General features: G+C 43.7%; 1 protein-coding gene across 1 annotated transcript; it reads right to left on the reverse strand.

The window, feature by feature from the left end:
- Window positions 1-1365: 1365 nt before the first annotated feature.
- On the reverse strand, window positions 1366-59546 carry LOC146196221 (protein O-mannosyl-transferase TMTC1-like). Its single transcript, XM_084598125.1, has 17 exons — window positions 59466-59546; window positions 58630-58703; window positions 48898-49107; window positions 45423-45501; window positions 43223-43326; window positions 41582-41820; window positions 37391-37526; window positions 28060-28224; window positions 24263-24376; window positions 22955-23098; window positions 18301-18512; window positions 13989-14124; window positions 13191-13335; window positions 8866-9003; window positions 7606-7728; window positions 5740-5817; window positions 1366-3177 (listed from the first exon to the last, which is right to left on the reverse strand). Exons 1-17 carry the CDS (start codon window positions 59529-59531, stop codon window positions 2968-2970), a joined length of 2373 nt encoding a protein of 790 aa, XP_084454251.1. The 5' UTR covers window positions 59532-59546; the 3' UTR covers window positions 1366-2967.
- Between the last annotated feature and the right edge of the window lie 12543 nt (window positions 59547-72089).

The following is a 72089-nucleotide window of genomic DNA, read 5'->3' on the forward strand; positions in this document are numbered from 1 at the left end:
AGTTTACTTCTTTTCCTTCAATTACTTGCCGCCAATAATTAGATGACAGTGTACCGCTCCCAGGAAGCCGTCACCGCAAGTCAAGCACGCCCACTGGTATACCTTCTTGCCTCACCTCCTAAACAAATGAGGAGAGCTACGGCAATGGACTTTAGAGAGAAGCGTACCTCTATATAATGCACAACCTCATCGTCTCTTTCCCCAGACGGCCAACACGTCGGTGGCGCTAGCGCTTCTTGAATAGACAAGATGCTCTTTGTGTTGCTGACACAATCATACGGAAAGCATGTTATGTGAAGCCTACGGTTCTGCATCGTCCCGGGGCATTTGTATCAAAAGAGATAGCCTCAGATTACTACAAAACTGATTGAATGTTGCCTAGTTGGCTTCTGCCCTGCCTAATTGTATTGGAACTGGTACAGAAATCTAGATCGCTCGTTAACGTCACCAGAAACTATATTGCCTGGGAGGTTGTTTGGAAGCTGACAGACAATCCTCCGCATTCTGTGGTTCTTGCAAACGAAGCTTTCGGGACAACCTCAGAGGTTCAAGACCTACCATGTCAACCTAAAATTCATTGAATACGACGCATGTTTTCTACAAAAGCAAGCTAGGGTTCGGAAGTTTGGTTCGCTCATCAAAAGCTAATTCTTTAAATGCTTAGAAAGAGAATTCTAGATCGAATGCGCAACTATTACCGACCACATCGCCACGTTGCTATAACAGCCTGCATGAGAGCATGCCGGCATCAGTTCTCTTCGCATAAGCTTTTACGGTAGAACATTTACTCATTCCCCATCTCCCCAATCTCAATAGCGTATAGTGGTGCCTCATGCAGTACCCCAAAATGGGAATATTTTGATTTCTAAAATTGAGATGTTGGTTCTCGAAATTTCACGAGCCGAAAAATGTCTGAATTTTGCCACATTGATGTGCTTGCCAGCTGTCACAAAAAAAAAAAAAAAAACTGGCTTGAAATAAGGAATTTCAGGCCTAACCTGCAAAATTTGCGAAGAATATGGCAGGGAGATTAATAACCATAGAACATAACTTGGTTAAGCGGTGGTCGCTGAGTAAACGCTATACCATAAAGATATTTATATTAAACGTAGTAGTGCAGGTGAATGTAATTTTCCGGCAATTATAGCACGCTACGAAATGTCCACGCACCGCTGCATATTCTCTCCGCGGTTCTAATAGTAAACACTTAATGGATCAACATATTTCATAAACGAAGCTGAACCGTGAGCCTTAACTTGCATCTGTATGAATCATTTGAGCATACATTTTCTTATTGCAAGAGTCAGCGCTTTAAAATTTCTGAAAAAAAAAGTGAAAATTCTCCCAGTGGAACGTCACCTCTATCCAGCGTTCACTCCGCACGATCGTAGAACACTTCACCAGAAGGACGCGATGGTGTCAACGACAGTGTTACGCACAAAGCTAGCTACACATAGCAACAGCTTACCACGCACACACAAAACGTCGGACACAACAAACACACTCTTGGGACGAAAATATCGACAGGATGCAGGCAGGTACTTGCCCGGTGTAATTGAGCTGACTGTGCTAGAAAAGTGCGTTATTGCTGACACGAAACCTTCACCGCATGAAAGTCGTAATAATTTTGCACACAACAAATCACAACATCTTCTGGACAAGTTCTAGAGTCGTTGTCCTTGCTGGAGACGCCCTTCAAAGTACACACTGACGCGCCACCAGATGGCCTGCTGCATGTTGCACTTCAGTCACAGAGGCACGGCAGCAGGGGGTAGCTGAACACAGTCTTCAAAGTGGAGGTGTGCAAGAAAGTGCGACGTCGAAACCGTCAATCGAACATCCAGTTCTCTTTCATTCTAGCGAGGCAACGAAAGGGGAGGGGAAACGGGAATCTTGTGCGTCTATTTTCACGATGGCTTCACTGTACACCACGATGTCTGTACACCTAAGGGAGTCTATTTACACGAAATGATCTCTTTGCCTCGTATTTATCGTGCAACCATCTCTCCCTGTCTTCATTCCTGATGCACAAGGGAGAGAGTGAGGAAGGCAGTAAGCATGTCCTACGCCATAAAAAGCATCATTCTAGGTGGTAGGTGTGTAGTTGCAGGCGTGCAAGTTTGGGTATAGCAAGGTTTGAGAAGTAGGCACGGATTTGCATAGCTTTATACCACCCCGTGGTGAAAACAAAATTATGCTCTTTGTAGGCATGTTGTTGAAGATCCATGGCTTTAGCAAGCCTGCGCTAAAGGCAGAATACAATTCGCTGCAGCAAAGTTGTAATCTTTAGAATTTTTTGCTTGCCATTGTTCTCACATAAAAGTAAACGACACGCCTCCAGTACAAAGCACAGCTGTGTGAATGAAGAAGCTTTGGGAAAACAGAAGCAGCGAAAAGAGTTCTGCGCTGCAAAATATTGTCACGTGGTAATGCGGCAAATGTTTACCAGGGCCAATGTTCAGAGAAAGGGAAATGTAAGAGAAATAAGTTAGAAAGACTACCTGTCTCTATCGTTCTCTTCACCGCGCAGGTTTGTTCAGTAACTCTCGCTGGAAACCCTCTTCAGTAGTATTACACTGTGGACTGGCTAGTGGAGAACATCTTCCGGATCTTAAGGAAGCCGGCGCTTTTAAGGCTAGGTTGTTTTTGGGCTCTACGGCACATCATATTCCGGGCAAAAACACTTGCTTCTAACTCTTACCACCCACGCAAGGTACCGACATTGCCCACTGAAGAGAGAGATACCACGAAAAAATAAAAGGCTCGCTGCATTCAAATATACGCCGGCAAAGTGTGCCGCAGACTAAGACAGATACCCGCATGACGCGAAGCTCGTATTTCGTTCCTCATTGTGAATGTCCCGAAGTCCTGTTGTCCATCACTTCCACCACGATTGTTCAGGGGCTCACAGTAGCGTGCCGTTAGGTCCAGTTTCTATAAGAGCGTTTGCTAACGTAGTAAGTCCACTTAACACATGTGGAAGGATGCTTCCAAGCCGATCGCTGCTGACGAAGGAGCACTTCCATTCGAGGATGAAGTAGCGACAACGCCGTGATGAGGAAGCTGCGGACGGGTGAGCCGCCGCCTTAGCTTGGCCATATTCTCCAGGATGAGCTGGTTCTTCGGGTCAAGTGAAAGGGCAGCTTGATAGTGGCGGAACGCGCCAGAGTAATCACCCTGCGTTAGGGAAGAAAAAAAAACGCAAACAATGCCTTCAAAAAAGCCTAAAGCACTAAATTGCACATCGATTTCATTTGGTTCTTCACATTGTGCAGCTAAGCTCCGAGACTCCAACATTATCTCTGCGTTCTATATCAGATGTTAACCATTTTCATATGGAGTTCTCGCTAAATCTTATGGCGAAAGCCTTTATAGGCTCATGAGTGTGGACAGGATTTGTGCGCCCGCGGAGGGTAGCACGCCGTCGATGTCGGGAAATTAATTGATTGATGGGTAAAAGGACGGTTGTATGCGGCAGATTATGAAAACACGTGCTGTGTGCAAAATATAATTGACGTGGCTGTGTGCAAAATATAATTGACGTGGATTAATTAGATAATTAAGTATGGCCAAAAACTTAGACGTCAAAATAGTTAAACACGTCGATATAACGTGCAGATGTCAAAGCAGGACATGCGTCCAAATTGTGGAAATGGCGTCAGAATTGTGGAAAACCGTGGGAACTTACGGAAGATAAAAAAAAAAAACCAAAAGGGAAACGTAGAGAGTAAAGAATAAAAAAAAAAGAGCAAAGCGAGCAAAAAAAAAAAGAAGAAGCAAATGAGTGATAACAAGGCTAATCAGTGCAGAGTTGCAGGAAGGCTTGCGCCGCTTTACTGCACTTGAGAGAGGTATCTAAGCGCCTGTAAGAAATTTATATAGCTTGACTCATTTTGATGTCGATATATTAACTATATTTTACCATGTGGCCCTGGCTGCGCACAAAACAACCAGCTATGTTCTCCATATATATTTTGTTGCTGATCTAAAAAATATTTTCTAGGAAAGAAACTGCTTCGTAGGCCCGTTTGTCTTGAACCGTAACAGTTGTAATCGAATTATTGTTTCTATTTTACAGTGCTTGGAAGTGTGTCGTAGACCTAGCAGGTATTGATCGTCGTATTGCCGCAGGTTTAATGGCAGCTATAATAAACTCGAATCTCGTCGTACTGCAGTGCATACAAATTCATCTGCCGTAGGCGCGGTCTGCAACTTTTCCAGAAAACAGTGCAGCCTTTTTTTTTCTTTTCTTTTGCTGTAGCTACAGTACTGAGACAGAAATTCAGCCAGGCAAACAAAGCATTCCGCGATGCTGCTTTGATATTGGCCAACTTAGTGGGTAAGTGCACTGCAGAGCACGCTTGCGTTTCAAGCATTTTGGCTCTCTGGAAAGCTGCAGCCGCACCCTAACCGCTAACCACCATAACCACTAAGTGCCACTGAAAAGTAAACGAGCACTATTCGACCCGGCCGTGTTTTGTTGGCAATGAACGTAAAAGGCTCCAGTGCCGTGTGCTGTGGTGTGTCAGCGCACGTTAGCGATCCGCGTTGCGCTAAAAGCGTTACTTTATCGACGGGAAGTTTCGTGAACGCTTTATGGCTCATTTTGCTTATGTTCTTAGGAAACAGTATTTTCCAGCATCTCGAGATGTATGAAAAAAGAAGCTAATAAAGAAGCTCAAAGAATAATAGTGCTTTTAAAGACCACTGTCATAAAAGCAAAGGAATCGGACCCTTAAGTTCATACTCAAATACTCCGGCTTTGATGCTAATTGTACTGATTGAACAAAATTCCCGTAAAGAAAAGTGTTAGGCAAGGAGATACGATCTCCCCAGTACTATTCGCAGCTTTCTTAGAGGAAGTATTCAGAGACTTGGAATGGGAGCAGTTAGGGATTAGGGTTGACGGAGAATACCTCAGTAACCAGCGATTCGCTGATGACATTAGCTTGCTACGTAACTGTGGGAATGAAATGCAAATAAGGATTGATGAACTAGACAGGAAAAGTAGAAAGGTAGGCTTGAAAATTAATATGCAGAACAGTAAGGTAATGTTAACAGCCTAGGGAAGGAACAGGAGTTTAAAATAGGTAGCGAAGCACTGGAAATAGCAGGCGAATATGTCTACTCGGGAAAAGTAGTAACCGCAGATCCGGACCATGAAAGGGAAATAGCTAGGATAATATTGCAATGGAGCGCATTTGGCAAATACTCGCAGATTATGACTAAACGCTCGCCGGTACCGCTGAAGAGGAAATTGTACAACAGTTGCATCTTACCTGTACTGACCTATGGAACTGAAACGTGGAGGCTAAGAAAGTGGGTTCTACTCAGGTTGAGGACAACGTACAGGTCTATGGAACGTAAAATGGTAGGGGTAACATTAAGAGATAGGAAACGTGCAGAGTGGGTCAGAGATATAACTCAAGTTACTGAGATTCTAGTGGAAATCAAGAAAAAGAAATGGGCATGGGCAGGACCTGTAGAGCGAATAGAGGATAACAGATTGTCGTTTGGGCTAACAAACTGGATTCCAAGGAAAAGAAAGCGTAGGAGGGGCGGCAGAAAGGTGGGCAGATGAGATTAAGAAGTTCACAGGGATCAAGTGGGTGCAGCTAGCACAGAACCGAGTAAATTCGAGGAATAGGGGAGAGAGAGGCCTTCGCCCTTGAGTGGGTATAGTCAGACTGCTGCTGTTGCTGCTGCTGTTGATGATGATGATGATGATGTTGTACTAACCTCCAAGTGTCTGATGACAGCGAGGTTCAAATGGGCATGGGCGAGATCTGGGTTCAGCCTTATCGCCATGAGGTAACTCTGAAAACAAAAAAAAAGAAGAAAGGAATGGGTGCAGCCCAGTATTTTCCTGCATATTAGGCAATGTGTGCTAAACTCGTGATCGGCAGCAACTTACAATCTTGTCGAAGTTGGGACACAAATAGTCTTCTAAATTTGCATTATTACGCAAATTCAAAACGCTCTCTAAATGCCAGTACGCAGGAGCCTTAAGCAAACGTTTTTCATATACAGAGTGTTTCACATATCTTGAACCAAGGATATAAAAAAGCGGAGCATTGCTGGTAGCTGAAACTAATAATATGTTGTTTGCCATCAATTATTGCTCCTCTGTATATTTCTATTTTCATGTATTAGTAATTCAGCAAGATGAAGTATGCAAAGTCGTATAAGGCCAAGTACAATTCATCAACGGGGTTTAACCTCCGACCAAGATTTTCTACTAACCTACCTCTACATAATTGTTTTTCCAGCAATTAAATAAAACTCGCGAAATATGAAAAAGTACCACGTGACGGCGGTCTTGCGCTGCTCTATTGTAGGACTGCCAAATACGTTTTCAATCAACGAAGCGCGTGCACTCGCCGCTTCGAAATGAGCGGCCGACGCCCCTACGAGTATTGCCTAATTGCCTAAAAACTGCGGCAGCACGTTCTGCCTTAGGATGGAAAGCTCGAGCGACGATCAGCGATGAGCGGCGGACAGGCCACCGACAGCCAACACGGACAAAGCTTTATCGATCTATCACACTGAAAAAAACAAACAAACAAACAAAAAGAATAAATTGCACGGTAGGCTCGCTTTTCTTGTGTCATGGCGCAGGCTGTCAATGCGGGCGGCAGCCGATCACTTCAGTGCGACCAGAGCACACGTTTCGTACATCCAAACTTAGTTGGGTACGCTGCAATTTTATGGTGCACGAGCGCATTCACCTGATATTTTTTCATACTACGCCGGCTTCCTTCAAATGCCAGAAAACACCGCTTCGTTGGAGCTAAATTCGTTGAAAAAACTGGATAGGCTGTTCCTGAATCCACTCCGCAACGTGGTGGAACCCACTTGGTGCTAAACTGAACAATAAAAAAATACCAAAAATCCGTTTAGTTACTACATTAATTGAGCGAAATCTAAAAACACTCTGAGGGACGCTACGTGGCGGCTAACAATATGCAGTTGGTTTAACAGAAATTCGCTGCACCTTTTTTTTAAATAGTTAGTTCCAGTTCAAGCCTTTCCTGCACTTCAGTTGCTCTATGAGATAAACGATGCAGCTAAATAACAAAGAGCGACACTCGAAAGTAAAAGGGCGTTACATTTTCTCCGACTAGCTCAGCAAAATGACCTGTTAAAGAAGGGACTTATGTGTCCCTGGCTTGTTACAAGAAAGCAGTGCATGTAATGTGATTATTTCTCGGTAATGAACACCTGAGAAGCTTAGTCTCTCTATATCTTTAGATACTGAGCTAAGGATGGAGTGGATCCGGTTCGAAATAGCGTACCACAAAATAAGGCGTCAATTAAGCACCAGTAATAGAGATTAATTTCAACTAGTGTATTTTCTGCAATAGTGTTCTATAAGGCGCTCTACTCGGCCGGAAATCGACTAGGTGGTAACAGGTATACCAGCGAATTTTCGTTCCGAGCGAAAATGACCCTACTTAGTAGGCTGAAGTAATGGGATTGAAATTGACTTCACCATTTTATACAGGCTGAAAACGTAAAAAAATAATATGAAATTACGCCTGTTACCTGCTTTCCTTAAAGAGCCGAAGGAATGAATCACCAAGGTTCCCGAGCTGCGTACTGTACCTGTGCAGATGAGTTGAGGTCATCCATGTCCTTGAGAATATCGCCGTGGTCCGCGTGTATTCTGGCACATGAACGGTCGTCCACAGTGCACAGCGCGAGAGCTTTCAGGATGTAGTCCAAGGCCTGCGTTGAATGGCCGGTGAGCAATCTTTTTAGAACAGTATTGGCACGCGCCTAGGGTTTCCACTTTGACTCCTCTTGTTGCGTAGTTACTTTAAAAACACGAGGAAGTTAGAAAGCACGTCTCTTTGTGAAATGCAGTAATACAGAAGGAATCCCGCTACACTGCGTGTTCAAAGCAGCAACTGCACGAACTATTGACGTCGCTTGCGGTTTCTAATCACATAGTTGAAGCTAATGGAGTCCACCAGTATTCGGTGGAATAGCACCTTCTGTGTTGGTTCTTCAGTACGCATGCGCCAAACCGAAACGCGATCTGAGCTTTCGGGTCTTATGAACTCATAAACAAACAGTGGGTACAGATGACTCTCTTGGAGCAGGATGGTCTCTACTGAGTGTAGGAGGCATATCTAATATAGCCTGAGGGCCATCAAGCACTCCACATTATCATTTGTGGTAGACTGTGTTGTAGGCGGTTCACGTAGAGCTGTTGGATGATGTCCACTTATTTGAAAGGCACCTAAAAATATCGATTTCGGCGCGGTTGAAGTGTTCTGTCTTTTTTTCTTTTCTCGATCCAATATGGTCGTCTAATTTTGAAAAGAATAAGGATTGCGTATTTGTGAAGCATGAATTGTGACATCACAATAAATAGCTGCATATAGGCCGCACGCGGCGCTGCTGCAGTAGCAACCAACTAGCCCGCACTTATACCGCAGTTACAAAACAGTTCGGTTCCAGCAATACTTTTTTCAGTCACGCAAGCTCAGTCTGCGTAGCTCTTACGTACGTTTCTTCTTAGAGGAGAAATATTTCTGCAATTCAGTGCAATTTGTAGAGCTAAACAACGTCAACGTTTCTGCAACGGTTAATCAGGGCCGGCATCTTTTTCTTATGCTTTCTTCACTGAGCACTTAAGACAAACACAACATGGGTGTTATTATTTCACTGCCGATAAGGTGAAAAACGAATATGAACGAGGAAATTGACGGGAATGTCACGAGCGTTGGAACTAATTGCTTTTATTGTTCTGGTTGCAGTCAACCATTCTTTCCAACATTACAGTTCGTCGCGATTTCTACAGCTTTACAGACTTGCAGCGCAAACAAAGTTTAATCTTTTTTTTCTGCGCATACATACCTCCGCTGTGCGATTAGTGAGGTTGTATAACAACGCCGCCGTATGCAGCGCCTCTCTGTGACTGGTGTTCGCGCTCACTGCTTCCAGGAGCAAGTCTTCAGCACCACGGAAACTTCGAAGTCTCATTAGCAGTTGCGCCTGCGTCGAAATGAAGAAGAAGCGTTCGAAGTAGGGTTCGAAAAACAGAAACAATATTGAGAGTGTAGTAACTAACAGCAATGGTAAAAGAGTTTAGCCTCAGCAGCATCAAAATTCTGAAGGGTGGAGGTGGCAAGTCAACTGATGTAATATTGCCATTAAGACACCAGTGCACCTTCAGTCTTCAGTGGACTCTGGTTGACACCACTTCTAAGTTTTTCTCTCGTGCCATAGCATTCTAAGATACCGAATGTAGGTTGCGTCTCTAATTTCTGATACATCCTCACGGGTTCCGCAGTTCTCTTATCAAAAAATAATCAACGTGACGCAGCGTTACGATGATTTGCCGGTTGGATGGGCCTTATGTGCAAACATTAATGACACTTTTGAAGCAATGATGGTCTTCTAGTTCTTCCCTGTATTGCGTGGACAGGCGTGCTGGTTGCGCTGTTATGGGCGCTAGTAGGCTTTTATAGTTCGTTTTAACGCCTTTTGCGGAATATGTTTATTCGCTTGTCATGTTTCCACCCCCACCGTAAAACGTGCAGTCGCTGACGGCTAATAAAACTTCGACCACCTTCACTACATAGCAGCACAAGACAAAAAGCGAGCCGAGACAATTATACAAGTCTCTTTTTATGGTCTGCCCGCAAGAGATACAAGTGTGCAATATAGCGCTCAAATCTCCTACACGCGACAGGCCTCGGTAAGATATTGAAGAGTCTCTTCTTGCTAATTATTTTAAGCAGCTATGCAGAAATCGCCGCGCTAATTAATTTGCCCCTCTACGTGAAACCATCACTGTACCGATGGCGAACTAAAAACTCACTTCAAGAACTCTTTGAACTAAGTTGCGCCTAACATAATAGACAGAGTTATTTTTATTATTCCATAGAGTGATGGAGAAAAATCCGTAGACAAAGCTTTAGGCTGAACCAAGCTGAATTATGAGGGAGCTTCCTTGCAAGGTGGAAAAAAATTGGGGATACACTTAAGTTGCGCCGTAAAGGGCACGACGGGGTAGCGGTTCACAGACACGGACGTTGTCGTCTCTGTTTATAAGTTTTATTTATCATTAATTTTATATTTTTGTTATAGCCCACTGGGCGATGACGCCACCGGTAAGCTGGGGCACCGCTTCTCGAAATTTAACGCGTCCTAGAAGCGTTTAGCGGAACGGGCTGTTTGCGATCGATGCAACGCCGGCAGACTTCGCCGTTAAAGGTATGACGCGACGGCGTTTCACTTACGAATGTTGATTCTTTCTTCACTTTTTCGTGTTATTCTTTATTTTTATATAAACAGCTCCTTAGCATTAGCAGCCATTGGCTCTCCATTCTGATCATTTTGATACCGTTTTACCCTCCTTTTTCCAAGGTTAAATTTTCATTTAAATTGAATATTTGATCAAAAGTCTCTAAATTTTCCTAATTAGTATCATCAAACATTGATTTCTCGTTCTGAACATTTCGACACCTTTGATTCCCCTACTGTGTTAACTGCGGAGTGTGTGGGTGTATTGCAGTCGTACACGAGGTGTGATCGAATACGGCGATGCTTGCTGCGCAGAGCGAGGTAAAACACTCGGAGCAAAAGTGCGCGGCGCCATGCGTTGAACGCATGAAGTAATAGATCCAGGCAGGCGAACCTCCGCGCCCGCTAGACATCTGTTTACCACATTCAGACCTACGAAGACTGGACAGCACCAATACTGACGTCAAACGCAAGCTTAGTGCCCTGCTATAGACTTCATGTTGGAATCTGGCGCCCTCAACCTCACCTAACCCACCGCCTTCCCCTCTAGGCCTGAAGTCATCCTGATGAATAAAGAATGAATGAATGAATGAGACGTAACACGAAACTTGCAAGGGAACGCAGTACCTCAATAAACTAAACGCTACAGATGTACTGTGCATGTATAGTGCGGCAGTCTTGGAGTAACACGGATTACTTGAGTTTTTTTCAGGGCTCTTTTTTTTCTTCTTTTCTTCTCTCTCCTTATGCTTCATAGTTAGATTGGTATAACGGATGTCCGATGTTTTAATTTGCTCCCGTTCATATTGAACAACTCATGAAATATATGACAAGCTAGTCGTGCTCATCGCTTGCGCAGCACGACTGCGGTAGTAAGGTTGGTAAAAGGTAATCATTTAGGAACTCTGAACAAAGTACCCTATTAATTAAACGACCCTTTCATTTCGCCGATTGCTACATGCCCTGACCTAAATGCACTATTCACAGGTAGCTTAAAAGTGTGTTGCCCATAAGGTCAATTTTACTGCTGCTTCAAGCTCAATGTTTTGGCACTCAACGCTCAACGATTCTCTCGCGATGAGCACTAGCTGCATTGCTGGCCCCCATCGGCACCAATGTACTCACTGCAGAATGTGCTGCCTCATCGAACGCTGGAGAGGTATGGCTAGACCCCCCACTGTTCCCCCCTCCAAAAACAAAAACCAGAATAAAACGCGTGTATTCAGTAGTGAGGTTCTGAAGACTTGGCGCAATGACACTTGCACTGGCACTGGAATTCAGTATGCATCGTTTCATGCAGCTAACCGCCTGCTGGACTGCCTTATCTGCACCGCGTAAGACCACTCGCTGCTGCTGCGTCGTCACTGGTGTCAACAAAGTCCCAAGAAAGTCCCAAAGTTCCAAGGAGGTTTTGGCGCTGAGAGCTCTTTTGAAAAGGCATGCACACATGGCAGATTTAATATCCTGCTCAGCTGCTTCCGATTCTTCGTTTTCTTCTTTGAGCAGGTTTTTGCTAGGCTAGCCTTTTGTGGCGTAGACCGCCAATACATGGTAACGTCTCCTCATGTGGCGCCAACCACTAACTAGTGACAGGCTGTGCGTCCGCGCGATCGTTGCGGCAGCCTGGTAGGGAGCGAGTCTGTGGGGTTTAGACTTTTCTCAAGGTGGTAGCCTTTTGAAAAGATAGTAAACACGACGACAAATTTTGTTGCATTGAGCGTGTTTCGCAGCAGACCACAGTCACCAGAAAACGTTTTCCCAACATTTTCTACCTGACTAATTTTCTTCTTTTGTTCTGAAATAACGCTTTCTGTGCCTGCTAAATACCCAACGCCATCTGCTGCATCAGAGAGAGAGAGAGAGAGAGAGAGAGAGAGAGAGAGAGAGCGCTAGGAGGAAGTTAACTCAAGTGTTATTCAGGTACCTGCAGTTTTGGGCTCGTTATGACAACTAGCAAACTGTTTAGACCGGAATGCAACGCAGAAGAGAAAACACATATGCGCAGTGCTGTGTATGTGTGTACTGTGCCTTGTAAGGTGCTGCAAGCAGCACGCGTTGCTTTGCACGGTGGTCTATATATTTCATCTTTAACATGGGAGCGTTGGTTGGTTGGTTGGTTGGTTCATAGGAAGGGAAAGGCGCAGTATCTGTCACACTTGCTCTGTGGACACCTGAACCGCGCCGTAAGGGAAGGGATGAAGGTGGGAGTGAAAGTGGATAGAGAGAAAGGGGGGCCATAGTGGAGGGCTACGGAGTAATTTCGACCACCTGGGGATCTTTAACGTGCGCTGACATCGCACAGCACACGGACGCCACTTCGTTTCGCCTGCATCGAAACGCAGCCGCCGAGGCCGGGATTCGATCCCGGGAACTCCGGCACAGTAGTCGGGCGTCTTACCACTGCACCACCCCGGCGGGGCACATGGGAGCGTTAAAGGTCCCGTTCACGTAAAATCCGGCGTTGGCGCCGGGAGCGCGTTGGCGTTGTGAGCGCAAAATCATGAGCGTGGCGCTGGCAGGCCGTAGTTAGCAGCTGACATGGCCGCACAAAGAGTGGACGTAAGTTTGCCTGACGTTACGTTTGGCAGGCGCTGCCGACTCGGGCCTCGTTTTTTCCCCTCATTTTCACTCCCATTGCTCAGCCTTTTAGAGGCAGTGGATGTAATATCCATATTGCAGTATCCAAATTGCAAAATTCTCTTACGCAATCAACAACAGAAGATCACAGGACAGAGACAGAATTAAGGTTTCAGCCCAAGCCCAAATGCGCAGCTGCCGAAATGAATAACTCTATATATCGAAATATATATCGAAATATGAACTCAAGATTATCGTGGTAAGTCGCCCTATGCACTGCCCATGCAGCGATATTTTAATTACATTTTTTTAACCATCATTATCCTCCAAGAGGTGCGAAAATGAATTACGCTCACCTGATGTACCTTGCAGTCTAGGTCGTCTGGAAAGAGCTGTTGGGCTTCTTCGTAAAGCGTCCGCGCCTCGTCGAGGCGACCGGCATTAATGAAGAACACGGCCAGGTTATCCATCACCTGCGGGTCTGGTTCCACGGCCAGAGCCCTGGGGAAAAGGCCGACGGATGGTTTCAATCTCGAACCACTCTCAAGGGGCGTGCCGTACTGCTAAAAAAAAAAAAATTGCACCGCGCGCGGAGAGAGAGTGATATACTAATTATTTTTCGGTAGTGAAGCCACGGATTTTGGGTACCTTGAAAAGCACAATCCTTATTCCGCTATATAAATGTAAGTTAAATTTTGAATTTTCTTCCTCTTCCTACAGACACAATGTGCGCCGTAGAGGCCAGCATGAAGGAATTCGCAGTGCTGCTTTGCATGGTATAGATCCACGAAGCATCGTCAGCTGCTCCTGCTTAAAGCAGCAAGCTCGGCCTGCGTATATGATGGTCACGCAAAATGTAATTCTGTCACCTCAGAATCAGACATGATAAAAGTTGGAATTTTAGATGTATGGACACCGAACCAATGAAAACGTCTTTGCCACGCATTAGCTGGATAACATTACATTAAAAACCGCTATGACAGCAGTTAAGAAGGATCATGCCTGTTCAGAGCAAGCGTCAGAATCTGATGTCGAATTAGGTGACTAGTTCCTGACGAAGTGTCAGGTAGTTTGCCTGGAACCGCAATCACGCCCAGCATGCAGAGCTATTGCTTAAAAAACAGACACATCCTTTTCTTCTACTATGCATATACCTTTTGTATAGGCTCTCCGCCTGCCTGTCCAAGTTCAAGCTGCGCAGGCTTCTTGCAGCGTTCAGCAGCGCCACGGTGTGGTTAGGCTGAAGCTCGAGGGCCCGCTTGTACTGCACCATGGCTTCCTCCATTCGACCTGAGCAAAAGTGGAAGCGGCGTGCGTGGCAATATTTTGCGGTAAAAATTGAAGTCCAAACTTATTAACAAGACAAGCAGCATTCGCCGGTTTGAAAAGAAGCATATTCGTGTGCGAAAGCTGGGGCTGCAGCCAGCTAGCACGACGCCCTTATTCTTCGAAGACAGTGGAAGCACTCGCAAATAAAAGAGAGAAATGCAATCCAGATTTGAAATACACAGTGTGTACTTCAAAACATAGAAATATCTAAACAATGATCTTTACTGTTATTCCTGCTTCCTACTAAAAATAATTAATTAAATGAGCATTGAAAACCTCGTTCGTTTTCTGCAAGAACTTCATCAAAGATGTGCTGATGGTATCGTACTTACAAAATAAAAAAAAATTATGCAATTAATAATGAGATATGCTAATGTGAGTATTATGCGTCACGGAGCTGGATGAGCTACTTCCAGATACGCAGGGCTGGCTAAAGGGCCACATTAACCTGTGATAGCTTGCGGAAATATTTTAATGTTTGCTGTCTTCTTTCTCGATTTGTTTTATTTCGGCACACTGTGATGAGGCTTTTGATGTTTACTTTGGCTATTGATCTCTTTATTCCGCCAGTTCTTCTGAAATTATCCGTAAAAACTGATAGGATTAAGCAGAGCTGTCGCAGCTATCGAGGCTTTTATTACAGATAAAACACTCAGCTAGGATAAAGAAAAGCAATACAAATATTTCGAGGATACATCTTCTTCACCTATGTCAGAACCTATTCGTCTTGGACGCACAAGATTATTGCTCTTGAAAAAGGGAGGTCGATAATATTGACCAAAAATGTGAGAAAGTGGTGGAGAAGCTGATACTAAAGGTTTTAACAGTGCCACATCCTAACTTTTAATGCACGCCGTTTCCGGCCAATAAGACACATTTCTATTGCAATCTTAACATTGCGACCCCGAACCATTAACTTCGCAGTTCAACGAGTATTGCCTTGCCGCTGTGAAAGTTTGAATAGAAATTTTAGCTTTTAACTTGTGGCTATTCATATAATGTGGCAAAAAACGATTGCCTGGTTATAATTCTATGCGAGTAGCAGAGGTAGAAATTAAGGACGTAGTGATTACGCTAGTACAAAGTGTATGCAACCGAACGCAGATCTCTAAAATAATGCTCAGACGGGAACCATTCATGCTTTCACGTTACATCGTTAAAGGCAGTTTGTTAAGTGTCCCCCTAATTGTTTTTTGCTTTCCTAGAGTTTGTGCTTCAAAAATTGAGAGGTACTGCTTTATGGTCTGTGCAGTTTGGTTTTATAGCAAGGTGGATATTTTTTTACGTTATAGAGCTTAATGTTCCATTCAGTTATTTACCAAAACTAATGTACTAATATTTATTTTTGATTTTAGGAGCAATATTTTATTGCAAAATCGAAGGCACTCAAAATGACTGTGAAAACCTTTCTTAAATTTCCACAACTGCAAATGCGGCTGTTAAAACAGAACATTGTAAATACGCTTACAAAAACTGGCTTATTTGGGTTTCAGGAATTGCACAGTTACAAATTGGCACTGTTTGCATTTTGTACGCGTCGACTTCAGACGTCGCGCAGAAGATAAACATGGCTAATGGCGACCTATTACAGTAACGCCATTTTATCAATTTGCGATGCGCAAAAGCCATATTAAAGGCCCACTGTCCACCCTCCGGTCGAAAATATTTTCTTCCCCGGTGACTGTGAGACTTCGCCCCTAGAACGCAAGGCCGCAAAATGTTTTTGAAAAGAGTAACTAATAACGCAGTTACAGCCACCGCAATCACCCGATTCTGTCACGCCTCTCTCCTTCCGTTCCCTCGCAAAGGTTTTTCACTCTCCTGCCCGAGGTCGTCTAGCCTCCGCAAGACAAATTCCCCTTCCTCCTCCGCGTTTGGCGGGAGGTGGGGCGTGGCACTCCGCGAGAGCGAAAAAAAAAAAAAAAAAAACGGCCGAGGGAGCGCGCGCCGCTGGATTCAGTCTGGCCATGGCGAGGGAAAAGCGCGCAGCGAGCGGTAGATACCCATCCTTCTCCCGTCAGTCAGCGAGACGGACCAATGGACGTCGTTCGCGGTACGTACGTCATTACTGTGGCCCGTCGGGCCAGCGCAGGAAACGGGGAAGCTGGCTTCCCAAAGGAGAGCATGAGAAAGCTTTGAATTGTATTTTCGATGCTTTGCGGCGCGCGTGTCACTGTAGCATTTTGCACAGACTATCTCCGGTACCTGATCCAAACACTAGGCTCCTTTGCTTAAAAGGGCCTTCACTGGACAGTGGCCCTTTAAGAAACTTTCAAATGTGCATTTCACGTTTGGTATTTCGGGTCACGGTGCCGATTTGAAAAATTGAAAGAGCGAACTCAACTTGGATGTTCGGAAACTTGAATTTTACAACCGCGTATTGCCCTCTTAAAAACAGAATTAATTAATTTGATTCCTTAACTTGGGTGAATAAATGCTCTAGACATTAAACTCTTTACTGTACAATTTAAAGTTAAATTGGTTCACAGGAAGGGAAAGGCGCAGTAACTGTTACACTTGCTCTGTGGACACCCGAACCGCGCCGTAAGGGAAGGGAGGAAGGTGGGAATGAAAGTGGAAAGAGAGAAAGAGTAGCCGTAGTGGAGGGCTACGGAGTAATTTCGACCACCTGGGGATCTTTAACGTGCGCTGACATCGCACAGCACACGGACGCCACTTCGTTTCGCCTCCATCGAAACGCAGCCGCCGCGGTCGGGTTCGAACCCGGGAACTCCGGCACAGTAGTCGGGCGTCTTACCACTGCACCACCCCGGCGGGGCTACTGTACAATTCCCGTTTTGCTTTCTAAACACCCTGCGCAGACCACGCAGAGCTATCTCTCATAGCTTTTAAAGTCCAAATCTATAGAGAAAAACAAAATGACAGGTATACCAATAGCTTCCTAAATCTTTAGGCTTAATTAAGTGGAGCGACCACCTGCTGCCTTTGCATGCCATTTCAAAATTTTGGTTTTCCAAAGTTCAATTAGGGTTTCACGCTCAGCTCGATTACCACGTTTCGTGATTAAGCTAGTTTTCATTTGATATGCTGAAGCGTATATCACATATCCCAGTCGAAAAAAAAGGTACAAAATTTTCTGGGATTAGAACACAATTTTTGTGCGTTTTTTGACAAGACCCTCCTGTGACAACAAAATTTCCTGAAGTAATATAATATTTTTTTTGTGTGTTTACAACAGCAACGTGCTACAGAACCGGGAACTACAGAACGACAGAAATATAAAAGCAATCCCAAAACATTTAGTTTATGACAGAAGTACTGAATATTTTATCATAATTCTGACATGGTTCGGTCGTTTGTTTTTTTCGACTGGGATAGTTCGCAGCTGAACAGTGAGAGTTGAATTCATAACTAGGCGAAACTCTGCACGCTGCAGTGATTCTGAGAATAGTTAATGCTTACAAACAGCATTAAAGATTCCGTTCAAAATGACATGAAAATATTCTGACTTGGTTGAAAGAGGAACAATTTACCTATGTATTCGAAATTTTGGATTTTGGCATTTAGTTAAGAACCACGGTATTCTTCGATTAAAAAAAAAACCACAGGGGGCAGCAGGTGTCTTGCGAAACATTTTGAAACCAAGCAGTTACATCAGTGCTCGACTTCAGCTTTTCTGCCTTTTCTGTGAAGGGAAGAGGGACTTTGGTGCACCACATAACGTTGGACGGTCATCGCTTCGGCCGAAAGTAGCGCTTTTGAACACCCTCGAGTTTAAGATACACGCGGCACAAGTAGTCATGACCAGTCGTGACGTCAAGGTCGTACGTGACGGCATTGTGACATCAGTCCCCATTATTAGACATGACCAGAGACTACGTCTGGTGGATTTGACGTCACACTGCTCCTGTGGCTATATCAACGTCCGCGCTATTTCGACACAATTTTGACAATATAGTAGTATACATCACAAAGAGGTTGGACAGCCCCTACTGTAGGTCGGCTGATATGACACCGGTAAAGAAATTGCAGGGGTGCACTTAAGTCGCCTTACATGTGGTAATGGAAAAGCATAGCGAGTTCCTTGCCTAGTGCAATTATAAGCTCATGCTTGACACCAAATATTTAGTTGTAGCGTATACAGCCCGGCACAATAACAGAAAATGTCCAGCTCACCCTGCGTCTGTAGGAAGGTTCCGTAGTTGTTTCTGGCGTCAGCATTCACGTCGTCTGTGCTCAGAGCTAGTCTGTGCAGCTTTTCGGCTTGGGCCACATGTCCCAGCTCTGCGGCGAGTGCAGCCAGCGAGGAGTACGCCTCGCTAAACTCAGGCTCCAGCTCCACTGCACGCTCCAATAGAGTTCGGGCCACTTCCTTCTGGCCCTGTTTGCTGTGGAAGGACAGATCAAAACCAGATTAAATTGATGGGTAGCTGAAGTCACCTGCTTTGTGCCGTTTATCCAGGAGCTTGACGCAAAGTGCCGCACCCAATCAGAGCGCTGGTGTGAGTTTTAATTGTGTTTTCGTGTGTTCTTCTGCAACACAGTGAATGAAAATGGATGAAAAATCCAACAGGCTAGTGATCTGCACGTACGTGGTAAACAAGCGCTCGTGCGTTAAGCTAAATGACGTATTTTTTGTCATAAAATTGATTCTTTATATAGTGCTGCTCCTATGAGTTTCGCTAAGGCAGATTTTAAGATGACAGTTCGTAATAGAGGTATCGCCAGCGAGGCGAAAAACGCTGCTGTAGCTCGCTCGAACACCCAACTAACATCCGGACGAGCAGGGCCATGCAGGGCGCACTGCGGGCACCCAAAGAATGTCGTATAGCTTAGAGAAGTTCGAAAACCGGTGCTCTTTGTTTTTCCTGCTCACGTCCCTAGGTTGATAGCGCTAGATACTTTGAAGACGTCTCTGGCCGGAATTTAATCGGGTTAAAGTAATTTCCTGTTCCTTTATTTTTCTGGCATCGCTAATCACGCCTCAAGAATTCACGCAAGCTTTCTGAGCCCCGTCAGCCTATGTTTATCGCATTGTTCACCAGTGAGAAAGAGAGAGCTCTTTGATGACACAGATTTTAGCTGGCGGTAATATTCGGTGACATGCTACTCTGCAGAGGGAGAGGGGGGGGGGTGTAGATCAGGGAGTAAATATGGAAGAAGGGTTAGAAATTTGAAACTAGTCCTTTGTGGACACAAAAGCGTCACAAAACCCCGAAACATAACCTGACGTTCGGATGGCTTTCCTTGAGGCGACTTTTCGGTGTGGCTTTATTGTATAGAATTTCGAGCACGAATCTTCGACTGAAAGGGACTAGAACGAAGCTGATATAAAATCATTCCAAAGCATTCTTGAGCCATTTTCACAACGACATTGGTCAGCCTTTGGTCTGCCATACCTTTTCTTCACAAGACACGCCCACCAAGCAGTGAAGTGCCGTACCGAGCGTGTTCCTGTGTCAAGAGACGAAACCTATCAAAGCGAGTGCTCGCACCCATGTAGTCGCCGCATGCACTCTTTTGAAGCCACCAACATCATCTAGAGCGCCTATATAGAATTGGTAAATATTCTGGAGAGGTCGCTCCATATCACGTGCGTAATTATTTGCCAAGACCCTTTTCTATTAAAACCGATGCGGGCCACGTTGATGAAACTACTATATTCGACTTTAGCATCGCTATTCGGAACACCAGGTGCTCAGGTGCGCCAGTTGAAGGCATATCATCGCTTGAACGTAATCAGCGTAATTGTATTGAAGTTGTATTACGAGGTATTTGCATTATACTAGGTTAGCATCAGGTTATGCGGGGATGTTTGGCCTGTCCGCATGCGATAGTTGCAGCCAAGGTCACTTACATCTGTAATCAAGGACCGCCTACAATGAAATTATGGGACTGAAATTCTTTACATCAGGGGGAGTTCCACTGGTAATCTTTTACAGCTCCCATAACTGTAGGTTTAGGAAAAAGATAATAACAATTCAGTAAACTCATCGTTATCGCAATTCAGAACAGCTTATCTGAAAGTTCATCAGATGCGAATCTCTTATAATTTAAAAATTATTAGCAACGTCTTTCTTTTCAATTAGATACGCTACGTCTTCACTCACCATTAGCAATTCATTTATGCTGACAGTACCCTTCTGTCCCTTATGATTAGTGGTTTAGGCAGTGTTCCACCAGCTTCAATATTCGGTTACTCTAATTTAAGGCGAAAGCAATCACTGCACCGTTGGACCGCATTCCCGAGACAGAAAAAAAAAAGGCACCGACCATTTCACTAAAAACGTGACATAACGAGTATAACTGGATATAAGGAATTGTCATAATAAGTCAACTAAAAACGGTTATCCCGTCGTGGCTCCCTCGCGGCAGATTTGCGTCAGCTGTTGTCAAGCTACCGAAGTGGCGAGTGGAATAATAGCATGCCCGACAGATACTCCTGTAGGCCCTCTCATTTTTGCACACAATGCTAACATGCGCTTAAGCGGATCACTTGCGGATGCTGTGCATGCCACGGCACACTCTTGCTGTAATGTTGAAATTCACTTTCGACTATTTAAAGAGTAGACAGTCGCAAAAACTTCAAAGAAACGTAAAAGCGCAAATGGCACGTATACCCGTGGCCGCATTGCTTGGCAGTCCAGTGCTAATGCGGCACTCTCAAAGTGGCGGCGTTCAATTTACGCCCCCTGCACTGTTCTATATTACTTGTCCGCCCCAAACCGGATCATACAAGCGCATTTTAGGACCCGACCAGTCCAACCCCTTATGTTGGCTTTCAGTTCATCTAATACTGAGCCGAAATATTCCTCACATCACATCACTGTTTTCATACAAAGTCAACAAGCTCAAAATCTAACTTCCATCTTTAGGTTCATGCTTTAAGGCTATCTAGTTCTGTCTTTGTCATACATTTTGGTATTGGCCAGAAAGCTCTCGTATTGTAACTGCTAGCTACGTGCGCCGGCTTTGATTTTGCAAAAGCAGTGGAACCTTTCACAGCCACATTTCGCTGCGCGTATTGATACTCCTTTTTTCATATATCATGCAAGCACTAGAAACCTGCCAACGTAGAGTTTACCCCTGTAATGCTAACCAACCACATTTCGCTGCGCTTATTGATACTCCTTTTTTCATAAGTCATGCAAGCACTTGAAACCTGCCAACGTAGAGTTCACCACTAAAATTCCAACCACTACAAGGCGCTCGACAAAAATATCACGTATGATATCATCTGACGACCAACTCGCCAGGTGATATCCGCGCAAAGAACATTGGAAGAACATATAAATAAGCAAATGAATAACTATGAAATCATGTAAACGATTAATGCCCTATACTCGCGCCAAGGCACAGCGTATGGTTACAACAGTATATAGAAAACGATTATATATGCACACACAGTGAAAATCGCAGCGTACTGAGATATAATTCGTGGGCTGTTTTTAAACGACAATTGTAGCAGAGATCTTTACAAAAGGCGCAATGAATAGTCACGTACATTACGAATTGCAAGCGTCTTCTGGCAGCTTCCTAAACACCTATGCCTTCATTGTTCGCTAATAAACGAACGGGACATTATCATCAGAAAAGTGAGCTCGTTCACCCCTCTCTTTTATATAGTTGTGTAGACAGATTCTTCATCCGATACGTTTTCTGTGTCTTGAAGGCTACGTGAGTATCTGAACAGCTATATTGAACCTGTTTCATTTGACAAGTCTTTTCATTGGTAGGATACAATAAATTCGCAATAAATTTTCCATGCACAGAAAGAGAAGTCGCTGGTGTGTTACCTTTCTTCTTTTAGATAATTTAGTACTTCTGAGACAGAAATAAAAGCAGGACAAACATTTGGAATGCCTAACTACGATTCTTCTCCATTGCGCAGTTTACTAGAACAGTAATTGAATTCAGATGCACGTAACAATTATTCGCATCTGCAGGCTGTGCCAACCTCATTTAGAGAAAATGATACACAGCACTAACAGAAAAACATTGTCTGAGGTTCATCTCGGCTGAACCTGGTTATTCGGAGCCCAAGCTCGATAAAGCATGGTTAGAAACTAGTTAGCTTTGGTTCATATTTTATTGTTTTCGACTTGGCTAATTTTCATTTTTCAACGCTGGGTAAAGCTTGCTTTGTTTCTGCGCGTTTAAGCAACGACTGTCTTCTGATCAATGAAGTAGTTCGCCAGAGTAAGAACGTCCGAAACTTCCAGGTCACATACAACGGGAACGTGTGGAACGCCAGGTGCAAAACGAAACTCTGCTGTATCGTTGGCAGTTTTACCAGCTTTCTCTCAAAGCGAGCCCCTTTTTCATAGTCACTTTCTGCTGCTAGTCACGATCAGTAGCAAGTGCTCGTCCCCGGCGCGAAACACTTGCAAGGGGGTCAGATTCGGCCTGGCGTCTTTTATTCACAGCCTAATGACTATTAAATGAAACACGAGCGGCGCCTGTGCTTATATCAGACGAACCGCGTGGAGTCACATGGTTAGGTGCACCTGCCGAGTGAGCGAGTGGCGTCGGCTCTCCTCGCCGCAGCCGCGGTAGCGAAGCGCGGCGAGTCACGTGGTCAGGCACATAGAAACCAGTTGCTCTCCATTGAAGGTCACATGTGTGGCGCGACATCACCTTCGGCTTTGCATGTGAAAAGTGGCGTTGCTGTTGCAAAAGCTTTTGTGCAATCTCAGAAAGAAAGTTTGAAAAATTTAATAGCGATCTTTTATGCGGCCTTCGCAAACTGCTAAGGCAATAACTATTTTCTGATCAATAATGGCGGGTCCCGTCTGAAAGAGTTAAAAAAGAGAAAGAAGTTCTTGCTTGCCTGTAAATGTTGGCTAGGTTGAAGTGAGCCCCTGGGTGGTTTGGATTGATGCTCAGGGCCAACCGGAAGTGACGCTCGGCTTCCTCCGTCGAAGCGAGGACTGTGCCCAGGTTGTTGTGTGCGCTGGCATGCTCAGGATATAGTCTGCGGGGCAAAACATGATGAATTCTTTGAATTGCAGGGGTACGGAGCTATAACTGGGATTAGTTATGCTGTTTTCCAAGGATCACTACATGTCAGCTCAAGGTAGAACGAGAGAAAGGAGATGGCTATAAGGCAGAACTGCGCCATGTTTTGTGAGGAGAACGACAACAACTGAACAAGGGCTGAGGGGGAATCTCAGCTCGGAAGCTAAGCCAACGGTTCGACAAGCGGACTTCGGCTAAACCCAGACGAAGACAAGTCGCCTTGTCAAGACTTTGGCTCGGCTTGCAAACTGAGGCTCCATCTCAATCCCTTTTCAGTTCTCATACTGAAGTGTTAATACAAACTTACAAGGACAATGGAAACAGAGGAGACAAGTCTTAGCGCTCGAGAAAAATTCACCTGGCCCGATATAGGGCTGGCAAAATGACGACTGCCAATGCCTTTCCATTGATTAACACTAACTTGTTCCTCAATAAAGGGAAAACAGAATGCGGACGATGTGGAGAGGGAATGTTATGATGCATAAAATGTTTTACGCATTAATACTTTTCAAACATTACTGTTAAATGCCTAATGGAAGGAATCTGCAATTTCTGGTTCATGTCATGGCTGATGCCTGATGGAATAGAATATTGAGCTCAGAATGGCTGGCTTACAAACAAGCATCAGTAATATGTTTGTACCCGGAAGCTGCATAAATTATTTGTCACATTAACCTGCGTCGTTGCTTTTTTGCATATCTCGAGGACTTAGACCGCTGCTAACCGACGAGGCACTCTTTTTTTTCCTAAACGTTAGCTGACAGACGGTGTGCGAGTGACGCAAACTATATTCAGTGTCTTCTCGGACCTTAAGCTCGCTATGAGATGATGGTGCGGGCAGACCCCTTTTATGTTTATTTCTTATTTTGCTGCTGAGCGTAGTTTGTTACTGAAAGACGCAGCGCGTATGCTACTGCACCACGATGCCGATGCCGATTCCCTATGAACTCCTCACTGCAAATCTAGAATTCTTTACCAGTAGCATTCGTAGATGCTGTGGCCACTAGTAAGATAAGATAATATGCTAAAAATGTTATTAACGACACGTACATCGTTTCATCGCTCGAGTGGAAGAGACTGTGCGTATTGACGAACGGATGCATGCAGCCTTAGAACCTACTTGATGGCCGCCATGTAGTGCTTGATAGCCAGCTCTGTATTGCCGAGGTCCTTTTGAAGATTGGCGTAGTTGTAGTGCATCTTCGCGTTTCTGGGTAGATCTCGGATGCCTGATCTGAGAATGGGAAGAATAATAAAAAGTGTGACACAAAATGCGTCCATGGGATGGAACTAGTACACCGACGTATACATGTAGGTCTAGAAATTTTATATATATATATATATATATATATATATATATATATATATATATATATATATATATATATATATATATATATATATACGTATCACAACAAAAAATTAAATTTGTCAGATGGCACCAATTTCTGTGTTCTTTTCACAATTTCTAACATCCTGCATCCACAAAAAGTATCATCATCAGTCGAACTATACCCGCCGCAGGGTGAAAGCCGCTCCTATATTCCTCCAATAAACCTGGTCCTGTGCTAGCTGCACCCACTTGACCACTGCGAACTTCTTAACCCCATCCGTCCACCTAGCGTTACATGTAACTACGCCCACCTACCTTTCTGTGCCCCTGGCTTTTATTTATATCCATCTGTGCACACAGGCACTCAAAGAATAACTGAAAGCTGCTCTCTCTCTCTCTCTCTCTCTCTCTCTCTATATATATATATATATATATATATATATATATATATATATATATATATGTGTGTTTGTGTGCAATGAATCACCAAGAGTTTAAAAACATAACGGTGGATCTATTTCGACGTTTCGACCAGGGTCCGGTTTCGACCGGACCCCGGTCGAAAGGTTAAAATAAATCCACCATTATGTTTTTAAACTCTTGGTGATTCATTTTACATTCATTAATTCGTTGTCATCAACTCTTATATATATATATATATACAAGTGATTTAAAGGAGCGAACAGTCTACGCGTCGGAAATCAACGTTGGAGATTTATTATTACTATTATTATTATTTTGATTTTTTTAAAATGCTAATTGTTCATAATGACAAGAATAGTGTTAAGGTGGTTTTAGTGAGAAAGAGTATTAAATGAAAAGCAGAAGGAAAAGCAATGCGCCGTTGGTGGGCGTCGAACCCACGACCTCCGAATGTCGCGTCCAGTGCTCTTCTAACTGAGCTACAACGACAGCTGCCTAACTTTCCGCTTTTCTTAGGTATTTATCTGACTGTAACCGGCGCCACCCATATCGCTAGCGGTGGATGTGACACATCATGTTACATATATATTTGTTAGCAGCATATTATTCACAGCATACCCGTCATGAGGACTGAAAAACTCTCTTATTTTTCAGCTTTCTTTACTCGATTCCAAAGCTACATATCTTCGATCTTTAAAACGTGCTGCTGTGTAGCGTTACATTATCACGACTGCTTTCATTCACGTACTACGTACTTGCTAAACCCAAGAATCACGCTCATTTTTCGCTTTTCTAGGTACATTCAAGAGAGGAATTTTCAATACGTAGTTCAAGCTATGTATTGCATGAGCAACTTTATTTTGATATTTTCTGAGAGTTAAAAACATTGCCGTGGACATGCGTGAGTACTCTACCAAAATATGTCTGAGAGTAAGGAGAGTCTGCAGAGGTTCCCGAAGTTATTAATAAGGTGCTAGGAAAAATACAATTGCACTTGAGAGATCTTTTCCTGTGTGATTCTGTAGCGCAAAATAGGACATGCGTGAGTACTCTACCAAAATATGTCTGAGAGTAAGGAGAGCCTGCAGAGGTTCCCGAAGTTATTAATAAGGTGCTAGGAAAAATACAGTTGCACTTGAGAGATCTTTTCCTGTGTGATTCTGTAGCGCAAAATAGTTATAAATTACACGCAGTACGGATCGCTCTTCTTGAAGTTTACAACCTCAATAAAATATTTTCTTAATGGAATGTTAACCAGCGGAAAGGTTGAAGGACAGACTGCTCTGTGTGTGTCCTATATCTTCGTCCTCGATCTTCGCGCTGCTTAAAATTCCATCATGAACAACCAACCAGCTGTCACAAAAACGCTTGTAAAATATTCTCGGCCGGCACCTCAAGCTTAATGTAATTGTAATGAAAATAGCAACTTTAAGGGTATGTCGTGAAACCTTTGACGGTTGCCACCTGTTGTTTCTCGTGCTGATTCTCCTTCACGTACATGCACTCTGCTTATGGCTTAATTACTAATCGCTTAACTTGTGCGTTTCTCCAACAGCATAATCCATAGCATATAGTCGGGAGCTACAAGATTACGTGAATGGCAACCGGATGTAAATATAAAGCCCAGCTAACGTTTGCGCTTCCAGATAGTAGCTTGTCTAATTCAGGTTTCAATTGTCCCGGTCGGTACGATTACCATCGTACGGTTGCGAAAGCATCCGCCTGAGTTAGCAGCTCTTGGAATTTCGGCAATGTAGTCTTGTGACGTAACACACCCCGCAAAGAAACCAGTGCTTGGCTATTTCCCCTGTCATCTACCAGCTCCGAGAGGCACGGTCGTGGTTTTCTCTCAAAAGGCCGACAAGGCCAGCGACGAATTTTCTGGTCTCTGCTACGTTAGAAATATTTTGCGCGCCAGAAAATCATCTTTAAATGACTATAGATACCAAGGGTTGGTGGCATTTTTCTTCTTGTTAATGATGCGTAAGTCCTTACTGTATATCAATCTGCACGCAGTTTTCGATTACGACCGCTAAGTAATTTATAACAGAATTTTCTCTTTTCACCAGTTTCGATTTTGTTATCCGAGAGATGGCTGTGACGTCATAATCATGTCTGGATGCACGGCATGAAAAAACAGCGATATAATCGCTCATTTTTCACTTGTAATGATTCTTGTTCTTGAGGCAGGCTGGCTTTATCATTGTAGTGAATTGAAATGACACAAAAATGGTTATATTGCTGTATTTTCTTCCCTCCCATGACCTAGACTTGACTGTAACGTTACAGCCATCGCTCGGCTGTTCAAACCGAAACCGGAACAGGTGAGAAACGAAATTCGATTATAAATTATTCAACAGTCGTAGGCGAATGTGACGTTGTGATCCGCGTGCAGTTATATCCTAGGCATCATTACAAATGATAAAACACGAACCTAAAAATGAAGCGTCTATAGTCCTTTAATCATGCCACTGCCACGCCGCATTAATGCTGATGTAATCGACGTAGTATGCAGCCGTGCTATTTCAGACTAAGTTTTTTTTTATAACGAAACGTATCCCTTGATATTCAAGACACGTACATTACACCCGATTCTCCATTTAGGTAAGCAAGTACCTCTTGATTCAGCGAAGATTTTTAGGTTCCAAAGACGCCAACACTTTAAACAAACTGTAACAATCAAGATAGAGCATTATCAACCTCTATCATTAGTGTTTAACCTTGTGTTGGGCGCAGCATAACCTTGGTTGCTTTTGAGCCATAAGCCCAATATAACTAACTAAATTTAATATCCAAGGAAATAACTTTCAATTAAGGTTTTCCATAGGAACCTACTTCGATGCCAATCTATTTAGAAAGGCTCAACAGGAGAAGGCAAAACATGCGCATTGCGCAGTCTTTGTCTTACCAATATTTCTTGAGCCGCATAATATGTCCATCCAAAAAGCCAAACAGTCACCTTCACTTGTAAACATGTACAGGTGAAAATATACTGAACAGAAATATTAAGGCTGGCCAGCTCAAAATGCGTATGACGTGAGGAGACTGAGACGAGATTGAATATTGAAAATTGAACTGTTGGAATATGCATGGAAATTCAACGCACAGGAATCACAATAACATAATAGTGTATTTTACGATGTGAACATGCGGACACTTACTCAAACAAGGTTTCTCGGGAGGCCCAGACGTGGTTCCTCTCCCAGGTTTTCACGCCGAAGAGCAGTACCAGACAGCAGCACGCAATCAGGCTGGACCACCGGACCACTGCAGACCTTGCCTGAAGGCGCCATAGACCCTGGCCTACGATCAGGCACACGCCGATGCTGCGGGCGTGACAGTACACGTGTCACGAAAGCCACCAAGACGTGAACGTAATTATTTCATGGCTCTGTGTTGGAGCTTTATTTGAATTGAAGATGTATATTTTTGTTCTTTTATATACATAACCGGAAAGTTCCGGAGGAATGAAGTCATGCAATAAATTTTCTCTCTTACATGAATGTGCGACGCACTTTTTGTTTTCACCCAACAGGGAACTGCTTACAACTACACTCTGTATAATTGCCTCTGAGACAGCTTAAATGCGTGCTAATGTTTCCTAAGCATAAAAAAAGATATCAGTGCCAAATTTTGACGCAAGGAAAGTGGCAATCTGATGCGCCTACATTGAGAATTTTATGTGAAGGTCCCTATCAAATCTATAGCATTGTATATAGAAGGTAACGCCGAAACTCAACACTAACCTGGACGATGCCCAGCGACCTAGCTAGAGAATATGGAAACCAAATATCTCTTCCCTTTACCACTCGCATCAATCCATGGGTATCGTTAATTCAACATCGTTTCTTAATTCTGCTGTCTTAATTAAATTTCGCCGCCCAGATCTTCAGCCTAGCATGAACATATAGGTTATTCTGAAATACGATTTCCAAAGCGAGCACAAAGCTCTAAAGAAGTTGATCTAATCCAGTTAGAAAGGCGTACAAAAGGTCTTTTATGCACTGATCTGAGAAACAAGAATTCAGCCTGCCATAAAATGTCGCAAGAACATAACATATATGACAATTTATTCACGCTCACCTTGTGTGTAACGAGGTAATGGAAGAGATAAACTTGCACCATCTTCCTGTGCGGTTAATCATTTTAGCTGGAGCTAAATGCTCGTATATGTGCAAAATAGGAACTGCCGTGAGAGAGTCAAGAAAATTATCTGCCCATTTATACTGAAACAACGAATCCACAACGTTTCAATGTCGTGAGTTTCATGTTTCAATAGTACGCCTACTGGTATGGCCTACGTTGCAAACGGCGAGTCTCCACTCCACAAAGTCCTGCATTTGAACAATTCTAACATATGCACCGCCAAATAGTGGTCATGGATTGCATGGAAAAGAAAAAGGACGCGGAAAGCTGTGAAAAGCGAGAAACGCATCGCAGAGGGAAAGACCTGCTTCACACCAAGTCATATGGCCACGCAAGAAACGGAAAGAGAGGAAAAAGGTTGTGTAGTCGCAGTAAATAGAATAGAGGTCAAATGCTTCCCATTACCCTCTTGAAGAAAACGAACGCTCGCGAAGACAAAGTTCAACTTTTGAACTTGCCAAGGACCAGAAGGATAATTAACTTTGCATAGTAATTGCAGCGTTACCAGAGTACCGAAGCTTTGGTCCCCACTGGGAGAGAAGAAATACAATTCGCTCGATATGAAGCTCTTCTATGCCGAGCGAATGGCACAATACCGATTCGTGCCCTCCATAAACTATATACAGCATACTGCGAGCCCTGGAGGGTGGAATGGAAATCAGGTCAAAATTTATTCAAAACAAAGCTTCAATTGTACGAGGAGAGACAGAGATTGCCCTCGAGATTGATCCAGTTGTACCGGCCAGTGTAGAACACCAAGACGCGTCCATTTTGTCTACGCCAATATGTTAGTAGCGAATTTTTTCCATTAGATTACGGCAGCAAAATACATAGCCCAAAAATGTTTTATTAGTAAGGAACAAATTCATTAGTCACATGAAATATCTTTTGTTACAGTATGAATGGAAATAGCAGAAACTACATCGAACATTATCAGTTCGGTTTCGGCGCTAGCAATATAGAAAAGAAGTTAAAATGAAGGAAACCGATTGCATCATAATTTTCGGCCTAGCTGTATATCGGCCCTTAGAAAGCGATAGTTTTTGATTTAGAATTGTCACAGCTTTGTGGCTTGAAATTGTAATGAATTTGGAGATAGGGTAGCAAATACAAAGACTCGCAGCGCCAGTTCTAGAATCCTTTTCTTTTGGGTTAGTGCCTGCTATATAGGCAAAGCTCGGCAGAAATGTTTAAAGGAAGAAGTTTGTGGGAAAGGACGGAAGATAAGAAACGATGTAAGCAGCCTTTGCTTGTCACGTTTGACTAGGAGGCAACATCAAAACAACTAAGCACGCAGTAAGGTAACTTACATTATGCTGATCGACTAGAGATGGGAAAATAATTTTTTGGGCTGCTTTTCAAGACGTCTATATTGAATCAATTAAATACAATCTCGGCGAGTTGTCTTCAACAAGAACAACAAAGAATACTAAATCTAATTTGGAAGTACGCCACAAACATCAAGAAACGGCTGTGGTAGAGCGATCTGTAACAGAATCTTTTAGAAGGAAAAAAGAACTACCCTTGTTGAAGTGGTGAAGAAACCAAGAGAGTCAATAATTAAATCCGTAGAAATGTAAAAGAAACCATTTGACACTCGTTTAAAAAAGCGCTTTCAATTTATTTTGATATAGCGCTAGCTTGCGATACCACGGAAAAACAACTAGCATACTCAGATAGGAAAGTTGAAAGTTGCGCTCTGTCCTGTCTCCCTTGTCTTTTAGTGTCGTCTTTTTGTGCGCATAAAACCTATCTGAGTATGAACCAACTAGCCCCACAACGCATATTACTGGACAACTAGCATAGATTGTCATGGGAAGACAATTTGATGGCTCTTCTGATATAATGTAAGTTCTGTTTCTACGACGGTCATTTAATAAAAGCAAGCATTTAATTATACATTGATGATTATAAAGAAGTCAACACAATAACAAAGTTATGCTGTTTGGGTTCAGATCATAGCAATATAGCCACACACATGGAACATTGTAAAGGACACAATGTCACTAAATACCTCTTAGAAGCCATAGTGTAAAATATAAACGAAACAAACCGAAAAGTCTAGAAACGTAATATCCTGGATAAGTAATGCCAGCATAAGGAGACACCTCTACACGCAAATCAGAGCAGCCCCCGTGAGGCCACTAAAGACATTTTCCTGTGCATTTATCAGCCCAAGTGCACCTTCTAGACCCTGCTTGCACTGCAGCGGCATGACTGGTAGCATTTGGACTAAATAAAATTCTAGTCTTCATCTGTGAAAAATATGCGGCGATGCTTTCAACGTTTAGAGATTTCCATTTTCAAGCGACACTAAAAAGATATAGTAAGTAAACCTAGACTGACAGGCTATTTTCACGTGATAGCAACTTTATTTTTTTTTTTTTTGAGTACTACGCTTTTACAAAGAAGAAAATTGCCTCAAAGCACAGTACCCGAGGCGTCATTACTGCCGGATTTCTGCAAATATCCCAATTAAAGGGAGCACTGCTTCGCCGTCCTAATGGGCAGACTACAGTTTAAATGCGAACACAGCAGAGCGGCGAGCGTAGTTAAGAAGTCGAAATTTCACATCATACACAACGCTAAACAGGTAACGGAGGCAAAGGCTAGACGCCATCAAGAGCGCGATAAATTCTGCATGTGGACGGTATTTGCAGCAAGGTCTGAATCGAAAGCTCTGAATGGCATGCACGCTTTGTTCCGCTTGCCTGTCTGCCGGTGAATGGCTTCCGGATACCGGTCCGGGTAGACGTAACGGATGTTAGTGAGGAACGAACCCTTAATTGCTTTTTTTGCTAGTCAGAAAATCTCAGCTGCATTTTAGCAGTGCAATAAGAACGGTACGCCTTCAAGTCAGGTTTCACCGCAGAACAGGCTCATTATTTGTAAGTTGTTCGCATCGCAACTTGTTCAACCATATCAAAATTGCAGGCCTGTGAAGCAGTCCACCAGAAAAAGAGTGGTGTCGTTTTTGTTTTTTACCAGTGGCTGGCTTTGCTTAATTACATCAGCTTAGTTAGAAAAAAAGGACGCGTAAAACTTGCCACTATAGCCCCACTATATTTTTTCCCCCGTGTAACATGCGCTGTAACAGACACGCGCGCGCCAGCATGTAAAATGCCAGGTGCGAGCACGATGTGTTATTTATGTTTTCGCGCAGTGGAAAGGCGAAAAGATTATTAAATCTAAATATATCGTGGGCATGATATAATCTGAAAATAACCAGAGAAGTACTGCACTCATGCAGCGCCAACGCTTGTTTTGTGCTATAAAAAAGAAGCTTTCCCTGCATGAGAGTACGCAGCAAGAGAGGCGATGGCACGCAAGTCCGGACTTTCTACGAGAAAAATGCAAATAAGCTGACGCGCGTTCTTCAAAATTCTGCATTCATTATTTGCGAACTGCTATGACCGAAATACGGCAGACTACAGCTTCGCGAACGTACCCCGATTCCTTTCCGCTTAGAAATCACAGGAAGCATTCTAGCAAAGTAGAAATTGTAACAATGACAGGAGTGTCATTCACAATGGTTGCCTGCAGTCGCTCCTAATGCTTAGTATGTGAACACGAAGTAACGAGGTCAAAGTGCTTCGTGTGATGTGAAATGCGCCTATACGTTTTCCTATAGATGCGGTTTAAAAAGAAATAGGTTAAGCTCCTCGGCTGCTCGCTTGGTTTAAAAGACCCCTCTACGCTTCCTAGCACACTTGACGGCAGCCCGCAACGCACCAAAAGTCACACATAAACGTTATTTCACTGATTGTACTGGCAATATTCACGAAATCGACGCCTCGTCGCGTTTGCTCCGCGAACTAACCTAAGGAGGATCGGCAGCGCACGGAACCATATGATGACTGCCCTTCTGAGTGCTTTATCGATCAACGCAGAAGTTGTTGTCATAACTTTCTTATCAAAACATTAGCTACTTAAAATCCTCGGCCAATCTGCAGCAGCACGGTAATACCATCGCCGGTAAACATGCTCAGCAGATTCGGGCTGCGTGCTGCTGCGAGTGTAGCGTACCAAACATGTTTAAGCATTATTCCGGAGCGTCGTGTCAAAATTAAAGCTCGGCAGCTCTGTTGAATGGCTTTAATAATTTAGCGATACAGAAAATCCCGGATATATCATTATATTGCCTTCCCTTGGTCTGCAGGAAAGGTCTGCTGTTAGAAATTGCAGAATTTGAAGCCATGTCATACCATTGATGGACGTGTGACCTAATGACACATGTAATTAAACTAATTGAATTACTATAATTTAAGTAACTTTTTCTTAATATTCAAAGTAATTCGTTACTTTGTAGGTCCAGCACTTCATTAATATATTTATTGGCATTACGGCAGCGATTTCGCAGTAGCATTAATTATTTCCTTTCGAAATTAGCTTTGCAAAACTGCAACACAGCCGTTTGGACAGGCAAAACTATATGTATGACCGGTAGGGCGAAAGCACCAATGACGCACGGCAAGTCTGTTCCAGCGTAAAGGATGGGCAAAAAGAGGCATAATTAGTAGAACTGTCCGTCCGAGAGTGCCCTGCTGTCGTGAAGCGTACTGCGGGTATCCGACGAGTACGCAGTAGTTCACGAGTTGCGACCATCTCCCAAACAACACAATGTGAGGTGCCGAGTGGCTGAAGAAGTGGCGGATGGCACAGATGTTGCTCAAAACTGTAGTCCTGCAGGAACTCACAGTGACACTTCCTATGTTGGTTTCGTCGGCAAAGTGCATAGTGGTGCTTGGTTACACTCGTAGCCACGACACGTTAGCGGATAAGCGGAAGTGTCCATGGCGCGAACATTACCGAGCACAAGCTTCCAAGGCTGATGTCTCAGACCATATCTAGTGAAGCAGCGCAACGGCACACGGCCAGAGGAAGAAAGGGACAAACACAGCGCTGGTCTCAGACCAGCGAATCAATAAATAACCTGACCTGGCTGCTTCAAATGCTGGAGAAAGCTCCAAGAAGCAAGGCATTGGGTTTTGTCGCACCTTGGTGCCTTGAGCGCAATGAAAGTAACGATTGTTCGACCATGTTCCTGGCTTGGCTCTTTTGGGCCGGCTGTAGTAACTTGTGCGTGTGAAGGCGTGTGCAGTAGCTAAGAATAGAGGGGGAGGGTTATTTGTCTGGGATGAAATTTGACCAGAAGGCCAAAGAATGTGCCTGCCGCGTCAGGAGTGAGGTTCTTGTTCCTTTTAGATATGTATTTCTTTAAGCAATGTGTAATTTAGAAGCAACTGCATAACTAGTAGGAAGCAATTGTAATATAATCTGCTTATTTTGAAAATAGTAATTAAGTTGCTTAATTTTAGGCACGTAAGTAATTATGTAACTAAATTTCTCTTCAGATGTAAATATGCCGTATATGTCATGTGGCTGATACATATTAAACAAGATAGCCTCTTCCTTGTATGTAATTAGTCGATACTTTTACACCTATGCTCTCTGTATTAACACTACAAAATTCAACCCCTGCTCTCTGAAACATCCGGCCTAACATCAGATTGCATTGTTCACGTGATTCTGACTATTCTGACTAGTTTTGATGTAAAGATGTCATTTAAAAATTAAAGTGTTGCTTGCATTCCTTAAGTCTTTGATACAGATGCAGTTGGTATTTGGAATTAGGGAGACAAAGTTAATACGACCCTGGCGTCAATATCACGCGTTTGCATGCCGTATTATAACATGCCAATGTGGGAAAGTTCACTCAACGAAATTACAATTTGAACATATATTTGGCTTTTAGATGCCAAACTACATCGCCGATTAAGAAATATGAAAGCTAGGTTGACCTTGATGGGTACCGATTGTGCAATTCAGTATTGCCCCTCGAAACGACAAAAACGTGATTAGTTAGCTTTAGTTCGTGTTTAGTTATTTTTTAATTGTCTAATGATTACTCTGGATAAATGACCTGACGTCCGCCTTGTTGTTAAGTCCACCTGATCAAGTCACCGCAGTTTAATTATCGCAGGTTTGAAGATGAACATCTGTAAACGCTAAAAATATTAATTTGGTATATATGATCTGGTTGTGTTTTTCGATCTATTTATTTATTGCGATATGCTCTGTGGTGGCGTAACTATTTTTAAAGATTGCCTTGTCTTCTGGCTCTCTGAAGACTAAGGCTTTGGCCATGCCATTGCTGTTACAATCCGGTTAGAGAACCTCACCATAGTTAGTGACATGTTAGGGCATGCGGCTATTACTTTTCAAAGCTCTTGACGCAGACTTTGCGAATAGTAAAATTAGAAGTGTTACCTATGCTGCTGTCGGTTCTCCATCGAAAGAAGTACGTTTGCGCCAATGTCATCTAATACTTCTACACGGTAGTGAGATACGGTTAGAGATTTTTGCTTTGTGTGTTTGCTGCACTAGGCGGCACTAGGACATTGTCAATGTCCTCACGACATTTCGCCACCGTGCTGCTGTTGGTGCGCCATTTATGGCCACTGGATTCTAGCATGCACTTATCTAAAGTGATGCCTTCGGTTGCCTTTTTTCACTCGGAAGCTGTAAGGATCCACATTTCTGATCGATTTCTCGCTCACATCTTCCGTAATGGTCTGACCAGGTGGCACTGGATGAGCTGCGATCAGCGTCCTAAACGTCACCCTTTCTAGCATGGCCGCAAAATACATTTCATCATGCGCCAGCTTCCAGAAATGTCCCTTTTTGTCCGTTCTCTTTCGCTGAGAAGCGAGACTCGCCTGCCTCACTTTTCACGTTTTTAGTTTTCATGACCCCACCCGCGACACACTGATGCCGGCTGGTCTCTGTAGCGCTTTATCCAACGGTTGCCAATGATACTGCGCAAATACTAAAGCAATGCTTTGTTAGTTGTGTTTTTATGTTCTCTGAAGACAAAACGCACGCCATCTCTTGGACATATTTGCAGGTTGCACTAGTAGTGTTAGAGTGTCGCTGTGCCTCGGTTCCAGCCTTTTTCTTTTTTACTTTCCAGAGTAAATCTCGCGTTCGCTAAACTAAACACAATCCCGCTGGGGACATGAGTTGAGCAATAAGTATTTTACTCATTTCACTCGGCTCCCAAATTGCTTTTGCAACATCCCAGCGCCTACGTTCACCCTTACTAACCTGAAAAACGTGATCAGAGGGTGCGCGTACACGAAAATCAATTACCAAGATTTCTCCTTTTCTACGTTTCCAAACTTCAGCCCTTTGTCTGCACAGAAGCGAAAACTCAGACACATCGCGAATGAAAAATGAACGGAGAGCGCATACAAGTTGTCTTCTCGACAGCTGCTCCTACCGTACTTATTTTCTGCCTACTTATCTTCTCGTAGCGTTGCAAGCTGGAGTGCTTCAATTGTTCGCTATTTTTCATCTGCGACCTTTTTTTTTTTTTTTCGGCACAAACAGTATCGAAAGCCGATCGCAAAAGATGAAGAAGAAAACGACGAATTCTTACGAACAAGACGAATACAAACAAAAAGCGAGCAGCAACAAAGATTAGTAGACAGATATTAAGCTCTAATTTATTGCCAAGTGTACGGTGTTGACGCAGGGAAGCATAGAGCATAAAAGAAACAACGAAGAAACGCGACTCTCGCGAAGAGGTTTAAAAAAAAAACACCCCTTTAAAAGAACTTCCGATCGATAACATCCGTGATTAAGGACCGAACCCGCAGTGCAGCGCGTGCCTTTTAGAGGCGTCGAAACTCTCGATAACAGTGAAAGGTCGGTAATTTAGCTGAGCGAACGACGATAACGCGAACGCCTCAACTTCAGAAGGGCGAAAGGCTAGCGCCCTTATTCTTGCGTTTAATTTTCTGCACGAATGCTCATACGTCTGTAGCCTTGAACGTGTCATAAAAGCATATTTTTCTAAAGGAAAGGAAAACCTTTAGTTCCCAGGGGAGTTTTGGCAAAAGCAGTGTGTTAGAAGTGCTGCCTCGGGCTTTTATGAGGGGCCGAACACTTTTCTCTGGCTCCTCACTCCTATTATTTTTGAACACACTTCTGTCTGCGTGTAACGAGTACTTGAAAACGCACTCGTTTCTGCCGAACTGCGTCGGCGGAGAAGGGCGGAAAGAATAGACCCGAATTTTTTCTTCTATTCAGCCGTGAGTACTTTTCTCGCAAACAGGACGTCCAGTCTTTCTAATCCGATAAATTTTTTTATTCCTTCGTTCTCGTCTTCAGGATTAGTACAGAGTGCTTTAAACGCCATTCCTTAAGCGATGCGCACTTTGGAGTTGTGATGACGCTTTGCCCGAGACTATTCAGGAATGCAGTCAGTGCTAGTTAAGAATCCGTCGAGGCTCCGATCTACGCTGCAGGTTCTGCGGACAATTTCTACTGTGCCAAACTCACCTGGGTATGTAGAGGACTCGTTCGGCAACGACGAATCCTACGGACACGAAGAGGTTAGATGCCGGTAAGAATGGTAGCGTGGCCAACAGCAGCGGCACCAGGGGCCCGCTGCCAGTCTCGTATTCTGAACCATTGCCTGTAGTGGGGATATCGGTCTGTCCATTGGAATTGGGAAAGAGAGAAAACAAAAATAAAAGAAGGGTTAGAGCGCCGAGTGTCCCTTTTAGTAAAGTGACAATAAACCATTTTAATAGGAAAGTTTACTTCACTTGCTTTAACAAAATGATACCACGCACAGGCGATTGTTGACCTGGCTTAGTGCTGAAGGATGGGGAAAAAGAGTCAGGGATAATAAGCAAAAAGTGCACGAAGTTCTTGCAGGAAGCATACGCGGTAGTGCGTGTGCGAAAAGTGGTACATATTTAAAGGTTATATATAGTTCATAATACTTAAGTGACAGCTAAATGAAAACACCTCTCTATACAAGCCACGGTTGTGGATCGCCAAGAGTTCAAGGCTGTTTTTGCGCAACAAGCAACGAACGCGAGGTGTACAATAGAAAAGTTTTTTTAGGGAGGGGGGGGGAAGGGGGGGTTTGTTAACTGAGCACTGACACTAACGAGAGAAATAAAACGTATTTTCCATAACCCTGCCCTTTATGAAGAAGGTGGTTGCCATAGCTATCTTTATTTCTCTGTAACCTCCGGCACTTTCACCAAATTCGAAATAGAAGTTTTCCTTTTTTTTAGTAAGATACCGCGTGCTTCTTTACAAGGCCCAAAATTAATAAAAAGAAAGATTAATTTTAGCCTGGGTTGTAGGGGGGGCTACAGTGGGCAAGGTAAGAGGCAAAAGGCTTCGATTTGCTCACTAATAAATTGAATACGTTAATAACCTTTTTATTTTCATTTTAGAGCTCGTTGTATTTGTAGAACTACAGCTCGACCTCCAGTTAGTATAGCCGCGAAAAAATATTTTCTTAACAAATTTGTAGCTGTCCTTACAAGGTGCACAAATGTCACCTAAATAGGTGGCTTCACGCAATAACATAGCACCAGTGGCGAATTCAGCGTAGATCGTTCGGCCAGTGTGCCCTTCGAATTCAGACCGCCATCCTAATGACGGCGCGCATTGTGTACCGACGGCGCGCCTCTCACAGAGCCCGTAGTCGAAACGAAATTGACAACGAACCACCGTGCGCCCGTCCGACTGTCAGTTGATGCCAGTAGAGTGACGAAATCTCTGGCTGGAGCTGTCAATGTCACAACCATTGTGTTACTTTGCGAAGTCGCCTATCAGGGGGACATTTGTGGGCTTTAATTGTAACGCGCGCGACAGTCTTTTTAGGAAATGTATTTTTGCAGCTATACTGTTTGGAGGCCGAACTCCAATTCTGCAAATACAACATGCTATTTAAATTGAACATCGAAAGTGTAATAAACGTTTTTAGGTAATTAGCGAACTAATCGAAGCCTTATATATTATGCCTCTTACCTGGTGTCCGCCGTGGCCGTATTATTGGCAAGAGCGAAAATTATTTTTCAGTTAACGTCTTCGAAAAAAACAAAAAAAAAAAGAACACCCTGCGTATATGAAAAACATGTCGGCGCAACTGGTTGAAAACGAACAGCTGTTTATTGGATCGGAAGCATTCCCCGCTTGTAAATGGGTGAGGATTTGCTGACACAAAGTACAGTATATATATTAGCTTGCAGCGATTATGAAAATTGATAGAGGTGGGATAAGAGTTATTCCTGCAAATAGTTTAGGGAGCCTCAAGTATAATCTTACGTCTCCTTGGTCAAGGAATATCTTTAATCCAGGAAGTCCTCATTCGGAGGTTTGTCGGAAAATGGCGTGAAAAGTGCAGTTACGCATGTTATGTACCACTTACTCAGTCTATATGTATTTGTCTCCGATAAAAAATAGACGCCTACAGAAAATATAGAAAAAAAATGTATTTTACTACAGGTACATCAGGTTCACATCATTTCGGTCAACTTAAAAACTGAACGGACGCCAAAATGTATTCCGCATGCTTGCCGTAGGCCTCACTCGTAACATAGAACCTGAATATACATACATGTTATAAAATACGGGCCTCAAGGGTTGCTCCAACATAAAAATGAGACAGGAAGAGTTTTGTGAGCAATTGCAACTGAGACGTTTATTGAAATACGGTCTTTCTTCAGGAAGGCCTGCCACCATAAACGTATTTGTGATAACGGCTAGAATTTCATCCTCTTGTTTCTTGTTTTGCTTCCATGTTCCCACGTATGTTTATGGCGTTATGCCGGCAAACTGTCAAGTCTTATGTTAGGTCAGTTCGCTGTTTCCTTTTTTGTGTGTTCTGATCTGCATATGAGTGTTTGCGTTTTCTGCACAGCCTGCACTGTATTACATAATTGAAGCTGATTACAGGCACTTAAGGCGTCCAACGTGTAGAAATGCTAACGCACCACTGTTTCTGTGGTCGCAATTTCGCTTCAGATGTTACCATATTCATTAATGTTGTTATATGTTTTCATTTATTTTTTCACATCAAGCTGGTGATTTTCGAAACTTATTGCTGCAATGCTACTAGAACGTCCAAGTTGGCACGGTATGACGGCAAGGCATAGTTCAAGTTTATATGAGGTTTTATGTAGGCTTATTTTACTCAATGCTTAAGTGCTTCGAGAACAGTCATTATGAATCACTGCATAGGCGCAGCCACCGCGCTCTACAGCAGCATTCGACAATTTTTGTTACTGTAACATCAATTCGTAACCCACTGCGGTGCGTCAGTGGGTAGGCTGTAGGACGCGGGATCGAATCCCGGTCACAGCAGCTGCTTTTCAACGGAGGCGAAAAGAAAGGCTCCCGTGTGTTGTGTGATGATAGTGCACCCTAAAGTACCCCAGGTGGTCGTAGTTTCAAGAGCCGTCCACTACGACGCACATTATAGCCAGAGTCGTTTTGGGACATTAAAAGCTAGAAACCAAAGCAAACATCAGCTCGCATCTAAAACAAACGTTAGTAATTTTTACGTACAACAATGTGTTCACTAGGTGTCTCTCCAACACGTTTGAACCAACTACCCTTCCTGGAGTATGCATTGCGTGACCAGCTGGCAGCCTTGGTTTGAACTGCTATGATGTTGAATTTATGTACTCAATCACTTGCATTTTTCATTCTTCCCAATTGCCGCCATCGCGATGATTACCCTGTAGCGTTGACGATGAAGGTAGCAACAACAACGGATCGATTTTCCCGCAATGAGGCTAGTGATGCTTTCGCGTTAAATCACATTGTCTTTCGAGTTGCCCGAAATCAGATTTACAAATTGCATGTCAATCAGGCACATCCTGCGCTTTATTGTCTTTACTGCAAATTTCTGGCCCTCATGAACTATAAAATCTATTGATACTTTTGACTAATTATGTACCTATATATCCTTCATAAAGCTTTAGGGGAAAGCTGCGCTTCATAGAATACCTTTGAAGCGTGCCTTTCCGTATCTCGTTCTACTCACTATTCCAAGCACTACTGTCCCAACCAAGGCCCGTTGTCTCTGTCAAACGTCATTGGCCACAACGTCTGTTTTGAGGTGAGCAGCGGACCACTTCAGGGCACTCTTAAAAACGAAGGGCCTTCAATCGGTAAGAAGAGGCTTCTTCTGCACCCCAGAAGTCTTCTGCTTCGCGGGCACCGTCAATGTTGCACTAGACAGTGAAAACCTAACCCTGTGGTGTAACGTTTTGACGATCGGTTAAAATATACACATGTTGATCAATGTGAGCATTATCAAGTAGTGTCTACTTGGTTGAATTTTGTAACTAGAAGGAGGCTAGCTCCAACTAGACTAAAAGAAGGCAGTGCATGCTGCTTCTTGCTGCGGAAATTTTCACAGGTTAAAATTAGCCGTCTATAAATTTTACATATACAGCAAATAAATAAAAGTGGGAAAAGATGTGAAAACTTATTTGATAAAACTTCGTTTAAGGGGAAATCAGGTAGGTGGAACAAACACAATCTTCTATATCACATTCAAAGCCTCTCCTCCCCCCCCCCCCCCCCCCTGCCTTGATCCCACGTGAGAAGTACATGAAATAAATTTTAAAAATAAAACCTGGAAGCTGCTATACTTTGCACTAGCGAAGATTTATTTTAAAAACGCTCTTCAGGCGAGTGATTGTTCTCAGGGAAGACATTGAACGAGCAAAATGTGCTGGAAGTCGGAACTCACGTTACTCGTGCCGTGCGGAGCGAAGGTCGCACGCCAGGCGATCACCGCCAAAGTTGCGAACAGTGCCAGTATAGCAAGGCTCCTGAGGTCGAGCGCTGTGTGGACGAGGGGGATGCTTCCCATTTGCCAGTCGTAGGAGAGTGTGTCAGGACAGAGCACCAGCCAAGCATTGAAGGCGCACAGGTAAGTGTACGTGAGCAACCTAGAGAGAAAGAGGGCAAGTAGATTGAGTCATACTTTGTAATTGGAATTATAGCTATTATAAATTTTAGAGGCCATCGTTAGGCTAGGCAGCAAACAAATGTAAGGAAAAGGAAGTCTTATAAGATACATGCGAAGGTAGCCCATAGCCACTTTATCAAGAAAGCGTGAGAGAATGTGTTTTTTTTTTATCAGTGAGAAAGAATAATGTGATCGTAGAGATAGTTGATTAGGAAGCAAAAGAAAAAACAACGACATGCTGCCGGTGGGCATGAAACCATTACCTCCTAACCAGGGCGTCGAATCTGGAGGCCTTGTTGTCATAGCGTAAGAGGTTTGTCGCACCGTTCCCTTTTTCACCGAAAATCGCGTTCCACATGGCAACGGCGGTATACCAGGACGTTCTACGTATGTCGTTAAGGACCAATGTGGAGTGGATGAACACTTTCAAGGATTGGTTGCACATAGCATAAATATATATGAAAGTAGAAGGTTGAACAGCTGTCGCGTCGCCATTGCTCAATGCAAGAGCACGGAACGCGAAATTCGAGGTCGTAGTATTCGTATCCCACCAGCTTCACGTGGTTATCTTTCCTCTACTTTTTAATGAACTACCTTCACGATTACATTGTTCTTTCACATAACTATTAAAAAAAACATTTCCCTATACTTTCTTGTAAACCTGTCCGCACGCCGCACAGTTACCACGCTACCTCCAACGTACCCTATTGCGAGGAACGTTAAAGTGCTCTTCCTGTGGCACTAAGTCCAATAAAGCAATCGCTTCTTGTTGTGAACATCAACCATACATAGGGTGACAACATTGGGCTGTGGGAAAGCAGGTGATATTAACAAGGATGAGAAGTGTACGCTGTGATGAGTGGCCATCTAGACCACTGAGTCCGCCTTACTTTGTGGAATAAAATATAATTTCACATAATTAATTTGTAAGATGCGAGATGCAAGGCGACCGCATTTTTTGAAGAAAAACAGGCAATTGCGAATGGTCGAACGCTACATCGCTTAAAGGCAACAGTGGAGGTCGGGATGCGATCAAATAAGATGCTTGAAAAGCAGATACAACAGGTAACGCATCATGCAAAGCGGCCACTTCCGTACAAAAAGGAAGTGAATTGCATAATTTTAAGCTAGTGCTCTTATTTTCTCCTTGTAATCTGCCATGCTTTCTTTTTTTGTGCTGTTTTCAACGATGAGCTGGATTTTACAATTTGTCTTACGAGTTACAGTGCTCGGTTACAAAATAAATATTTTCGCAATAACGCTTACTGTGTTCTGCGCGCATTCTCAGCTGTATTGTTGAGGAGATACATCGCATGACTGTAGTCGCTAAGATTCATCCGAAGGCTGTTCTTTAAAGGTGGTTATTGCTCTCATGTTCTCACCTTGTGAGGATCTTTGGCGAGAAAGAAGCAGGGTTGTCCGCTTCAGAGAACTGGGGCAAACTCCCGTGCAGCATCCAAATCCTGAAGGACAGTAGCAGGGCCAGCTGCCGGTGCACAAAAAGAAAAAAAATATGGGAGATAATTATGCTCCTTTTTTAACCAAACCACACGACAAGCGGTATTTGCCCCCTTCTGCACCTTCATCTGTGGAGCCTCGTTGGTGAACATGCATTTTGCTGCTCATTTTATCACTAATCCACCAATTTGGGCCTCTCGTTTCTAACATATACTCTTTATCATACAGTCCCAAACTACCACGTTACGTCAGAAACGTGGTGACAAAGTTATCAAGCACCACTTTAAACGAAGCTACGAGAACACGCCTTCGCAGTCTAGGGACAGTGTCTACCTCGGGACGTGAAGGTTCCGTGTTTAATTCCTATCTAACCCTAACTTCTCAAACGACCTACCCGAGCTGGCAGCACCTGCCAATCAGCCATGTCACGCCATGACGTCTTGTGATGACGACACGCAACCCGTTGGCCAATCAGTACTCAGCCATGTCACCTGCCATGTTCCACCTGCCAGATACATATTCTTTACTTTTCGCTCGCAGCACTAACGTTTTCGCCAGATTCCCTGTAGAACTGGGTCTTCAATGCTACTACCTTGACGAGGTAACTTGATAAATTCGTTTCAGGCATGGTTCATGTTATATCCAGTATTACCTACCAGTCGCCATATGTTCCAGGGAACGTGATGAATGGTTCAGGCATTCGCAGGCCACTGAGTGATTTACCAAGTACTAAAGAAATGACTTCTTTAAGCAAGCAAACAACACATGAAGCAGAACGACGAACTAGGTCTTAAGTGGCAGGTTGGACCGATACCCCTCGCAATTATGGAATAGTGTGGCTCGGTGGACAGCGGTGGTCGAGTGGTCATGTCAGCCTCCGAAGCAGTCGTATACAAAAGACGAATCATTTCAGCGCCTTATCGAGCGGCGCATCTGTGGCGCGGTCATCTGAATGGAGCGCCGACAGTTGCCGCAACGCGGTTTCACAAACGACTTCAGTGGCTGCCGCTAAGTCCGCTCTGTGCGTAGCCTGCATCGTGGAAAGCAGTCATGTGACGAAGCCAACAAAGGCGGCGTCACCAGATAATTGCTCGGGGGGCGTGAGGACAATACGTCGATTCAGCGGCACTGGCGGTTAGGACGAGGGACAGGGAAGAATTTCCGGTAATTCGGGAACCATGTGGTGTGCCCTTTAGCGCACGCAGTTGGCCATCAACTGCGCTGTAAGGGATCTGGCCGCGACGATAGTGCTCGTGTCGCGGTGCAATTCGCGACCCACTCCGAGGGCAAGGGGGAACATTGGCGGAGGACGGTATCCGGGTCGTGAATCTTCGACTCTGTGGGCTTGCACTGTATGCAATGGGAATTTATTTGCGGCGTTAGCACTGAAAAGAGGATATGACTAAGACGCGCAGAAGCGTAAACTCTTCCAATTAAATCTGAGCTAATATTCTCGGTTCCAAGCAGGTGCATGACCTGAAAGATCACCGTTGCCTCATATAAGCGAACGACAGGAGAGGCTGAAACACCGACTTCGGTGCTTAACTAAGAAACACACAGTTAAGGTTCGAATACCCGGTTAACACCGTCACACGTTAAACTGAAAACGAACATTGGCACTCGAATTTCTCGCATGCACCCTTAAGTGGAGAACATATGTACAAAACTCGTATTTTGGAGGTGCACTATTTAAGATATGCAGAAAGGGAGCGGGTACAGTGAACCTTTGCAAACAATAAACTTGTAAGGCGCTTTTTGTATTTTCGTAAAACTTCAGCAGATGATGCGCTTGTTAGGTAGTATACATTGATCTAAACATATTGCTAGAGCTTCTGCCTCTCACACCGGTAGCTTATTGCTACTATGATACATTTACATTTCATCATCATCATCAGCCGGACTATACCCACTGCAGGGCGAAGGCCTCTCCCATATTCCTCCGATTAACCTGGTCATGTGCTACAAACGTCCACTTGTTCCCTGCGAATTTTTTTACCTCATCCACTCACCTGAATTCTGACCCCCCCCCCCCCCCCTCCATCTGAGGGGCTTTGAATAATATATATGCTCCCGTTTGCACATGCTTTTCTTCACTGCGGCAGGCATATCACGAGAAATGCTTACCAAAGCTAATAACGCCAGTAGTTGAGGATCACGGGCACTTCTTCGCACAGTGTGCTGAACGCAATGGCTACAGAACAGCCTGCGAAACCAAGAGAAAAATGAACATGAGAAGGTTTGAAAGCGTGCTCTCCCTTCGTTTTTCGCACTTGTGGGTTATTTTATTGTGCACCCGGCGACATCACCATACTTCTCTGGTAATAATCAGTTTCGCACAGGCTACATGTTAAGAACAATTATGCTGTCTTAAACTGAATATGAAGCAGAAATGCGTCTAAATACTTGCGGGAACCACTAAAACGGACACTATACATTTACCGCACTGTAATCTATGCATGCATATGCATTATTTTGCACAGTTAATGCGCTTAATCAAGCATGTTAACAGTTGTGGTATGAGACTGAAAAATTAATTTGCCTTGTGGTACATTTCTATAAATTTGCGCACTGTGATAGACCGCTGCCTTTGCGTTGTTAACCTCTCTGACTTTCCATTCGTCTCTTTTTTTTTTCTGCTGAACACAGAAAATATTAACCAGTGTCACAAACAAGGAATAAAAAGGATTAATTAGAAAAACAAAATGAAGCAATCAGGAAGAGAACGAGGAAGGAAGGAAGCACGGAAGAAGGAAAATTACAAGGATCCAAGGCACGGAAGTAGTAAGGAAGGAAGGAAACGAACAAAAACAGAGACCGACGAAACAAACATAACGCTAAGCTCTTCTTGCGGATTTTTTTGCTAGATTAACATATGGGAAGCACAGAGCTTTCGTGCTTACAATTTGTTCCTGCTAATAGCACGAGTTACGGGCGGGTAAAAGATAAAAATACACGAAATGCTCAGCAACACAAAGGCGTCCTGATATGTTTTGCAGCGACGGACTCTAAACCTATTACAGGGATTGCTCTCCTTTTTTACCTACGTTTCGAGAATGACGCATGAATAACTCATGCCATAGCACGTTTATTTTCCATTTTGTTTTATTTTCTTAGAGCTATTCTCAGACCTGGCATGTGAGACAGCAATGCAAGAGAAAAAAACTACTACTTCATAAGTTATTCTGGTTTGATATGTCTTGCTTTTTATGCTAAATAGGTTATAAGGAGCGGTACTTTGAGCCTCGTTTTGAATTCTCGCGGATTTTCTCTTTTCACCTAGTGTAACTCAAAACTCCTACTCTCCACCTTGTGTTCCTGCATACAGGATTCTTAGAACCCATTTGTGTGGTTGGAAGAAACAACATTCAGAACAGGTTCCTCGTCAGAAAACGCTTCAGTAGAAGGAAATACGAGTATACAAATATGATACTGAGACACCAGGTAGTCACACGAATACTTGATGTGTCGCTGTAATCTCACTATATATTTTTTTCCAGTGTAAACTGTCAGCGCAGTTTGTGAAGCACTTAACCAAGCACCTATAAGTTTCAATGCTGAAAAGAAGGCGCGATTTATATCAAATCAACATTGCGTAAACCATATGGCGTTACTAAACTGCACCAAGTTTGTTGCCTATATAAAGATATGCAATAGACCACATAGGTTCTGTCTAGTAAGCCTGCATCAGATCGTTTTCCTTACTTCGGTTCTTGCTGTGAGGCTTATATCTACGTGCTGAAAACATTTCTTGCGGTAAAGTCGGTTTCCTTTTTTTGTACGGTGGCCGCCGAAAAAATGATTTCAAAAAATTTGACGTCTACCTATTGACAACCCAGAAGACATTGCCACTGAGTTGCACACCTATCTCAGTAGTGTGACAATACTGAGATATATAACTAGAGTAGCTTTTGGCTATTTCTGTAATGTTTCCAAGGTGGCCTTGCCAAACTTCAGAGTACCGCTGTTAGCGAAATGCGTTGTCGCTGCGTATGTGCAATTTCAGCTTCCATTCACATGGAGTTAGGCACACATCGAGAATAACACGTTCGCGTATAGGTAGATTAAGCAACAAAACGCAAACTTCTCTTCTAGAGACTTACTTTTTCCAAAGACAGGGGAGCGCAGCCTCATTTATCGTGAGTGCGAAATATGGGAGAGACAGGATTTGCAAGCATTGAAATGTGTCAAGAATAAGCACTAAGAACCTGTTACAGTAATGTAACGCCCGGCCTATATAGATCACTGCGTACTCTGCATTTAGTGCTTATGACAGCCAATGATGAGGAAACCTAAAAATGGCATCCAAACTCTGAAAGGTGAAGACATCAAGCAAGCAACGTGAAGAGAAAGAATAATTGAAGCTGTGGTAGCTTTATAGGATACGATCTTTCAACCTGCACCTCTGAGAGCTGCATTCTTTTCTGACGTCAATTATCAATACTTCTCTGTAGCGCTATTAGTGAGCTGAAAAACGTGACTGCTTGGAGTATTTGTAGCCCATAAAAAGGTGGTCATGATATGACAAGGTGATGGGCGTGATAGTATCGATTGTTTTCCTCCTTTTCAGCTATTGAGGAGAATATGCCTTGCGGCTGAAGCACGTATCCTGCATAGTCCATAAAACATCAGCCTAGAGAGGCCTGTAGGAGTATGCATATTTATATAACATTATTATAACGGCAGAGTAGCTGTCGAGTTGTGTGGAAGCTCGAACGAGGCCATCAAAACGTATTCGTGGCTGGAATTTTGAGCGCTTGAAATGGAGCTACAGACACATTTGTGAACACATTTACTGTTAGGAAGTGCAAAAGAAAAACGTCTCTTTTTCTAGTGCGGTCTGGGATTCATGAATTCACAGCGTGCTTCATACCAATGCGTAATGTACAAATATATGTTTAAACACTTCGTGAATTATGCAGAGCTCAGTTCATGTAAGAAGTGAATCTTGACTTGGGACCCCTATGTCGGATTAGACACAAGATGCGCTCCCGTACAGTCATGAGCACAAGTAGTATACAGCACGAAGCCGGTGGTGAATCTGGGGAAAACTGTATCAAAACACAATATAGGGGCCGCGACAAGGTCAAGGACTACAATAGATGCATGTCGATAAAATTGAACTGCGCCACGATTGTCCTAATTTCATATAGATCTTGCTAGATGGCAGGCATTTTGAAGAAGAATTTCTGACCTCCGCCATGACTGAGTGTTGTACACCAGTTTTTCTCACGACTGTACGTGTCCACTCTGATGTTCACACTGCGGAATTGGAAAACCTTGCTACGTCCTGAAATTAAAGCTATGTTTCATCAGCGTTTTACGCGGCATTTCGACTCATAGAATTGATGGTCAGGCATAGTTATATATCGGCGAGTGACTATATTAGCACGTTGAACATGTGCTGAAACCTCTTAATACGAAAACTGGGATAAATACCCTTGAACACATGTTCCCCTACGGCGACTACCGAAGGAAACGCAAAACAGATGTACGGACTATGCTATTTAGTATCACCGAAGCATTCTAAACCTTCCTTGAGTTAGCATGCTAAGCATGCTCACTCAAGGAACAAAAAAAACGAAATGAAATAATTCTTCACCATTGTTGGTGGCTCGACTGGCTGCTGTGGAGCTGTCTCCGAAGCCGGGTGGAATTCAGGATCGTGGTGCGCACTCGCAGAGCCAGACAGAGTGGTAGCACGGTGATGCCCTGCTCCTTGGCGAGCAGGGAGCAGGCAGCCAGCAGGCCGCAGGCGCCGAGCCACATGGAGGAAGCGCTGCATCCCAGGACACCTCCCGAGTCCACGCATCTTCCCGGGCAGAGACGTCGTCGATGTTAGAATTGCCGCTGTTGCCACTCTCCTTCCGAAATGTATTACCTCTCGGAAGAACTATCATTTGCCCGTTCATTAAGAGTGTGATTCTCCAGCTAACTGCGCTCAGTTCCACTCTATATACGTGGCCATATATATAGAAGCTACTTGGTACGGTGCGCCAGTATGAATTTATTGGGAGCAAAATGAGGAAAACAGTCGTCCACCTGATAAAAACCACGCACCAATCTGGCTTTCTTTTGTCAGTCTTGAATCTAGAAGGTAGGCTGTTAATGCCTGTCTTCCACGTAGTCTTCCTGAGAATCATGTCATTGTTCTTAAATACTCTTAGGAAAATCATAGTGAAGCAAGCTTGAAAGACGGGGATGAATGGGATAAGCAAGGCACGAAGCTATGAATCTTATTCAACTGGCCGAGAGTTCCATTTTACTTTTGTAGGAAATGCCTGATATAAAACGGGTTTCATTTGCGAGCGTTTAAAATGGTTCTGAACTTGTGTTGATCTATGTAGTTGATTGCGTAGTCAGTGGCACCGTAGTATTCCGTGAGCGAAAGCAATTACGCTACCCTGACTCGTTAGCTGAAACTGACGCAAAAAGGCTTGGGTCACGCAAGCTACGGGAGCGCAGCAGCAGGTGCATTGGAGACTTCAGTTTTGTCAACATGGCTCAGAACAGCGTGAAAGCGAGCTCCCTTAAGTAAATGTGGTAGCGTGCGTCTATGGCGATCAATATAGAGCATCATAAAGGGCGTGGCATGCGTATTTTTTTCGTTTTTTTTGTACTCTCTAGCTGACATAGCAAAATTCAGTACGCATGGCTTCGTAAACTTTTCCCGGAAGAAACTGCACTGCAACGCACGTGAGAACGGTGTGAAAACATACCGGGGAAAATATATTGGGAGCCTTCAAATGTTCGACTTCAAACCGGAGTCACTCCTAAGTAGACATTTTTCTGTTGGTTTTAAAGTAAGGGTAGCATGCCAGCATGCCGGGAGGCGTGAGCCCTGTCATCAAAAGTTCTGAGCGTGCTCAAATCTTATCGACAACCGTAAACAAAGGTGACACTGTGATCGATATTGACGCGGGATGTAGACAAGAACACTCTATGCCTAGAGCGCGCTGAATGACGCTGCTTTCGAAAAAGCACGCACGTGGGAATATTTAGATGCGTTTCCTTCATTCCTGCCAGAAATATTCTTCTTTGCGCCTGCAAAGTAGATTTGCATTTTTGGAAACTGCTGTCCAGACTGAATTACCAGGCGGATTATTGTATCCCTTTTTTTGTTTGCTCCTGTAGTTGGCAGAAACAACACGGCTGCTGTGGGCGATTTGATTAAATCAATTTAAGTCTAGAAAACACAGGGTATAGAGAACTACTAATCGTCTACTTTCGAATGGAGGGCTAGCGCATGCAAGGATTACTCCATCATGGTAACGCGAAACAGCATATGCCGATCCTTGGGATCTCCTTTCTCCAACTACCTTCACTTCAGAAACTTGAAGTATTCCTGAAAATTTAAGTCATATATTCACTTTGAATGAGGAAAATTATGATGTCTCTGTCTTCTGCAACTTCGACTAATGATTTCTTGAGCAAGCATGGTTTTAGGCAGCAGTCGAGGTCTCGACGCAGATCATGCATAGGTGTTCAAGAATGCAGTCATTTCGCTTTCATGGCTTGAGGGCAGTTACAAAGGAGTATACGTTTGCCGCGCGCTTCTAGTAAAAATTGCGCTCGCACTGTCGTGCTAGAAATTTACAATCATGCATCAGATCGTCATTGCTGAGCGCAATGTATACTTACTAAAAAGATTTGCAGCGCTAAAAGACGACACAGAGAAAAATATGCACAGGACGGCGCTACCTAGCGCTACGGTAGCGCCGTCCTGTGCGTCTTTTTTTTCTGTGTCGTCTTTTAGCGCTGCAATCTTTTTAGTAACTATGAACCAAAAAGCCCAGCTTGGAGTCTTGCAATGTATACTGCTTTTTTTTTTTTTTCATTATTCACAGCCGAGCCACTTTAGGAGTTTAGAATGGACTGTGCTGTCGTATTCTGAGAGTTAGGTTCTGAACGGAATTTAATAAAAAAAAAAAAATTTTGATCTGAGAAATAACACTGCGTGACTGCGTTAAGAACCCATGCGATGGTTAATTGTTTTACGGAATCGATGTTGAAATACTTTAATGTTGAAGCTCGCAAAAGTGAAAATAGAGAAGCAATTTACGCCTCGTGCTAATCCCAAGTCCGGTATGTGCAGCTTCCGTTGACAGCATTGCCGTTATCAGCTCGGTGTGAACGGTGCGCGGGGGGGGGGGGGGGGGGGGGGGGGGATTTCATATGACAGGGGTTCCCATCCATTAGTCTCAAGATTATTGTGCAGGGAATATCTCCTCTAAATGTCTTACACCGAGAGCACGACAAAACGTGAAGGTGCTGCAGCAGCTAGTCATTTCCCTGCTCATCGCGAGACCAAAGAACAACCATGATGATTAAAATCCGCAAACAAACTAATCATGATTAAATGCAGAGGTGCAATTCTAGGCGTAAAAGCATCAGCCTTCGGAGAGTTTTTCTCCCTATATTCAACCGAAAGAAAGTTGCGAAACCTGACGAAATTCCCTTTTGTTCTTGTGCCAGTCGGTGCAGCCGATCACACCCCACTTTTTCGAACATCGCGAAATACGTCCTAAACCAGGCAATTGCGGCACACAAATTACAGAGGGTCACGGCTTTTGCCTGCACAAGGAAAGTCACTGCTGTTGGCTCCACCTCCACAACCCCATACCGTCACTGGCTTATGTTTGACCATGATCTTTTGTGAAGTAGCCATCTTGATTGCATGGACCAGTGTTCATTGAAATTCGAATAATGGCATGCACGGTACAACATACCTTAAGAACTGAAAGCTCCTTCTAGGAGCCGCTTAAACGCTTCTAGCGTAATTTCAAAATGCATATATATTGCGATTTTCCTTTCTTTTGATTCACCGCTTTTTTTTTTTTTAACGCACACATTGCTACTTGTAATCTGCATTGCAGTTGCAAGGCGTGGTGGCGTTGTTAGTCTGCGTAAAACATAAAACGGTATTATATCGTACATACTACGCTGACTTGAAAAGTTTTCATTCCACAATTACAATAAAGACCCACTGATTTCTACCGTACCTGTCTTGCATTAAAGAGTATGGCGGACTATCTAGAAATTGCACAACCCACAATTTGCCTGAAGACTGCAATATATCCGAAAACTCATCAGTAAAGTCAGTTTGAAGTCCCTGCTGTCCACTGTAAATTGTAGTATTCGATGAGAGGCGTTTACAAGCATATATGTTTCATTATTGAGCTCACTTACCAGTGGCTCTGAGCTTAGCCTACTAAATGTGTTCCTATCCTCTTCCGCCTTTACGAAAAACAAGTGCGCGTGCATAAACAAATAGCCGTTGAATGTGTGGGGCCCTGAGGGACTTAGGAGCAAATAGCTTTCTTAAGCTAATGAGGGCCGCCTTTGAACTACCCAACTCATTACTTTCTCCTCGCACAAGCCAAACATGCCTAGGAGCTGTTTGCGAAAGGCAAGCGCTAATTCCGGAAGTGCTTTCCGCTAGTTACGATCAGTTTCCTCTTCGCCATGCCTGATTAACTATACTTTGGTAAACAGGCGAGCTCTGAGAATTTTAATAGAGCAAGAAGGGCTAACTCTTCGACTAGGAGACGCGCATGAATATTTTCCTCACCTTCGTGTTATGGCAGCGAGTGTCGCTGAGTAATGCTCTTTTAGTCCTCGTGCCTGCCGCCAGCTTCACTGCCAACTAATGGGGCGAAGCGATTACAATACGGTGCAAACGGTTTCTTAACACTGATCGCTCTTTGCGCTTTTGTGTAAGGCGTATGGGTAGTTGAAACGAAATGTTCGGTATGAAATGTGGATTTAATGGTTGGTTGGAACGTCTAGCGCTGGCAGTAATTCGGGCTTTGTTCTTTCTTCTGTTCTTTGTCTTCTTTACAGGTAGTATTTTTTTTTTACAACGTATGGACATCTGGACCACACCTTGTATGAAGGGGACAAACAAGGCGTGAAAGGGGACAAGGAAAAAGAAAACAAAGCTGAAGAGTGCGCCGTCGCGTTCCGCCACGTCATGTGATCTCATGACTTCTCACAATCTCTCGACCAATTACAGAATTTCATAATGTATGCCGTAGCCGGACGCTATCGTATTGACATAAACCGTATTTACGGGAGCTCTGGCTCCAGATAAAAAATAGTGCGGCATAATGCGGGCGTAGCGATTTTTTCTTTCTTTGGTAACGATTGCTGCTGCTAGCGTTTGACTGATTCCGACTTTGTTGCTTTTTATCATGAGTATGGAAATGTACGCTTCAAGTTAAAGCTGCATTTCCTAGACACGAGGCACAAAGTGTGCCGATGTGCTATACAATGTCCGTGCACGTCAAACGGTCCCCAGGTGGTCGAACTTATTCGAAGCCTCTCCTCTACGGCATTCCTTCTTTCTAGTTTGTTTTATCGCTCCAACTTCCTTCCCTCCATCACAGCGCGGTTGAGATGATCACAGATAAGTGAGGCAGATACTCAATTTATTTTGTCAAAAAACAATTCATTCAACATGACAATCCGCTTTCTACGCAGCTCCCAGCTGAAATCTTCAAATCGATGACGCTCCGCTGCACTGTTATCGACAAGCTGGAGTGATTGCTTGAGGTGTTTCCTACGCTTGATCACGAGGTCTCGGTGAACCGAGTGAAGCTCAGTGATCAGCTACCCGATTGGACAGCGCCGACGGCGCTATTGACAGACCGGATTTGCTTAATCTCGTCATTACCACTGTCCGCGGCGAATTCAGTGACTGTTGCCAACGTGCGCCGATTACCAGTTGGCAACTTTCAATCCGTGTCGAGAATTGCCTTGTGGATGCAACCTTTTATTGCACCTTAAACGCATATCTAGTTTAATGACCCAACATCTGCCCATCTTAAAGTTGCCAGTTCAAGGGCCAACTTCCACACATACACTTCTGACCTAAGTCAAATATATCGCCTCTTGGCTACTAACGCCGTTCTTCTTAAGTGCACAAAATGTGCCCTCGCACTGTCTTAATATATTTATTGTAGTTTAAAAGCGGCACAGAGCGGCACTGGGAGATTGCTCTGACACGGAGCGCTCGTCCACACAAAGCACAGACCGAACCCACGATCAGAAGTCGAGGCTTGAATAACGTGTCAGAAGCGTTGGAAAAGTGCAACAGAAAAATTTGGATATGCTTTGAATCGTACGCACGATTTTACTGTTTTTACATCGAAATATTTTGTTAGAAGTAGTCAAATAGTATACTACTCTTAACCTTACCATTCAGCGAAAGAGAGAACATTGGTTTAGTGCGCTTCATTTCGTTTCTTCCCCTGACTAGTCGGTTAGTGCAAAGTTGAGCGTTTTGGTCGATTTAAGCGGCATGTCTCCGCTCTAAGAAAGACCGGGTAGAGCTTACGAACGCTGCCTTGCGTGCGCTTTCGTTGCGCGCTATATTGGGCAGATGGGCAGCGCACGCGCGAGCTTTTGCGTAGCGTGCGAGCTCTGCCCGAAACCTTCAGGGCACGCAATGCCAACACGCAAGTGTACCTTGCGCCTTCGCACGCACAGGTTATTCCATGGGCGCCATTGCACCGCTGTCTTATCGTGGAGAGCTTGCCGTGAGCCCCATTAAGGAAGTGGAAACGCAAGCTTTGCACTAGTGCTGAAGCAGGCAAATGTTTAGCTATATAAAAAAAGAACCAAACGAAATGTTCAACTATAGAAGGAAGCAAAAACAAAATCTTCGTAAGTAAAAGTGCTCAGAATTAGAAATGTCGTGCAAAAGATTCAGGCCTTCTTATCAACGCGGTAGAATAAGCAGGCCGCCGCACTTTCGCCTTCCGAATGATATATATATATATATATATATATATCATATATATATATATATATATATATATATATATATATATATATATATATATATATATATATATATATATATATATATATATATATATATATATATATATATAATATGTATGACGACCAGTCGAAAGGCTGGCATGGACATTCACCACATAGTAAAACTGAATAGAAGCTGGTTTATTCCGTAAAGATAGAGTTTGTTGGGTAGTAATATTGTTAATCAGGTATGCAGAGGAAGTTGTAGGACGATGCAAATAAATTTTTGCATGAGAAGTTTGCGCGAATACGCGGCCTTCAGTTGTGTTTTGCCCATTTTATTGACGGAAGAATACTTGCTTGATAACACCGCCTAGTCGATTCAGTGGTGAGTAGAGGTGAGTGGTGAGTAGAGCAGATTGATATTAGCCCTGTTAAGGTTTCTCAAAGAAGGCAGGCGAAGGCGCTAGGGGCACAAATGCTCAGAATCGTACAGTGGAATGCTCCTTTTGCTGGATACTGGAGCCCAACTATATCATCTATGGAATATGACATGCTTTAAAATGAAGAAAATTTGTTATACTAGAACTAATGCATCTGATACGGGAAACCACGGAATTACTTCACGTAAAGGACAAAGACCACTACGACCATTATGTCGACTTCGAATCTCATTCTAAAGCTACACATGTTTCTTCTCCCGATAATATTTTCGCTAATACGCTAATCAAAGCAGATTTTAAAATAGAATTTCAGACATGTATGCTTATTATAATCAATAAACGTTCCAGAGGTGTCCGCCGCAGTTTACTCTGCTTATTTTTATAAATCGGATATAGGAAGAATTTCTAATTGTCGACAGCAGTTGCTTAAATATATTCAATTTCTTTATCATGGCGGCTCCAGTAAAGCCACAGAAAGTAAACCTTTATTTTTTAATGAAACATATAGGGATATTGAAACTAAGATGATCAAACCGTTCTTTGACCACCCCAGGAAATTTAACATGCACCACATGTGTATTCGAAGCCCTTTCACTAGGGTTCTAAATATAACGTTTGCTGCATCGTAATCTCTCTGTGATGGGTGGCTTATGGTTTGGTTTGGTTTGGTTTGGTTTGTGGGGTTTAACGTCCCAAAGCGACTGAGGCTATGAGAGACGCCGTAGTGGAGGACTCCGGAAATTTCGACCACCTGGGGTTCTTTAACGTGCGCTGACATCGCACAGCACACGGACGCCTCTTCGTTTCGCCCAAGCCCATCACTCGCAGCTTGTTGATTGTGGTAAGGGGAGAAAGTGCCGAGCATAAAGAGTTTGGGCTTAAACTGAACATTAAAAAGACAAAGATCATGGCGTCTTGCCCTATCAAGTCCTGGAGCATCAATGGACAAGAAGTGGAAGCTGTGACAGATTTTCTGTTCTTGGGCTCCAAGATTACCTCGGAAGGAGACTGCAGCCATGAAATTAGGAGACGCCTGCTTCTGGGAAAGAGAGCAATGGTTAGCCTTGACCGCCTAGTAAAGAGCAGAGACATTAGTCTGCCAACCAAGATCCGTATAACTCGTGCTATGGTCTTTCCAGTTGTGATGTATGGATGCGAGAGTTGGACTGTGAAAAAGGCTGACCGCCGAAGAATTGACGCGTTTGAATTGTGGTGCTGGCGAAGACTCTTGAGAGTTCCTTGGACTGCCAGAAGATCAAATCAGTCGATATTGTCGACCATAAACCCTGACTGCTCATTGGAGGGTCAAATTCTAAAGTTAAAGCTCAGCTACTTTGGTCATCTTATGAGAAGAGAGGAGTCGCTGGAGAAAGATTTGATGTTGGGAAAGGTTGAGGGTCGCCGGAGAAGGGGTAGGCAGCGAACGCGATGGTTAGATGGCATCCTCGAGGCACTGCAGATGCAGTTATGTGATGTTAAGAAGATAGTGAGAGACCGGAAAGCGTGGCGTGACATGGTCCATAGGGTCACGAAGAGTCGGACACGACTGAACGCCTGAACTGAACTGAACTGAAATATTTTCCACTTGCATTACCGCGCTCCTATTCAGAGCGCATTGCGCAGTAGGATCTCCAAGCGGGTCTTATCAGAGAAATAAATATTATAAAACCGAGTGCTATAGATCTCGCGCTTTGCACTAATCGAAAGAGCCATTCAACTTGCCTAACCTTTTACACACAATTAGTCTACAGGTGCGACAGGTACGCAAGGACGGCTGATTGAAAGCGTCGGCTGCCTTAAAGACCAGCTCTTGGTAATAGCGCTATTTTCTTAGTCACCGTTCAGACTCTCGTGTGGTGTGTTATATTTGATGGAGCCATTTTACCCAGGGAAAGTTACGCATTTTGTGCCGTTTCTTTTTTCATCATTTATTCGGTCAAGGGGGCATGAGCGTCGGAATAAATTAGTCTTAGGTCTATTACTGCAGTGGATGCGCTCAGCACTGACAAGAGCAGATGCCTTCCGTTTTAGTATTTTCACGACTCACTATTGCAGCAAGGTGCGTTGTATTCTTTTCTTTCAAATATAGCAAGGGGCTCGAGCGCTCTTGCCAAACGATTAAGGAATAATTGCTCCTGCAGGTATTTTTATAATATTTCGAAACCTACATGGCAGTTAGGTTACCCAAGGTCTTCGCGGAAGGCAAGGCCTACGGCTGCGCTGATTTAATTACACAGCTCCACAGCAGAAATCCAGATTAAAAACTTTCATATTGCTGCGCGTAATTTATTCCTAAAACTTGGCCTGGCCTTCCTCTCGTGCCCTCGGTGCGGTCCTCGGTGAAATGGTATTCGTGGTGCACCGTGCGGTCATTGCCAGAGCCGTTGCAGCGTGCTCCTTAATTAAATCGCTTCGTGGCGACGGGCGAGCGGGGAAAGTGAATTATTCAGAAGAGGGTCGCTAATGTCACGAATGGAATTCTAACAGAGCCGTGACGTTGCACGCAGCCCGGCAGAACACTCGGCGCAAAACGTGGCGCTCCCTAATGCCTCTCCCTGTGCAAATTTATGCATCTCGCTGAATCTGTAACCATAAAGAGTGCTCGATCAATCACTTTAAAGAATGATAGGAAGGTAAACTCTAGAGCAGAGTAAGAAGATAGTACCATGTTACGCTTGTCAGTCGACGCCAGGGTATCGCAATATGTCTCCCAGCGTGTTGTCTGTCTTTTACGTTTGCACAAGCACATATCCTGACCCCAACCTATTGAGCGATCATGCGATTTTTAATACTCTATTCATTGAATCTGCGCACCTTATAGAGGCTCAAGTTTCTTTTTGTTTTACCGATCCCTTCACGCCAACAAAGATAAAGAAAAAACTCTGCAATAGAAAAATGTAGCCAGCATACTATCTTTGCTCTGCTTACTCTCAGGGAACGCGACATCTCCCACATCCAACTGCACTTACTACGAAAGGGAAATGTACTGGAAAGCTTTTTGCTTTCTTAATTGTTTGTCAATGACACGTAATTAAAGCGATGAAAAACACACTGACACACGGTTTCTTTCTTAGCGCCCGCCCCAGAACAGTTAATCTGATCAGACTTGCAAACATGCGACTCACCTTTGGTAGCAGAGGAAAGAGAGCAGGAAAAACAAGCAGCACAACACCTCAGCCCGGCCCACTATGCTGGAAACCTACGAGAGAAAAGGGGGGATTTCTGGGCTGCATAAAACTCACGTCTAACGTACAACTGTGAACCGAGTGACCAATCGCATCTGAATATTCAATGAATGTTTGGCGAGAGCGAGTCCACGATGCGTAAGCAAGTCACCACGCTGAACCACCGACACAATTTCGAGAGATTAATCACGAACTCCCCTGAGGGCGGCGCAACGCGGGGCCAGCCAAAGGTGTCTCGGACAGTTAAAGGGAAATCTGAATAGGTGACGAGTTGGAGTATAAATCAGAATGTGGCTTCTAAAATTTAAAATTCAGCTCCACTTCACGGTCGATGCTGTAGTAGAAAAGGTAGTCTCCGCATGACTACACCAACTGAGCCACAGAAGCGCATTGGTCTTCCAATTTCGAACTTTTTATTTTAACGTTGGTTTAACATTGAGACTCATAGTCCAAGAGTGCCGCATCCAATTTTACATTTCTAATTGCTTCTTCTATATTATCTGCACTTGAGGGAATCCTCATGTTCTTGCTTAGGTAAAAAAGGTGTAGAAATGAAACAAACGTTCTCGGCGCCTTCACTGACCTCAAAGATGCTAACCTCGTTTTTAAATTAGTTCTTAACAAGATTCCTCAGCCCTGTTATCCTTCTCCACTTATTAAGCAGAATATTAAACTCACCGTACGTATCATTACAAGTGCAGTATGGCTAACTGACGCCCTCGCTTTGCCCTCAATCCCGGCTGAGAAAATCAGAAAGTTAAAGGAGCATCACTCACTGCTTCCGTGTGCACGGGGTGCGTTGCAAATAGTGCGGCGGCCAGCCACGCGGCCAAGGATGGCATCCGGAGCACGCTGCGGGCCACCACAGCCACCAGCGCTGAGCATGCGCAGTGCAGAGCCACGTTCACCAAGTGGTAGCCGCGCACGTGGAGTCCCCCTAACAGAAAGTTGACTCTGCGAGGAAAGATAAAAACACATCAGTCACTTCCGCGCTTGCACTGGGCGCCTACATCTGTAGGAACAAACACGGCCCGAGATATAAAAGGCATTGACAAAGAGCCGCATAATGCGCGCATGCATAATCTTTCTCTAAGTGTTGTTGCGCACCCTTCAGCGATGCTGTCTGCCTGCTGCTAACATTTGCTTAACGCCCTTTCTTTCATGTGCTACCTAATGTTACCGAAAACCATAAAGCGAATATGCAAGGGTAAGTGCTTTGCAGAGCTTGATTGATGGCGCGGTGTCATTTCCTTGTGTGCCCAGGCGCGATTGATCTGCTACCGTGGTGGTCTATTTTGCCATCTATTTTATCTGATGGAATAATTTCAGCCTGCCCTCGAAGCTTTTAGACCGTGCATAAACTTTGTGGCAGTGATTTTAGAGTTGTTATGCAAAATGGGCTCTACGTGGCAAAATGGGCAAGAGCTGTACCTATTCATTCTCTACGTTCAAGATAAGTGGATAGCATCGCACGCTGGGCTTCATTCCAGGCAGTTGAGGGTATTGGCGGTATGGTTAGTTCCAATCGATGCAAGTTAAAAATGGTCAAATAATTTCCGGGGCTCGTGTTATGAGTAAACCCGCACGCGGCAATAGCCACCTAGTCGAGGCTGCATGACACAATAGTCACCACATTTGAGAGAAGGGAGTGAGTGGATATGAATATCCGTGCAGTGATTTCATTGTTCCATATACAGGCGTTTCAGCTGCCACACAATCTCATTTCAAGAAAAACGTTTTCTCGAGTAATTCTCACATGGATGCCTCAAAATGACACATCAGTGTTAAAAGGCTGGCAGGCCAGCATAAAGTTTAGTTCAAGATGTCAATATTGTTGCACATACTATACTCGACATGCCACGATTTTGTGAGCGTCTAAGGCGTCGTGGAAAGATTTGATGTTTCAAATGAACACATGTTTTTGAAAAGTCTGGAAAGGAATTCGTAATATTATTTGGCACAAATTCATTCTGTCTTAAAATAACTTTTACCGAATTACTTGCTACAAGCACATACATGCCAAAATCACGCTTGGAAAGCAGCTAGATTCAATCACTAACTACTCTACTGAAAATCGCAGAAATGGAATGTAATTACATTATAATTACTTCTGCATGTTCATAAATTAATTTCTAGTCTTCATTCATTAAAAACACGAAGTAAAGCTAGTAGAAAAAACCGTGACTTCTCTCCAGACACGACGTACACATTATTTCGTCTTCCCGCCAAATTCCATCCCAGACAACTATTCTCTTCCTGTTTTCACAGCCCCTGTCAATACAAAATTATAACAAACGGCAACAAAAGAAAAAAAGGAAAAACATGGTCGAAGGCTCGTGAAATGAGAGACCCCTGTGTCTTCTTGGCCCGCGGAGCTATCTCCGCCGTTTGAACGTCCCGAAGAGGCTAGGGTAGAAGAATAGAAAGAAGGTAGCTGCACGGTATGAAAGAGCACTGAAAAAGGGCTGAGGAAGAACCTCAGTTCCCAAGCTGAGCCATCGTTTCGACAAGGACTCTTGTCCCTTTGTCAAAATATTGTCTTGGCTTGCGAACTTAGCCCCCTCACATTTTTTTTAGTGCTCTGAAGAAGCTAGGTTATTTATTGATTCCGTGGTCCCAAGAATCGACCTCGGCACCTTGCGCTCAGTATTGCTGACACCATGGAACACTCCGCATTTATCCTTCCATCCCCACCATCTCTCGGCTCCTGGTGATGTGTAACCAGGCACACCTGTGCCCTAGCTGACGTAACAGAGATTGCCACAGTGTGCTTCCAACTAGTTTTCAACTCCGGTTGTCTTGCACCATGTGACCCTTCAGCGGCCTCTTGGCGCCTTAAATCCTGCTGCTTGGGGAATGGTTGAAACTACCAATAAGATAGCCGCACTAAAGGACACGGCTACACAGGACACAGACAGTCTCAGACACAGAGTTAAGCTCAATTCTGTCTCCTTTTGCAGATCCGTTACGCTGGCCCAGGCTTGCCGCACGCCGTTTCTGCCTTCGCGACGCTCTACATTGTTGTCCATTGAAAGAGCAGTGGTACCCTAAGGAAATGTAATTTCGAAAATAAATAATTCCTTTTCCTGTGAAATTACTGCCAAAAATAATACATTACGATAACGAATTACCAGATTACAAAAGTATATAAATAGTGGTAATTACAGTAATTACAGTAATTTCAATAACGTACATAAATTACTGCCATGTCTGACCGAGCTTATTGTTTCGAGCAATATGGCTCCCTGTGATGTCGTTTGGCATATAAATGCACCTTGTTCACCTTCTGAAGAAGGTTTAGTCGCTTGAAGCATAAATTAGTTCTAAGTTACTCACATACAAGAAAAATCCAGAAGTTTTTTTATGTAAAAGAACTGCAAAGTCTGAAATTTGAGGCCGTATTAAGTTAATCATCATCATCATCATCATTATCATCTGCCTGACTATACCTACTGCAGGGCGAAGGCCTCTCCCATATTTCTCCATTTAATCCGGTTCTGTTCTGCTGCATCCACTTGACCCCTGCGAACTTCTTAATCTCATACGCCCACCTAACTTTATGCCGCCCCCTGCTACGTTTTCCTTCCCTTGGAATCCAGTTTGTTAACCTAAGCGACCATCCGTTATTCTCTCTTCGCACTACATGTCCTGCCCACGCCCATTTCTTCTTTTTGATTTCCACTATAATAAGCTGTATACGCAGTGCCTGGTGTCATCGATGGTACCGGTACCGTGGAAGAACTCAAACATTATCCTCATTCATAAGAAAGGGGACGCTAAGGACCTTAAAAATTACAGACCAATAAGCTTACTGTCTGTTACGTATAAGGTATTTACTAAGGTAATTGCTAATAGAATCAGGACAACCTTAGACTGCAATCAAGCAAAGGATCAAGCAGAGTTTCGGAAACGATGCTCTACTATCGATCATATCCATACCATCAATCAGGTGATAGAAAAATGTTCGGAATATAACGAGCCCTTATACATAACATTCATTGATTACGAAAAAGCATTTGACTCAGTAGAAACCTCGGCGGTGATGCAGGCATTGCGAAATCAGGGGGTAGACGACCGATACGTGAAAGTGCGGGAAGGTATATATAGTGGTTGCACAGCAACCATAGTTCTGTATAAAGAAAGTAGCAAAATTCCCTTAACGAAAGGTGTTATGTAAGGAGACATGATCTCTCCAGTACTATTCATAGCTTGCTTCGAGGAATTATTCAGAGACTTGGCATGGCAGCAGTTAGGAATAAGAGTAGATGGAGAATACCTCAGTAAACTGCGATTTGCTGATGACATTGCCTTGCTAAGTAACTCTGGAGATGATCTGCAAAGAATGATTGATGACCTAGACAGGAAAAGCAGAAAGGTAGGCTTGAAAATCAATATGCAGAAGACTAAAGTAATGTTCAATAGTCTCGGGAAGGAACAGCAGTTTACGTTAGGTAGCGAAGCACTGGAAGTAGTAGGCGAATACGCCTGCATGGGACCGGTAGTAACCGCAGATCCTGACCATTGAAAGGAAATAACAAGAATAATAAGATTGGGATGGAGCGCATTTGACAAGCACTCGCAGATTACGACTAGCCGCTCACCGGCATCGCTCTAGAGGATAGAGTTGCATTTTACGACAGTTGCATCTTACCTGTACTCACCTATGGGGCTGAAATGTGGACGCTAGCCAAGAGGGTTCTGCTTAAGTTGAGGACAACGCAGCGGACTATGGAACGAAAAATGGTAGGGGTAGAATTAAGTGATAGAAAGCATGCAGAGTGGGTCAGAGAAAGAACTCAAGTTACTGACATTATAGTGGAAATCAAAAAGAAAAAATGGGCGTACTGAGTTGCTTCTCAGCAAATAAGAGAGGAGTATTGTTTGTGTTACCGCCGCAAAACGGTGTGCAATGCCCAGATAGATAATGGAGACGCGAGTCGTGTGATGCCCGCACGAAACAGTTTATATCGAAATTAAAAAAAAATGATCACATCATATTTCCTCTCGTAACGCCACCAACTAGTCCAGCTGCTTGTATCTGTGGAGGATCGAAGAATATTCCGCACGGTCATTTCCACTCCAAGTGTTAATAAGAAATATAACCTTTAATCTTGAAATTTAACCTACTCAAATAACACTGTCTGTTCTCATGCTGGCTATATTTTAGAAATCCTGCTGCCTCTTCCGTTGAAATTTATTAGCCCGAGGAGTGGTAGCTAAAACTATTATGGGGTACAGTTAAGCTTCACTTTTAAGTGTGTGACATGCTACCATTCGACATATAAAGCTCCGCTTTAATCAAGCCTGCATTGGCATGCCCGCGGGGCCTATGAGTAACCAGTCTAACTCAGAATGCAAGCTGATTCTGATCCTCCCATATATGAATGGAGGGGCCCGAATTAGCAACTCCTGCCGAACTTAACGTCAGGCAACCTACTTCCGATCAGAGCGCCGCCTACAGCCTGCCAACGCCATGCTCGTGACGTTTCGCTCACGATGCCGATGCCAGATTTTAGGCTTAGCCGTGGCTTTAATGCAATCGTGTTAAAATGCATTGCTGCAGACATCGGAGTGGTTTCATGTACACAGATGAAAAGGCGGCCCAGAAAGCTTCATTGCACCGGAAAAGTGATACAAATGTCATTTTCATTACGAAAGCTTCGTACTCAAGGCGACCTAACCGGATTTCACGTGAACCTGTTCAAGTCTGTATGCCTCTCTTAATAGTAACGTAATGTGCAATCTTGAAAAATTATGAGGTCGCGTAAGCTTAGCCTAAAGACTAGATGCGAAAGTGCCTTTAACACTGTTTTTTCATTCCGCAAATTGCTTTATTTGGTTTGGTTTTTGGGAAAAGGAAGGCGCAATATCTGTCTCATTTCTCGGTATGCACACTCAAAATGAAGTGCATACATTTGGAGGTGTAAATATGTCGTGGGCTGGAATTCCTATAACAAACTAACCTCGACTTTGACTAGCAGATGGTTGCTAAGGGCTAAGCGAAATGGTATGACGTCACCCTGAAAGCTGCACAATGTACAGTTGCGTCACAGTTCTGATCAAAAATCACGTACGCACTTGCTCTCGATGCCACACGCCGCCGGCGGAGGTCATTTTGCGAGGGAACCAGCCGTATCCGGTATCGCGTAAAACTTGACAGCGCAAAAGAAGGCTTGGTAACTAAACTGTTACTGTCTTCACTCCCGTTTGCTACTATCCGCATCGTCGTAGCGATAAATTTTCTGCAGACAGGAAAAACGTCCTTAAGAAACTAACAATATCATTTGTAAGCACTCGTTCGGTTCTAGAATGGCCGGTCATCTGAAGCGAAACAAAATATCAGTTGCTTTTCCCCGCTAAATGATTACCTCTGCTCCCTACTCGAAATGAGTGCGGAATAGGCATCATTATGTACTTGTAGAGGATACTGGATTGTTTTCTACAGGTATTTAGTCCATCTTTATGCATGCTACAGAGGTATATGTCTTCGAAATTTTCGAATTAAGATCCCAATATTCTTGAATTTCATTCACTGTAGGAATTAAATAATGTTGACTTAAAATAATACGATATGAATGAAATGTGCTCTCTAGTATTTGAATAGTTAGCATAATTTACGGCGGACTTTCTTTCCCCAACTTTCTTAAAGGTGGGGCGCACTCCGACGACGCACATCCTACTCTCGCAATCGATCTGTTGATGACAGGGGGGTTCAGCGCAGCGAAGTAGATAATTCTCAAACCAATACGACCTTCAAGATGCGGCAACACCCTGAGACCGGCTAGTTTTCGGAAACATTTCTGCCTTGCCTTACGTGATCGGATATGGCTGAGACACGCGTCTTTTCCACCAAATTAAATTTGACACGAGCTTAGTGGCTATCATCATCCGCATAGCGAAATATGTATGTTTTCTTTTTGTATGACATGGCGCCCATAGTATGTTAACACAGTAACTTCGTGTCTCGCACCATTTCGTGCAAGATAAGTGGGTGTCTGTCGAGAGCAACTTCGTCATCTAGCGATTTACAGCGCCTGCTCTTGTACTCAGCATTTCGCAAACAGTATTGATTTTATACCGAGATTCGCCCCAGTAGCAATTGCTGTCAGAAGTATTTGACCCATTACTTCCATTATTCGATTCATATTCTATTCATAATACTCTTAATCGATAGAGTACCGAAGCTATCCTGTTCTTATTTGATTCGATTTCAAAAAAGCGCTATATTCATATACCGCTGAAAATTACAGTATATCTGTGAAGAATTTTGGCACGCCATCCCTGGCGTCTACGTACGGTCGTTGTCAATAATTGATTGTGCAATGAAACAATTGTTCATATCATGGATAAAAACCGGCTTCCAGCAAGATGCATTGACGTTTTGCATTCATGTCCTTGCGCCAGGGTAGCCAAACGGAACGCCTTTTCTGGTTAACGACCCTGCCTTTTCTCCCTCTCTGTCGTTTCTTTGCACGTCCTTTATTTTCAAAATGGAAATAAAATGGCTTACGGGCGCAGTGACCAGTTTAACAAAAGGCAATTAAGATGTGCGCAGAGAGATCGATAACGAAACGAACACTGTGGCATCAAGGCTAAAAGAATCAAGTACCTCGTCAGACTAATTAGGCAACGAATATAGAAAAATGGGGGCTCGCAACGAGATATATACGAAAGAAGCCGCCAGTCACCGTTACCAAGAACAGCATAAGAGATTGTGTTAGTCAATGAAAATTATAATGTAAAATAGAGGCAATTGAATAAATAAAGGGAAAATGAGGAGAACTGGAAAATGAAGTGGATCACGAAGAAAGAAGAGATTATAATGGAACGCAGACAATTATAATGTAGATTAGATCAGAGGCTAGACATTACCCATTACCGTCTTCTCTTGAAAAAAAAATATCGCCATTTTCACCGAAATATGCGGAGGCAGCACGCCCCGGTAGCACGGTCCGCCTACTACTGCCCGCGGCCCTATCTGTGAGTAACGAAATTTTATTGGCCCTATTGTTTTACCTCAAATTCTGCTGATTCATGGTCTAAGAATATCGTGTGCCGCACGTCGCACGAAGACAGTTCGAAGGGGTGAGGAGGGATAAACTGGCGGGATGAAGGAAGACTTACCACTTGTATACCTTAAAACTGTCAGTTAACTTTCCTGCAAGTGTTGTTTTTAAGCTTCTCGGTGAAGAGAAAATCCGTATTTGCGTAACTGCTATCGAAGAGAATGTTTGTTCGGGCGAAATAAGTAGTGCTTTCAATCAGCTCAGCGGTAACCATTTTAATAAATAATACTGCTAAAGTAATCGTCGCATTTTTGCAAAAACAGACACAACATATTCTATATCTGAGAACTGTTGAGGAAAAGCTGAACATTTGAAACGAAATTTAGTTACCTTCCATTTTTCAGGTTTCACTTTACTTCCGTTTCTTTTAGGAATGTTTCAAATCCTATTAAAGAACAAAACGTTTCGCGGTTTAGTGTTTTCCATTTTCTAGCTTATTCCTCTCGTGCGCCTTAAGCCTTTATGCAGTGCTGTTATTCTTGTCGTCCTTGAGTGAAACGTTTGAGGCTCAGGCGACGAAGGCTTAATCCGCGTGGATGGCTCGCACTAGCATAAATACAGGCACCAAAGCGAGGATTAAACGAGATGGAGAATTGATTTTCCACAGATAGACGACTAAGTGAATAAGCAAGAGGGCGTTACATAGCGAAAATGACAAGGTTTGAAAATAAAAAAATCCCGATCATAATCTTTGAAACAAATTGCTATAAAGAGCGGTTTTAGCATGAGGAAATATCGATCTAAAATTGAAGTTTTCAACAGTCGAGCACATATTCATGTTTCCGTGCACAAACTCAGAAGGCCGTCAAAATCAGAATAAAATCTGCTTCAAATTATCCTCCCGGCGTAGTGCTTTATGCATGTGCAACATTATTTTTAATTAGATATTTGCATGGTTGGTATTTAACGTGTTGTCCTCTTCTTTCATTTGGTGATTAGAGTTTATAAGTACAACTCATTTACTGGCGTCCTTTGCGCTCTTTTCTTTTTAAACCTTATATTTGTAATTGATCAGCTAGGAATAATTCGCAAATCAGCTCTTGGTACTTGCAATAAATAAAAAATAAATGAATCAATAAATAGTAGAGAAACCCAGGCGGCGTTGCAGAATGGGGATTTACAGAAGCGGCCACCTTTGACAGAGGAATCGTTGCGAAAATCTTGAGTCATCAATCGGCTTGTATTAATCGCAGAACGAGCGCAAAGGAAAAGCCACCACATCATAATTTATAGGGTGAAAGTTTGTTTGAGATATTCTTCTACAACTCAAGCTAGCAAGTTCGTCATTGCTTGTCGCTCTAGCTAGATTAAAATTGGCTTGCCGATTGTGGGGAGCAGACAAACTAATGTGAACTATAGACTTTCGCGCCGGAGACTTACTCTAGCAGCAAGTGATGGAAACAATCTGTTTGGCGTCACTCCGCGCGGTCACTTATACCGGTTTCCATTGGGCGAACAGGATCACTTTTAGCTGCACTAAAAGTGCTCTCGCGAATTTCGGCGCCTACCATTGGTCGAACAGGAGCAGTAGAGTTGTGTTCTATTGGCAGAGGAGGTGCGATTTTAGGGTCCTAAGAGCAGCCAAGAGCAGTCCTCGGTGCTCCGTCGCCAGTGGCGGAGTACAGGGAGAACGGAGGAAGTCACGTGACCTTTTTGACGTCACTTTTGGTTATTCGCCCGGAGCCCGGGCAGGACGGTCGAGAAAAATGGCGGAAGACGGCAGCGGTGGCGTTCGGTCGGCGGATACGGGCAACGCGAGCGCGGGAAAAGTTTGATCACATGACGCCTGACGTCATGCGTTCCCCCCACGCTACGCTGCTCTCCGAGCATCGTGAATGTTCCTTTGGGGAGACAAGAAACGCGCGTCCCCAGTGCTCTCGTACGCTGCTCTGGTCGCTCTTTGCTCTTCCTCCTGTTTGCCCAATGGAAACCGGTATTAGAATACGCATTGAAAGGGATCAAAACAGTGTGGCCGCTGCCACGTCATCACGTGAGCAGGAAGTAACATGAAAGAGTTGATGAATGTTTCGCGAAGATTTAAGCGATAAGAAAGGCTCTTAATTTCGTCCGTTGCTTGGCAATGCAACGTCATATCCACGGTGCCGGCAGTGTAGCATACGACGCTACCTGAACCAATCCTGTACATCTTTTAATAGAGCGAGAAGCTCTACGTTTTCATGTCTGGCGAGGTCAAATATGGCGAGCGTTTGATCTTGAGCTGGCGGAGCGCAGTTGTGACTGTGATGTCATATCACGTGACTAGCTACGGAGAGGCGCAGCTGTGCGCGGTCGCGGGGCTCTGCCGCTCCGATACTACGCGACATGGTCAGGGTATAACAGTTGCTTGGCGTCGTGTTCAGTGGCTCCGTCGCTGTAATACTGTGCGAGTAGGTGAGGTTATAGTAAATTTCTTCGTCAGCGGTTTCTCCTCCAGTTTCGCCATGGCTCAGGCGTGCGTCGAACCATGGGCGTAAACTCTTCGGCTGCGTCGACAGGCCGCGCCCGATAATTCGGCGGAGCTCTTCGCTCTGAATATCTAGGTTTGAAAACCTGGCCAATTTTTTATCACGTACTCGCATAAACGTACACTCGTTAGTTAGATTTCCTACATTTCTTTTCCCCTGCAGTCTTTCTTTTCACCAGTCGTACACTAAGGTTAGCCTTAGCGTGATGCGCTCCGAGCGTCACGTGCTAGACTGCCGTCTAGGTTGTCTCCTAGCAGCTCCCGCAAGAGGTGTCGCATCATCGAGTAAAAGCCCGATTGTTGCATGACTCCGATTTGAGAGAGCTGCCGTCGGTAATGTACAGGTGTGGAGAAGAGTAGGCGGAGCACAGTACTGGCTTCAAACGTCTTGTGGACGTGTGTAGCCAGTGGGCGCATGTGGGTTTCCTCCCGGACGAATGACGTACGTTCCTTCCTTTTTGATGAGGAAGAAGTGATTTTTCTTAGGTCGGAATGCCGTGCTCTGTTTACTTATGTGTACGCCTGTACAGGGTGGTTAGGCTTTCATTAACAATAATGAGGTTGCGTAAGAAATGACGAGGTTTCTTCAAGTTGTATAGTTGTAGTCCCCAAAGGTCTAGCTACTAGTAAAGAAACATTAAGATGACGTACGATGAAACGAATAACTTAGGAGTCTGCGGCTGTACCAGCGATTTAGTTGACACTTTCAAAGACGGACAAAGCGGGGCAGAATCAGCTACATTTAATGAGGCATAAAATGAGCTGTATGTTACAATTCACGAGTAGCAAGAAATTAGTAGGGTTTCTAATTCTACTAGACACTTGCAAGACAAGCCAGGGAGAGAGAATAAGAAAGACCTGGGTAGAAAAACGGCTACCTCACAGTTTTCAGAAATGCTATGAGAGGGTAGAATCTAAATCATTGCGTGAGGTCATCATGTAACTTTGCAGTGAACTTTACAAAAGCATAAGTGCTGCATTCTTCAGAAGAATTCTTTATCTCTGAGGTCAATCACAAAATGTGCAGTATTGGCGAAACCAGGTGAGCCTCAGAAATGCAGCCTTAGCTTAAGGAGGTCAAGGCACATAGAACTAAATATACCTCAGGAATAATAAGATAAATTAACATTTATGCAGGGGATAATATTGTAATATAGAGGGAAGAAAATATGAATAAGCGTGAATAAGGCGGACACACAATCGATAAATTGTAAAAAGTGAGACCCATCTCATCGCAGAAGGTGCAGCATTCAACCTTTGCTGTATACAGACAGGTCTTACGTCTCTCGGGAAGGCTTGGTCTATAATGGACTGCCAGGACTAGTTAAGTATGGCGTCATGCGCGGCTGCAACGTTTATTATTGTTGCCAGTTTAGAAGAAATATTATAATATTTTATGATGGCGATAGCACAAAGCTATATTTTCGGGGGAATTTATCGGGAAAGGCCAATAGGTTTCCATTTTTAACCAAAGAGGGGTATATGAAATTTATTTAATCATTGCATGAAAACTTAATATGTGAATGTAATGAATGATAAACACGCGTGGGGTTCATGGAGGCGAATATGCTTGCATTCAGTGTAGCTAACTTTTATATTCAAAACACGGGCTGCTGTGAGAAAACAAATTATGGCAAAGTAAGCAGTATAACGAAGAAATAAATATTACCCTCAGAAATGCCCGCAGGAATGCATGCATGTTTTCTATCACGAATTTACAAAGTTCAGCTTCCTTTTCATAAGGGTTAAACCGAACCGCCAGTGAACTCGAGCCGACACTTTGCCTCTCGGCTTGATTTATAACATCGCTGTGTTTCCGGGCATTGAAATCACCCCGTAGAACTGTCACATCCACGGAAAAGAAAATTACAGCGAATAATTCATTCTTTTTAAGTGCAGAAAACACGCAGAAAACTTTTACCATCTCTGGCGACGCCCGCATGGTTCGTTTTTGGCGCAAGTTGAGTCGGCGTCGACGCGACGATATTTTCGCTCCTGTGCTCCAAACTTAACCGAAACTGTGGCACGCGGGCCACGTAACACTGTCACACAGAGCGCTGCGCTAAGCTGCATAGCCGAGGTCCCTGGAGGTCTCTTCTTTGCTAACTCATCGTATCACACGGCACGCTCAAAGCGCACTATGCTTCGCTTTGACGAGCATGCAAACCATGAACACAGCATGGAGAAGCTCTCCCCAGTGCCTTTACAATGAACATTGTTTTAGGTCCCTTAGCCTGCCCTAGGCAACAGATACTCGCTATGAACTTTTTATTTACATATTTGAAAGACATTGGACTCCTTGAGAAACTCTAAATTCACCTCGCATGTTTCCCTCAGGCATTTTTCAAGCTGTGAACTCTATAAGCACATTTGTCGGATCATGCATTTCATTATTTGATTTTATACCATTACTCCACGAAGCACCTTACCACGTATTTAATGGCTGTGTTTTATCTCCCCCTTCAATTCTATTATTTCCCTCACCATTCTTCTTTCAATCTTACCCTCCCGAATTCCCCTACCCACACAGAGTACCATGCCAGCGAAATCTCAACGCCGGAAAAATTCTGTTTTACCATTAAAGAGTCTCTCTCTCTCTCTCTCTCTCTCTCTATATATATATATATATATATATATATATATATATATATATATATATATATATATATATATATATATATATATATATATATATATATATATATGCTTCGCAGTTCCAGCCAGCTCCGAATTTCTAGTATCGCTGCCTGATCGCATTATTCCACCATATGGAAACATCGGTAGTGTTTAGTTTGGAGATGAGGTTTACCGTCCCAAAGCGACTGAGGCTATGAGAGACGCTTTAGTGGAGGTCTTCGGAATTCGACCGC

This window comes from Amblyomma maculatum, chromosome 3 (assembly GCF_055883805.1).
Source record: "Amblyomma maculatum isolate TAMU_Amacu chromosome 3, ASM5588380v1, whole genome shotgun sequence".
NCBI classification, from domain to species: Eukaryota; Metazoa; Arthropoda; class Arachnida; order Ixodida; family Ixodidae; genus Amblyomma; species Amblyomma maculatum.

What these genes read in the sequence shown, in the direction of transcription:
- LOC146196221 (XM_084598125.1), bottom strand. Translation starts at nt 59,531, where the DNA reads ATGCCATCCTTGGCCGCGTGGCTGGCCGCCGCACTATTTGCAACGCAC. An exon ending in ACCTCAACTCATCTGCACAG is followed by an intron (nt 5,818 to 7,605) that starts GTACAGTACGCA and finishes TTTTGTTTTCAG; the next exon opens with AGTTACCTCATGGCGATAAG. An exon ending in CTGTCATCAGACACTTGGAG is followed by an intron (nt 3,178 to 5,739) that starts GTTAGTACAACA and finishes TCCCTAACGCAG; the next exon opens with GGTGATTACTCTGGCGCGTT.